This window comes from Sinocyclocheilus grahami, unplaced genomic scaffold (genome assembly GCF_001515645.1).
Source record: "Sinocyclocheilus grahami isolate Dianchi unplaced genomic scaffold, SAMN03320097.WGS_v1.1 scaffold304.1, whole genome shotgun sequence".
Lineage (NCBI taxonomy): Eukaryota > Metazoa > Chordata > Actinopteri > Cypriniformes > Cyprinidae > Sinocyclocheilus > Sinocyclocheilus grahami.
In genome coordinates this window covers 375,587-447,675 of record NW_015505483.1, presented here as the reverse complement: position 1 = coordinate 447,675, position 72,089 = coordinate 375,587, and the positions used below count along the sequence as shown (strand labels likewise).

The following is a 72,089-nucleotide window of genomic DNA, read 5'->3' as shown; positions in this document are numbered from 1 at the left end:
AACTGCATTATTGTCTACAGTACATACAGTAGCCATTATGTTTTAAAAGAGCAAGCAATTGTGACTGATGGCGCTGATCTGTTAATGCACTGAGCAAAGCTAAACATCAAATCTTATTTATACACATAAGTCCTGCGAAAATGTCCAAAATGAGGCTTAAATGAAGCTAAAAGCCTGAAAGAAAAAAATATAAACCAGTTTAGTGATTCAGTGCTTTTTGTATATTGCAATGTCATTTGCATGACTGTAAATCATAATGGCATAAATTCTATAGCAAAAAGCTTTCATGCCGATGTTGCATGTGGTCTTCGGGAAAAATTGGAATAAAATGGGACTGACAAATGCACAACATTCATAACAGTGAATAATCGCTCACCTAGAGGATCCTTTCAGAAAAAAACACTTTTGACGATATTCTGCTCATTATAACAGTCAGAATCAGAAAGAGCACATCCCTCGAGATAGAGATTTAACAAAATTGGCTCATTTGTACAGAAAGAATAATGGCGTCCAGGCAAGGAGGATGTCAGGATGCATGCTGTGTTCACTATTAACAAGTAAATGCAACACTCAGGGCCATAACACATCCGCACAACACAAATAAGATGTTGCTTTTGCTCCCATAATCTAATAAAACCCTTTCTGAATCACCTAATTAAGATTTCATACATGGAGAAAAGCAGCAAACAAACAAGCAAAGTGCCTGCATGTCCTGATAACCTTATTACTACTTCAGGTTTGTTTGTTTTTTGCGCAGATTTTTTCATTGTGCTCAGACGAGCGTCTGTCCTCAAATAAAGTGATCGAGGCAATGCATCACGTAATCTGTAAAACCGTACCTAATCTGTAAAACAGCACTAAAGCGGTAACAGCACTTTTATAAAAAAACATCAATGATCAATAAAAAGTTAAATGTTGCTACTTATCAGAACAAGCTATCGAGTTTTCTTTCCCATTGCAGTGAAATCGTCCAGCAGCGTGTTAGGCAGTTCAGTAATTCTCTTGTGTTGGAGCCGACACCAAACAGCATGATCTCTGATTACTCATCCAAAACCATCTGATACCACCAGAAATCATTCTGCAAAGACAGCTGGGCCATACAGATAATGGCAGCATTTAAGCCTAATTGTCTACTGTGTTTAGCAGATTTAAACACTGCTTTGCTCTCCACTATTCCCACTCTCCCACCACACCATCCAATATCCTGAAACCAATCATTACACACTAGTTCTATCGCAAATTCTGTTCAAGGGATTTTATATTAAACAGCATTATCAATCCCCAAATTTGACAGTTAGAATTAAACATTTTATTTTATTTTTTTCAATATAGTTTTCACTGCCCCCATTATTTTTATATTCATTCATGCATTTCTTTTCTTTCTTTAATGTGTTACTTGCCATTTTTGCAATTATTTATGAAATTTACTAGCAATTTCTGAGTGAAAATTGTTTCACCACCATTTTTTTCAGTGTATTACCATCCAATATCCTGAAACCAATCATTACACACTAGTTCTATCGCAAATTCTGTTCAAGGGATTTTATAATAAACAGCATTATCAATCCCCAAATTTGACAGTTAGAATTAAACATTTTATTTTATTTTTTTCAATATAGTTTTCACTGCCCCCATTATTTTTATATTCATTCATGCATTTCTTTTCTTTCTTTAATGTGTTACTTGCCATTTTTGCAATTATTTATGAAATTTACTAGCGATTTCTGAGTGAAAATTGTTTCACCACCATTTTTTTCAGTGTATATATCTTCGGAAGTCATATTATAGCTTCATACAATGTTGTTATTGTTAATTAAAACAAAATCACAAAATCTGAACTAAATTAAACTATTAAAAATGTGATAGTTCTATGAAATAAAGTATTCAGTACCTGAAATAAAGCTAAAACAGAACAAAATATAAATATTAGAAGACAAAAATTACAAATATTGCTTTGGAAGCTAACTGAAATAAATAAGCTCAAGTTGAGGTAAGTTGAAGTAGCCTTTTTTTTTTTGCACCAAAAACAAACTATTTTCTCCTCTCAATATTTTTTGTTTTGTTTTCATTTTTGTTTTCCAATATAGTTTTAACTGCCCCATCTTTCAATAACAGCTCTTTGCAAAACCTAAATAAACATAACATCATTTACTGTCAAATATTTATTTGTTTATTTCACTGTAAAGGAAGCCTTCTGAAGTCATATTCATACCAGTTCTATAATTGATAACTAATAATAATAACAACTATAATTAAATCAATACAAATTATTTTTGGTAATTGGAATTAAGCTGAAATAAAACAAAAGATAAATATTAAATGAAAGAAAAGCCTGGGTGGCTTATTGGAATATATGTTAAATGACTAAAACTGAAATACAAAATAAAAAACTTAAACTAATGCTTTATATATTGCTTTTTTGTGCTTAATGGATGCTATGGTCACTATTAACTGTTGTTGTGCGGAAAAGAGCTGCGTAAAGATTCTTCAAAAACTTCTAGTTTTCAGTTCCACAGAAAAATAACAGCATTCAGGTTCGGAAACACTAGAGGGTGAGTAAATAATGACAAGATGATTTTGGGGTGAGCTACACCTTTATGTCCCCTTTAGATTCACCTGTGATTGTGTATTGTGACTTGCCGCTGGCATTTGGCACAAACGCTCTGCTTTCTCTACTCTGCTCCGCTCCGCTATAGGTGCTGTAATTGGATAAGAGGGAGGAGAGATTAATGGCTCAGTCCCCAGTCCATCAGCCAATCCCGTTAAATGCAGCAGGCCCCAGAACGGCGCAGTGTAGGAGCTCTCGGCTCCAAATCGCCAACAAGTGACACGTCCTCCTGGCACCTTCTCCACACACACTGCCACTTTTCTGAGTGTCTGCCAGCAGCCTCTCAGCTCTTCATCCTCGCTCTCTCTCTCTCTCTTCCTCTGGTAATCAAACTCCATCAACTGGATTTCCTCATCTCAATCTCATGAACTTTGAGAGGTATCGGTCTGAATCAGTCTGATTCTAAATCAATAAACAGACAAAAGGAACAAGATACGATCATGAAATAAGATTATGAAATCATACTCATAAATAAAATCATGTCACACCTAATAAAGCTTTGCAGAATTAAGCTTTGTTTTTATGCAAAATATAACTTTTTGAATTTTGATCAGTGTGACTTGGACAAATTGGATTGAAAAAGAAAACTATGACAATGACAAATTCCTGAAAATATGCTATCTATCTAAAATTTTAATTTCAGTTTTAGTTTTATACTGTTTTAGTACATCAAGTTAAACTGAATAAAAATGAGAAATTATGCTTTGGCAACTATAAAAAAAAATAAAACGAGTTTATGTGTTTTATATTTGATTTTATTTCAGTTATTAACATAATTAAAATTACATAGTAATATAAAATGTATATTTTATATTATATAATTCTCACTATCAACAATCCATTAACTATGACTTTTGCCTCAGTAAACTCCTAATTTGCTGCTTATTAATGGTTAGTAAGGTAGTTGTTAAGTTTAAGTACTGGGTAGGATTAGGGATGTAGAATATGGTCATACAGAATATGTGCTTTATAAGTTCTAATAAACAGCAAATATGTTAATAATAGGCATGCTAATAACTAGTTAATAGTGAGAACTGGTCCCTAAAGTGTTACTCAATTGATTGAAATAGTAGCTCCACCCCTGTATATTATTGTCAGGCTTGTGTTGTGTTTTGTTCCCCATGTGCTCCCTGTGTCCCAGTGTTTATGCCCATATTTGGTTAGTTTCCTGTTCCTGTCCTGATTATGTTGATTTAATTCCAGGTGTTCCCTGTTTATTTCCATTGATCCCAGGTGTGTCTAGTCATCTCCTCGTCTTGTCATGTGTTTAAATAGTGTTCCCTGTTTTTAGTTCAGCGTCCGGTATTGTTCATGTGCTACGTGAGTTTTCCGTGTTTCCTTGATATATTAAAATTCTGTGGATTGATGTACTCCTCGTCTCCCTCCATTCCTTGCTCCTCACTCCACTCAGTAGTGCAACCGTGATAGAATACCGGACCAGACAAAATAGTAAGTGGCGCCCCTTCTCCCCATTTCCCCCCCCCATTTTGAAAGTTTTTTGCTTTCCTTGTTTTCCCTGTGGCTATGGAAATTGCTGCTCGGTTTGCCGCCTTAGCTCGCATGGATCTCCCCTTCGTTGAGTATTCCTGGGAGTTCTGCAGGCTTGCCGTAGCGACGGCCTTGGATGACTCCACTCTCAACTCACTGTTCTGGCACGGGGCCAATTACCATCGCCCCGTGGACCTCCCAGACACCACGGAACTAAGCTGGAGGGAAGGAATCCTCCGGTGTCCGGAGAGTGTCCGGCCCCGAGCCAGAACCAGCCCACCAGCTGCGGCATCCTCCAGGCTAAAGGCTCACTCGAGCCCACCGGAAGATAGGCCTGCCGGTCACCACAACAACAAGCCCGCCGGCTGCCCAGTTCCCCCGTAACCAAAGGAGGAGGATGAGGAGAAAAGGACTGTTCTCTGCCTTCATCCTAGCCCCAGAGCTCGCTCCAGTGTCGGTGCCAGCTCTTCGAAAGCGCCTTGCTGTGCCTGCTCCTCCAGAGCACCCTCCAGTGCCAGCTCCTCGTAAGCGCTTCACAGTTCCCCAGTTTAGCCCAGGGAGGGCTCCCGATCCCCAGCCAAGCCCAGGGAGGGCTCCCGATCCCCAGCCAAGCCCAGGGAGGGCTCCAGTCCCCGGTTTTGGGCCTGAGAGGGCCTTGGAGCCCGTAAGGGTCCCCAAGTATTTTTTGGGGGGGGTAGTAAGACCGTAGAGGCCGGGGTAGGGGATGGGGCCGCAGCCTCGGAGGCGGCTCCGCCATGGCTTCCTGAACAGTTTGCTCCGCCATGGCCTCCCGAGCTCCATACTCCGCCATGGACCCCTGAGTTCCCTGCTCTGCAATGGCCTCCTGAACTGCCTGCTCCGCCATGGCCTCCTGAGCTCCCCGCTCCGCCATGGCACCCGGATCTGGGACCACCTTGGTGCATCCTGTCCCGTCCAAGCCTGTCCTGAGGGATCTCCAAGGTGCCCACCCTCCCACCACTTTGATGTTGTATGGCGTGAGGACGCACCTTCCGGAGGGGGGCGTCATGTCAGGCTTGTGTTGTGTTTTGTTCCCCATGTGCTCCCTGTGTCCCAGTGTTTATGCCCATATTTGGTTAGTTTCCTGTTCCTGTCCTGATTATGTTGATTTAATTCCAGGTGTTCCCTGTTTATTTCCATTGATCCCAGGTGTGTCTAGTCATCTCCTCGTCTTGTCATGTGTTTAAATAGTGTTCCCTGTTTTTAGTTCAGCGTCCGGTATTGTTCATGTGCTACGTGAGTTTTCCGTGTTTCCTTGATATATTAAAATTCTGTGGATTGATGTACTCCTCGTCTCCCTCCATTCCTTGCTCCTCACTCCACTCAGTAGTGCAACCGTGATAGAATACCGGACCAGACAAAATAGTAAGTGGCGCCCCTTCTCCCCATTTCCCCCCCCCATTTTGAAAGTTTTTTGCTTTCCTTGTTTTCCCTGTGGCTATGGAAATTGCTGCTCGGTTTGCCGCCTTAGCTCGCATGGATCTCCCCTTCGTTGAGTATTCCTGGGAGTTCTGCAGGCTTGCCGTAGCGACGGCCTTGGATGACTCCACTCTCAACTCACTGTTCTGGCACGGGGCCAATTACCATCGCCCCGTGGACCTCCCAGACACCACGGAACTAAGCTGGAGGGAAGGAATCCTCCGGTGTCCGGAGAGTGTCCGGCCCCGAGCCAGAACCAGCCCACCAGCTGCGGCATCCTCCAGGCTAAAGGCTCACTCGAGCCCACCGGAAGATAGGCCTGCCGGTCACCACAACAACAAGCCCGCCGGCTGCCCAGTTCCCCCGTAACCAAAGGAGGAGGATGAGGAGAAAAGGACTGTTCTCTGCCTTCATCCTAGCCCCAGAGCTCGCTCCAGTGTCGGTGCCAGCTCTTCGAAAGCGCCTTGCTGTGCCTGCTCCTCCAGAGCACCCTCCAGTGCCAGCTCCTCGTAAGCGCTTCACAGTTCCCCAGTTTAGCCCAGGGAGGGCTCCCGATCCCCAGCCAAGCCCAGGGAGGGCTCCAGTCCCCGGTTTTGGGCCTGAGAGGGCCTTGGAGCCCGTAAGGGTCCCCAAGTATTTTTTGGGGGGGGTAGTAAGACCGTAGAGGCCGGGGTAGGGGATGGGGCCGCAGCCTCGGAGGCGGCTCCGCCATGGCTTCCTGAACAGTTTGCTCCGCCATGGCCTCCCGAGCTCCATACTCCGCCATGGACCCCTGAGTTCCCTGCTCTGCAATGGCCTCCTGAACTGCCTGCTCCGCCATGGCCTCCTGAGCTCCCCGCTCCGCCATGGCACCCGGATCTGGGACCACCTTGGTGCATCCTGTCCCGTCCAAGCCTGTCCTGAGGGATCTCCAAGGTGCCCACCCTCCCACCACTTTGATGTTGTATGGCGTGAGGACGCACCTTCCGGAGGGGGGCGTCATGTCAGGCTTGTGTTGTGTTTTGTTCCCCATGTGCTCCCTGTGTCCCAGTGTTTATGCCCATATTTGGTTAGTCTCCTGTTCCTGTCCTGATTTTGTTGATTTAATTCCAGGTTTTCCTCGTTCGTTTCCATTGATCCCAGGTATGTCTAGTCATCCCCTTGTCTTGTCATGTGTTAAAATAGTGTTCCCTGTTTTTAGTTCAGCGCCCAGTATTGTTCATGTCTACATGTGCTATGTGAGTTTTCCGTGTTTCCTTGATATATTAAAATTCTCTGGATTGATGTACTCAACGTCTCCCTCCGTTCCTTGCTCCTCACTCCACTCAGTAGTGCAACTGTCACAATTATATTCGCTTTTTTATAAAAAGCTTTCCCATGTCTTATATTGCTCTGCATTTTTCCATTACTCATTTCTTTGTCGCTTTCACATAACCTATAGTACTTTTGCTCCAATAGTCATGTAAAATATATGTAAGACAGTATAAACCGCTCTAATGTCAGAAGCCCTCTGTACTGTAAAACAACAAATTCAATCAACATTAGCTGTCCTTTGTCAGCGTACTATATGAATGCGGCCTTTGTGCTCAAAGTCTCTGAAATCATTATCACTGTTGCTCTCCAGTATGACCTCCACATTTATTTTGACCCGGGCTGTTCAATAAGTCACAACCTTTCTTTTTATCTTTCTTTTATACTTCCCTCAGCCTCTCACTTCCTTTCCCGACGTGCCCTTCATACACAACGGCACGCATATACACAGGCCTCTCGCTCTGAAGGGAAATAAGAGGACCTCCACATGTCAAATCTTCATCACGGCACAGTTTGTCTCCTGCCCCCTCAGACCTCGCAAACAGCGTCGCTGTTCCTCTCACAATGCTCCAAGCTCATTGTCTCTGTCAACAGGAACAATAATGAAACTCCAAAGTCATACTACAAACTATTTATTCCGCTCGGGCACAGCCGTGTCTCTATGTTCTCAACGCTTTCAGCAAGGTGAGATGCTTTTTTATGGAAATTCATATTCCACCACTGAATAAAACATAAAAAAGGTAATTGTGACTTTGTATCTCTATATCTAGGTAATTCAGATTGTTTTCTTACAAGTGCGACTTTACATCTGAAAAATATCAGAATTGTGAGATACAGTCTTAATTCTGATTTTTTTTTCAGAAATGTGAGAAACTTACAATTATATTATACAATTCTGAGAAAAAAGTCAGAATTGAGATATAAAGTGGCAATTGCAAAAAAAGCTTATATCTTGCAATCCTTACTTTATTTTAGCAATTGCTAGTCTATATCTTGCAATTCTGAGAAAAAATGTCAGAATGGTGAGAAAAACAGACTTTTAAAATAAAACTCTAAAATAGACCTTTTCCCTTATATCTCACAATTCTGAGACAAATCAACTCAATTGTGTGAAAAATAGTTAGAAAAATAGTAATTTTTTTTATTCTGTGGTGGAAACGGCCTTCCATATTTTCCACCAACATGTAAGGAAATCCCTTTTTTCCATTGATGCATTTTGGGGGTTTCATTAAAATTGGCTTAGCAGCCTCAGAGGGAAAATATATTGTGCATAACGTAACACTGCTCACATTTGTCTTTGTAAACAGACATTAAGCCTCACAATCTGATTCCTCCCACCACTACAACATCTGATCCGAGCACCAGGGCGTAGACTTTACACCACTGAGGTGCAATATGCATATTGCATTAAAATAAGACTTAACATGTACCCAAGATTGTTGGAGAGAACAGGACGGGTGCTTAGATACAGCGCTGAAAGGCGCTCCCACGGTACAAAGGGGATGCCAAGCGCACAATATTGCATTTATCCACCGACAACGACTACTGGCATCAAAGGGACAAGCTTTTGTGAGAGTGACGGTTTGAATGCGTACCTTTCTTGAAGCACCACCCTTTAAAAGTACATTTAAATGCAATTATAACTTATATTTCAAGCTGTTGCCTCATTCTGAGAGAAGTAATGATAACTTGCATTTGGTACGCGAGTCAGAAGTTGATTCACTAACCACTCTGGGGTGCGTTTCCCCTACGACGACGAACGATGCAACAGTTGGGGAAACTAACAACTAGTCACGACTTTTTTGCAAAAGCATAGTAACATGGTCACAGCTCTATCATTTGAACAGGGCCTATGCTCGCTCGTCCAGGGGGAGCCCAAACACAAAGAAGAGATATATAATATTTTGTTATACTATGGGCTATCTACAACAATAAAAGAACCAAAACATCAGAAGACATTGAGCAAATAAATATAACCAATAGGGTAAACAATTACAAACTATTTCCATGTCTTCCATCTTTTTTATGTACAGAAAATCACACTTTCTCCGGTTCTCTCTCAGACGCGCACACACGCGGACAGAAACTTGTCGTCAACGCCGCCCCGCAAATTTATCAATAAAATAGTTTCACAGTTGAAAAGCTACATGACATTCCTTAGTAGAGAGGTTCTTGAAGCAGTTTAACTTAAAGATTCGCTATTAGTAGACGCTGCTGCTGAACACTGCTGAGAGATGCACAGAGACACAGGTATTCACACGCGCTTAATATCGCTCTCTCGCTCACTCTAATAACTGCATTAGACTGCATTAATAACTGCATTAGCCTGCATATCAATGGCTCAAGACTCTGTTATTAGCTCTAAAATTACGTTTTGGAATTTTCAATGGAAGGTTTGTGATGAAGTGCGTAAAAATAGTTCAACACATTTCAGGATGGAAACATGTCAAATGTCTTGAAACAAATCATCTGAACAATGTCTTGATGTGTGGTTGTGACTCCTGGCCGTTAAAATTATTAACGGGCTTGAGAATGGCGCGGCCGGCGGATTCGGCGAAGGAGCGGCAACCACTGGACTCCGCTTCGTCCACGGTGAAAGCCGATCCAGCGATCCACAGCACTAAGTTGATGTATTCCCTCAGCGACCAGCACAGATCAGCTCTAGGCATGACGAAGCGGATATCGTCCTCTTTTGGAAGACCAAACAAACTAGTTTCGCTTTCACAACGAAACACACAGCGCTTCACGACATGGCGGCGGCAACAATACTACAGCGAGAATAAAAGCTATGCCTTCTTTCTTTGCGTGAACATTTGGGCGGCGTTATGCAAATCTTCCCACATAGTGAGGTAGATATGTGGGGGCGTGTTAGAACGAGCTGTTTTAGGTAGGCGTGGTTAATTCTTAACTTTTATAAAGAATATCTCTTAGGATTTGAGACTTTAGTCTTTTAGTCTTTACAGATCTTCTTTATGCACCAAGAGCTTGTAACACTCCAAAGAGAAAGATTGAAGAAAAATTGAAATCGCGAAATCGCAACCCTTTAAACATATTTTATTAGCCTACATGACACCCATGTCTGGTTCTTGGCTAAAAAGACAGGTTTATGGTGTTCGTAGTTAATAGATTTGACTGCTTTTATCCTTACCCTGCAGTTGGTTAAGCCTCCGCCTATGTTAACAATCATAATCATGCTTTACATTTTGTTCAATTCAGACTGCAAATTCACATTCAGAACTCAAATACATTTCTTTTGCCATGACGCTGAAGATTCGTGATGGCATAGATTCTCCACGACTGAAAAGTGATGCAGTACAAAGCTGAAAAATCTACTGTACAAAGCACATGAATCCCTTTAAAGGTACTTTACCATGCTTTCTGCAGCTTAGCATTATAAACCAACATCTGAATGGAAAACAGCTTGTCGGACATTATGCTTGCATCTCCTGTTGTGTTTCACTGAAATCAGAAAATAATTGTTGAAATGACATCAGTATAAACTGATTCATTTGATCAAATATTTAAACATGGGTTGTGAGAAATACGTTTTACATCAGTGTTGACAAAACAGGAATAATGTGAACAAGATGTGCTGACGATAATGATGCTGTTATTAATAATTCCATCTAACCAGAGCACATTACCCTGCACAAAACAATGGCAGGCATATCGCATTAAAGGAGCAGCATCTAGTGCCCCCAAGACGTTTCCATTCTCAACATTTTATTACCACTTGTTTATCGCAGGATTACGTGCCTTTGTGAAAATCCATAGCAGGTTATTGCAAACACCTGGGATTTAATCAACTTCATTTGAAGTAATTTCCCTTTTTGCATTCAGCCATTAGAGAGTAACTGGGTAAATTCTGTGTTACCATGGAGGAGACGTAAACAAAGTTACAGGACTCCTTTAAAAACTAAAAAATGAACGCAGACTAATGAACAACATTGAAACAAACATTTTGTTAAACTATTTCCTGATTTATGTTCCTTCCTGACTGAGTGAAGCAGACAAATAACGAGCCTAAAAATGTCTAGATAACTAGATCATGCCTAAAAATGTGTGAGCCTTGAAGCTGTGAAATTTTATTAATATTTAATTGTTTTGGAGGCGTGTCTGAATCTCCATCATGATGACTTAAGTATAGGATTCAGTCAAACTCCCCTCATCACTTTGATGGAAAGTTTGCTGAAAGAATAAAAAGCTTGTTACTTACTAAAATGGTCCATCAAAACGATGGCAGTTTAGTGCTTTATAGCAGAAATCTGACAGCATATTGGCGTCACTCAACTTCGGCAGGCCCATCAAAACAGCCGATCGGGTTTCGCTCTTAACTGGCACTGACATGACATACATGATTTTTCTGAATTGTGACAGTCCTGCAGGAGTGCAGACATTTCCTCTGACAGCTAAATTACAACGTGGCAAGTCGGGCTGAATGTGTCTCATCTGCCGCTTCTCTCTCTCTCTCTCTCTCTCTCTCTCTCTCTCGCAGCCCTGAAATAACAGCCAGCAGCGCTCCTCGTTATCGGGAGTGAAAAGGGTGATATTTTCTGTGGAGGAGTTCATAAAATCACTGTGGTGATAGAAAGTCCGAAATACGGTATGGAAAGTAAAGGTGGAATTAAAAAGTTGCCAGGACAAAACGTGAAGCATCATTTTTAGCATATAAACCGCTAATTATACTGCTTGCAAGGCAGCACTTAAATGACATATAGGTAGGGTGACCATAGGGGCCATTTTTACGGGACACACCCTTGCCAGGATTTCTATATTGCCAAAAATATCCAGGTTTTGGCTGTTTGCACTGTGCAGATCGATCGTTTTATGACATTCACAGAGCTATAAGACCACAGGACAAGACCACAGGAACCAGATGAGTCCTCTGCACAATGTGACTTTGCTGCAGCCTGGAATTGAACTGCTGGTTTCGTCTGGTCAGAGGAGAACTGGCCCCCCGACTGAGCCTGGTTTCTCCCAAGGTTTTTTCTCCATTCTGTCACCGATGGAGTTTTGGTTCCTTGCCGCTGTCGCCTCTGGCTTGCTTAGTTGGGGACACTTCATTTCCAGCGATATCGTTGACATGATTGCAAAGATATTATTTAAACTGAGCTGGATGTTGACATCACTGAATTCAATGATGAACTGTCTTTAACTGAAAAATGAGTGTTTACTATTGTAATTTTGCATTATTGACACTATTTTCCTAATTAATGCTGTGCAGTTGCTTTGTCACAATCTGTATTGTTAAAAGCGCTATATAAATAAAGGTGACTTGACTTGACTTGACATCTAAAAAAAAATTTGAATATCATGAAAAAGGTCAATATTTTTTGTCACTCATTTCAGAAAGTGAAACCCATATATTATATAGATTCATTACACATAGAGTGACATATTTCAAGCCTTTATTTCTTGAAATGTTGATGATTATGGCTTACAGATCATGAAAACCCAAAATTCAGTATTGAAAAACCCTAATCAGCTAATTACCTCAAAACACCTGCAAAGGTTTCCTGAGCCTTTAAATGGTCTCTCAATCTGGGTCAGTAGGCTACACAATCATGGGGAAGACTGCTGACTTGACAAATGTCCAGAAGACAGTCATTGACACCCTCCACAAGGAGGGTAAGCCACAAACGTTCATTGCTAAAGAAGCTGGTTGTTCACAGAGTGCTGTATCCAAGCATATTCATAGAAAGTTGAGTGGAAGGAAAAAGTGTGGTAGGAAAAGGTCCACCAGCAAGAACTTGGGGGATCTTCTCTGAGCAAATAAATATAACCAATAGGGTAAACAATTACAAACTATTTCCATGTCTTCCATCTTTTTTATGTACAGAAAATCACACTTTCTCCGGTTCTCTCTCAGACGCGCACACACGCGGACAGAAACTTGTCGTCAACGCCGCCCCGCAAATTTATCAATAAAATAGTTTCACAGTTGAAAAGCTACATGACATTCCTTAGTAGAGAGGTTCTTGAAGCAGTTTAACTTAAAGATTCGCTATTAGTAGACGCTGCTGCTGAACACTGCTGAGAGATGCACAGAGACACAGGTATTCACACGCGCTTAATATCGCTCTCTCGCTCACTCTAATAACTGCATTAGACTGCATTAATAACTGCATTAGCCTGCATATCAATGGCTCAAGACTCTGTTATTAGCTCTAAAATTACGTTTTGGAATTTTCAATGGAAGGTTTGTGATGAAGTGCGTAAAAATAGTTCAACACATTTCAGGATGGAAACATGTCAAATGTCTTGAAACAAATCATCTGAACAATGTCTTGATGTGTGGTTGTGACTCCTGGCCGTTAAAATTATTAACGGGCTTGAGAATGGCGCGGCCGGCGGATTCGGCGAAGGAGCGGCAACCACTGGACTCCGCTTCGTCCACGGTGAAAGCCGATCCAGCGATCCACAGCACTAAGTTGATGTATTCCCTCAGCGACCAGCACAGATCAGCTCTAGGCATGACGAAGCGGATATCGTCCTCTTTTGGAGAAAAATTGAAATCGCATCATATGAACCCTTTAAACATATTTTATTAGCCTACATGACACCCATGTCTGGTTCTTGGCTAAAAAGACAGGTTTATGGTGTTCGTAGTTAATAGATTTGACTGCTTTTATCCTTACCCTGCAGTTGGTTAAGCCTCCGCCTATGTTAACAATCATAATCATGCTTTACATTTTGTTCAATTCAGACTGCAAATTCACATTCAGAACTCAAATACATTTCTTTTGCCATGACGCTGAAGATTCGTGATGGCATAGATTCTCCACGACTGAAAAGTGATGCAGTACAAAGCTGAAAAATCTACTGTACAAAGCACATGAATCCCTTTAAAGGTACTTTACCATGCTTTCTGCAGCTTAGCATTATAAACCAACATCTGAATGGAAAACAGCTTGTCGGACATTATGCTTGCATCTCCTGTTGTGTTTCACTGAAATCAGAAAATAATTGTTGAAATGACATCAGTATAAACTGATTCATTTGATCAAATATTTAAACATGGGTTGTGAGAAATACGTTTTACATCAGTGTTGACAAAACATGAATAATGTGAACAAGATGTGCTGACGATAATGATGCTGTTATTAATAATTCCATCTAACCAGAGCACATTACCCTGCACAAAACAATGGCAGGCATATCGCATTAAAGGAGCAGCATCTAGTGCCCCCAAGACGTTTCCATTCTCAACATTTTATTACCACTTGTTTATCGCAGGATTACGTGCCTTTGTGAAAATCCATAGCAGGTTATTGCAAACACCTGGGATTTAATCAACTTCATTTGAAGTAATTTCCCTTTTTGCATTCAGCCATTAGAGAGTAACTGGGTAAATTCTGTGTTACCATGGAGGAGACGTAAACAAAGTTACAGGACTCCTTTAAAAACTAAAAAATGAACGCAGACTAATGAACAACATTGAAACAAACATTTTGTTAAACTATTTCCTGATTTATGTTCCTTCCTGACTGAGTGAAGCAGACAAATAACGAGCCTAAAAATGTCTAGATAACTAGATCATGCCTAAAAATGTGTGAGCCTTGAAGCTGTGAAATTTTATTAATATTTAATTGTTTTGGAGGCGTGTCTGAATCTCCATCATGATGACTTAAGTATAGGATTCAGTCAAACTCCCCTCATCACTTTGATGGAAAGTTTGCTGAAAGAATAAAAAGCTTGTTACTTACTAAAATGGTCCATCAAAACGATGGCAGTTTAGTGCTTTATAGCAGAAATCTGACAGCATATTGGCGTCACTCAACTTCGGCAGGCCCATCAAAACAGCCGATCGGGTTTCGCTCTTAACTGGCACTGACATGACATACATGATTTTTCTGAATTGTGACAGTCCTGCAGGAGTGCAGACATTTCCTCTGACAGCTAAATTACAACGTGGCAAGTCGGGCTGAATGTGTCTCATCTGCCGCTTCTCTCTCTCTCTCTCTCTCTCTCTCTCTCTCGCAGCCCTGAAATAACAGCCAGCAGCGCTCCTCGTTATCGGGAGTGAAAAGGGTGATATTTTCTGTGGAGGAGTTCATAAAATCACTGTGGTGATAGAAAGTCCGAAATACGGTATGGAAAGTAAAGGTGGAATTAAAAAGTTGCCAGGACAAAACGTGAAGCATCATTTTTAGCATATAAACCGCTAATTATACTGCTTGCAAGGCAGCACTTAAATGACATATAGGTAGGGTGACCATAGGGGCCATTTTTACGGGACACACCCTTGCCAGGATTTCTATATTGCCAAAAATATCCAGGTTTTGGCTGTTTGCACTGTGCAGATCGATCGTTTTATGACATTCACAGAGCTATAAGACCACAGGACAAGACCACAGGAACCAGATGAGTCCTCTGCACAATGTGACTTTGCTGCAGCCTGGAATTGAACTGCTGGTTTCGTCTGGTCAGAGGAGAACTGGCCCCCCGACTGAGCCTGGTTTCTCCCAAGGTTTTTTCTCCATTCTGTCACCGATGGAGTTTTGGTTCCTTGCCGCTGTCGCCTCTGGCTTGCTTAGTTGGGGACACTTCATTTCCAGCGATATCGTTGACTTGATTGCAAATGATTGCAAAGATACTATTTAAACTGAACTGAGCTGGATGATGACATCACTGAATTCAATGATGTTTGAAAGAAAATTTGTGTTAACTATTGTCATTTTGCAGTATTGACACACTATTTTCCTAATTAATGCTGTTCAGTTGCTTTGACACAATCTGTATTGTTAAAAGCGCTATATAAATAAAGGTGACTTGACTTGACTATAGATAGCAGAGCAGACGGCTCCTTATGATTTCGAATAGCTCTCGCGGTACTCTGGTGTCATTTAATGATCGGACGAAGTCAAGCGAACGAACAAGCACGCACGCATATTTGCATCGCTTTGATCGTTCTCTGTAGATCTCACCTTCTCATGCGCCACGATTGGTCGATTATATACACAATACCTGCATGCTATTGGTCAAACTACTTTGGATGTTTTAGGCAATATAAAAATCCTGGTCAGGACATGTCCCGCATGAACGGCACATACGGCCACCCTACATATAGGGTTTGTTCTGAACCCTTAACTCTTAAGCATTAAACTTCTGCTATTTTCAGTTCAGCCCATACTACACTGGAAACAATGGTGTAGAGATAATTTTAACTCAGAAATTGCTAGTAAATTTCACAATTATCATGCGCCACGATTGGTCGATTATATACACAATACCTGCATGCTATTGGTCAAACTACTTTGGATGTTTTAGGCAATATAAAAATCCTGGTCAGGACATGTCCCGCATGAACGGCACATACGGCCACCCTACATATAGGGTTTGTTCTGAACCCTTAACTCTTAAGCATTAAACTTCTGCTATTTTCAGTTCAGCCCATACTACACTGGAAACAATGGTGTAGAGATAATTTTAACTCAGAAATTGCTAGTAAATTTCACAATTAATTATGGTTACATTTTATTTCGATAGTCCACTTTAGACATATGGTCACACTTCAGATTAGGGAACACATATTCACTATTAACTAAATGTTTCCCTCAATAAACACCTAATTTGCTGCTTGTTGATAGTAAGTAAGGTTGTTGCTGTAGCAGTTATGTTTAGGTATTGGGTAGGGATTTGGTCATGCAGAATAAGGCATTAATATAAACAGCCAATATGCTAATGTGCATGCTAATAAGGAACTTGTTAATAGTGAATAGTGTTCCCTAATCCAAAGTGTCACCACACATTATGCTAACGATACGTGACTTCGCAATTACATGTCAGCTAACTATGCTATGTCAGTTAACCTAGCTAGTTCATTTTAATGTTCATATCCGAATGTTAGAGGAAGAAGAAGAAACGTATAAATATAAAAAACATTTAGATGTCAACCCACATACAGTATGCAATATGCTCTTCTTTGGTAGCTCTTGTCAAGGCATCTCAAGTAGAACAGCTTCATATTTAACGTAGCACACAGAAAAGACCTGACGCTGTTTTACAGAATAAAACGTTTGTTGCACATAACCCGCATTGACTCTACTTCACTGTGATATTTGCATACAAGGTTGTGGTTTTCACTGTAACATTTCTTGGCAATTATTTGCTTTTGTGATGAATCTTATCCTTTGAAAAAGTTCTGACTGTTTCAGAAAATCATCTAATAAAGAACAAATAGGAACATAATATATAATATATGTGATAATATATGTGCATGACGAAACTATATGCGACCCTGGACCAAAAGCCAGTCATAAGTAGCACAGGTATATTTTAGTAATATACAGTATATTATATATTAGTAATATGCTTTGCTAAGAACTTCATTTGGACAACTTTAAAAGCGATTTTCTCAATATTTAGATTTTTTTGCACCTTCAGATTCCAGATTTTCAAATAGTTGAAGTATCTCGGCCAAATATCGTCCTATCCTGACAAACCACAGTTCAATTGAAAGTTTATTTATATATGATGTCTAAATATAAATTAAAAAAATTTACCCTTATGACTGGTTTTGTGGTCCATGGGGTCACATACTTCCTATCATTCTCTATATAACGTCATGATTATGAGTGGGGAAACTTTTTCTGTGGACATCAGTAAGAAAACATGGTGGAAACAATGGATCTGTATTGATGGTAAATTTCCTGAAATTTATATTTATTATTATTATATTTTAATTTACAATAAAAATGTTCAAAAAATGATTGTATTTGTACAATTATGATAGAATATATAACATTTTTAATATACAGCACCTTCATAAATTAAATTCATATGATGTTAATCATACAAAAAATACAGCTTTTTTAATAAAAAAAGAGAAAACAAATTAGCCACCAATTTGCCAAAATGTCAAATAGTTACAAACTGCAATGAGGTTGTGTTAAACACACCCAATGTGCATTCTGTATTCATTATTTTGTAGATGTAAAAATAACAAAGGAAAAGCATTAAATACGCACCTGATGCACATCAATTGCTCTTTATGTTGCTCCATTAATGCTAAAATGCTTTCTGTATTTGTCTGAAAGTAAAACAGAGAGAATGAAAAAGTAATGAAAATTGCCCTGTCAATGGCAAAGCGGCATTTTACTTACACAGAACCAAAGCCTAAAGTATAAATTCAGCTAAAACTAGTTTTTCAGTTTTGCATGCATTGGTACTTCCTATGGGAAATGCAAATCAAGTTACACATCAAATGAAAGCTTAAAAAGGCACCGTATTTGTTGATTTAGGTTGATTTACATTATTTAACAAAACACCTTGGCCTACAAGAGAAGTGAATTAAGTATTACTATTAATAAGACTGTTAAAATCAGTTTTGTTCAATCGTCAAGACATCAAGTTTTTTTTTTACATTCTTCGCCTCATGCAATAGGGTTAAATTATTCAAGGCACAGCTCAAAACGATGTCGTGCTGCGAGGGTTTAAGGTTCCATTGTCCAGTGCTAAAGGGGGCTGGGAGGGACGTTCTCCACATCCTATCATTTTCCAGAGACGCTGCTGGGCTGAAACAAGAGAGCTTGAAGAGGCTGGGGATCAAGGGACCAGAGGCCCCGGAGACCGACAGAGAGTGTGACGCTACACATACGCTCTCACACCAGAACAAAATCTGACAGAAATGCCACAGACTGCTATTAATTTCCTTAAAGTCGATATGAAATTAATAAAAATAAATCAAAATTCCAAATAAAAAACTGTTTTCGTAATCTTTCCTTAAAGTCGGCATGAAATCAAAATTGACCCTTTGTTTTTCGTCTTATTGTGCACAACTCAATGGTGAATTGTATTACAAATAAAAAAACTGGTCTTTTATCAAAATCCAATTACTTGCTTCCCCTCTAAAATGACTCTCGCTGACACAAATCACACATCCCTCTTACTTTTCATTGACCCCCTCCAACCACCTCCATTTTCATGATCTAATCAAATCCAAATGGATAAAATCAAGTCTGTCAACATTTTTGCTCTCACATCATGTTTCACTTGGAATTATGTTAGATTATGAAAGAAAAATGGGTTGTGAATGTCATTTCATGTTGACTTTAATGATTTAACTCCAGTACCCATTGCACTTGCAAATAATAAGATGGTCTTGCTTACCAAATACAATATTTACCTGCAATCCAAATACAAAAAGCCATTGTCATGGATCGGCGTGACTGATTTGGGTCTCATTTTTTAAAGTGGCATTTCCACCCAAATGCTGTGTGGCACATGATCAAAATGTCTTCATCACAAATCCCTGAAAGAAACATACAAAGAGAGCATGGCCGACAAATTTTAGGGGGACACAAAGGTTAAGAAGTGATTGATGGAAACTGGAAATTTGGGGTGACCCTTTCCCTCAATGTATAAAATACTGTATACTTTAATTTAAAACGTTGGAGTTTTTGAATAAAGTCTCTTGTGCTCATCATTGCTGTATTAATTTGATCAAACTTACAGGGAAAACCATAATACGGTTAAATATTATTATAGTTTAAAATAAATGTTTTCAACTTTAGTATATTTTCAAATGTCATTTATTTATATGATGCAAAGCTGAATTGTCAGCAGCCATTAGTCCAGTCTTGTCTCAGTTCTCAACTGTCTCTTTAAAGTATCAACTTTTCTCCTAAAGAGACAGACATTTCTTCTAAAATTATAATAAATAGAAATAAAAACAAAGAAATGTGACATGCGATAAGAGCACAGAGCTATAAAATTGCATGTAAACACATAGCTCAGATTTAATCTTGTAAAAACCTCAAGAGAAATGTTTGAGTTCATACAAAGATCTTACCATCTGACTTTGAAAATTCATGTTTGCAACATTGTGCGTCTTTTTTCTCAGGAGAAACATCTGATATACAGGTCTTTATTTGCTCTTCACCTCCATGTCACAGCTGTCAGGGAGAAATGATGGAGATATTAAAGAGATTTCATTCGCAAATGTTTCTTTTCTATGGGCCCTCATGTGCCAATTAACAGAGAATTTAATCTTTCGTGCTGTATTACAGTAGCTGAGAGATCTTCGTGCCTTTCCTGGAGAATTTACTGGAAATTAGAGATGAATATTTGCAACACCTCGGGTATTTAACATTCCATGCCGAATTAAACACGGCAGTACAACTCCATAAAATCTGAACAAGGAGCAAATGTTAATCTGTTTGAGTCTCACTTTTTCGAATTTGCTAATTATCACAAAATGATCCTATTTACATATTTAGCGACAGAGCGAGAAATCTCCCAGCTCAGAGTCGTGCATATGATTAAACCCGAGCACTTTGTCAGCATTAATGATATCCTTTTGTCATGAAGGGTCATTCTGACGGAACCTCGGAAGACAGAAGAAGCTAAAAAGTGTCTGTTATGGTTGTTTTGTAATGGTTGTGTGGATTGTAATAACTCCCATAATGTATAATAATTCATTTTTATGACCATTTTACACCTTCTCTCTGAACCTAGGGAATAAACGGGCCATGTTTCGTTTAGAACAAACTTCACACAGTCAGGAACACCAGATGGTTTGATAAACTTTCCTACATTTTAATCTTAGCCGTTTATTGCATTTCAGATATAATCTTTGTGTGCTTGTAAATATGAAATGACACTATGCATGAAAACAGATTCATTGCATGAAACAGAAACACTGACTGAACTTCAGATAATCCAAGTGGATCGGGTTAAACTTTTGGTTAAAACTATTTAGCGATATGCTGTAAATGTGCATCTCTCCTGTCTGAGGGTAAGTGGCGCACGACATCGAACATCTCTCCATCCTCTGAAGTGCTCTTTTTCACTGTAATTGTGCTAGTATTTTCAGTGCAACAAGGCAAACACGCTCAAGCTGTAACAGAACCCTGTGTGTGTATAAATAGCTCCTTTATCACATTCTTGTGTCGGTTGCTAAGTGAAATCCAAGTAAAAAAATTGAACATCAGCTTAGCTCGAATAATTTGATATACTACCATTTCTCCAACTTGGCAAGATCAATTTTCTCTAAATCAAATCACCGTAATTACAAAGAGAAAATTCTGCAGTTTCAGCAAAATAAAGAAACAAAAGCTTCTGTTTCAACCGCTGTAAAACCCATTTAAGGATATTTAAGGATATCATTCAAAGGATAGACAAACAAAATCCATGATCCAGCACAGATAAGTGCAGGATGAATAATGGCCATTACTATTTGTTATAAACTATATAAGCTTGTATGTTAGCATCATCAGATGAATCTTAATGGAAAAGAGTATTTCCACTGAGCAGTTTAAGCCACATGGATGGGAAAGTTCAAAAACTTGCCAGATATTTACTTCATGAGACTTATTTGACTTAAGACTGCATCTTGTATAAATTATGTAATGTACATCAGGATATGATTTTACTTAATTTAATCAGTTTTTCTAAGTAATTCAAAGGATAGACAAACAAAATCCATGATCCAGCACAGATAAGTGCAGGAGGAATAATGGCCATTACTATTTGTTATAAACTATATAAGCTTGTATGTTAGCATCATCAGATGAATCTTAATGGAAAAGAGTATTTCCACTGAGCAGTTTAAGCCACATGGATGGGAAAGTTCAAAAACTTGCCAGATATTTACTTCATGAGACTTATTTGACTTAAGACTGCATCTTGTATAAATTATGTAATGTACATCAGGATATGATTTTACTTAATTTAATCAGTTTTTCTAAGTAGATTGAAAAAAAAAAAAGAGTTTTCAAAATTTACTTACCGATGTAAGTAATCGGTAAGTATAAATCGGTAAGTAGACGCTCCAAAATCCGTTGAATGTTTTTGTTCCAGTAAACAAGAAAGGAGAAAATCTGAAGAACCGCACAATTTTTTCCATAGTGACCACAACTGTCAAGCTAAAATATATGCATAAAGAATTCAAAGAAATTGTTCACCCAAAAAGGAAAATTTGCTGCAGTGAATGGGTGCCGTCAGAATGAGAGTCCAAACAGCTGATAAAAACATCCCAATAATCCACAAGTAATCTACACGACTTCAAACCGTGATGACTTCTATCCATAATAATGCTTTCTCCAGTAAAAGTCATCTTGTTTGAATCAGGAGAAAAATATGCAAAGATCAAGCACCGTTTAGTGAAAACAGTCCAAAACAGTTCTAAACACATATTGGTGGATTTTGATGTGAGAGAACAACAGGGGATGGACATTTTTACTCTAGTGGAATCCTTAAAACGACTTAATGATGGATTTTTCTCTTGTAAGCATGCAGCTTTTAACTTCTCAAGACATGAATTGATGTACTGGAGTTGTGTTGATTACTTGTGGATTATTGTGATGTTTTTATCAGCTGTTTAGACTCTCATTCTGACGGCACCCATTCACTGCAGAGGATCCCGTGGTGAGCAAGTGATGTAATGCTAAACTTCTCCAAATCTGTCCAGATGAAGAAACAAACTCATCTAAATCTTGGATACCCAAGATGTATAGGTTGTGAGTACAGTTTCAGCAAATTTAAATGTTTAGGTGAACCATTCCTTTAAATTGTAAGTAACTCAAATGCAGTTTTAGAGCTTTGACAAAGACTATTATGATTAAGTGTTAAAAAAAAAAATGGTTGCAAGTTTTTACCACCTGAGGTCACTCTATTGCAGTGACATTGACGAGTCAGATCTGTGAAGAAATGCAAAACAGGTTTTAGGATCAAACAGTAAAACCTCATTCTCAAGACAGATTTGGTCTGGAGTTACAGTGTTTACAAGTTAACAGATGGATGATAAAAGTATGCATACCATAACTTCTCTTTTTGTTGTTGTCGTTCTACTAATCATGACATAAGAGTTAATTAGACCTATAGCCAGAAATAGGACAAACCATGCATGAACTCAGAATAAGATTAATACGGCAGTGGAAATAAAATCTATAACATGCAGTTTCATGTTTACACAATATAACTGGGGGTCAAGAACTATCTGATAGATTTAAACACAAATGGAACTCTAATCATCCAGTTACCTGGTTTATAGCATGTCAGTTTTATGAAATGTCACGGTGTAGATTAATAACGGTGAATGTAGAAATGTAGTACAAAGCCAACAGCGTGCCAACATGAACCTTAAGGGAAAAGGAAAGAAAAAAACACTTGTTAAATTACAGAGATATTTGCACTCAGACATACTCCTGAAGTTCGAATGATTACTCTCTATTGGTTTGAAAGCTGAATCAATATAAGGGAACCTAAAGAGGTTTCTCGTCAGCACATAAAGGTTACTGCTATTTTTCTTGAAAAACAAGAAATCAGTCAGGGTGTGATATCCCACGAGCAATCGTTCATATTGGTAGATTAACCTTTTCAAAAATAGAGTGCACATAATTCCAGAGCAAACACAACAGTGACAATCACTTTCATCCATTGGGTTTCTCCTCTGAGGAAATAAAGATGAAATATGGAAAATTCAAAATAGTAATGCTTTTAGGATGTCGCTAAGTAAATCACTCAGAGCTACAATTCTGCTCAATAAATCAGAAAGTCTCACCAGCCAGACTTCTGACTTCTGAAATTATGTTTGGAGCATATTGTAGTTTATTCTGCAACAAACAGAAAGCTCATTTAAAATAAAGCACAGTGTTCCATCCTGCAGTTAACAATGGACAGAGGGAACATTGTATTCATTTTGTTTGGCTAGAGCTTCCTGCCATCCATATATAACATACAGTATACTGAACATTTTAGACAGACAGACATAGACAGACAGACAGACAGATGATGATAGATAGACAGACAGACAGATGATACAGACAGACAGACTATATAGATAGATAGATAGACAGATAGATAGACAGACACAGACAGACAGACAGATATAGATAGACAGACACAGACAGACAGACAGATAGATAGACACAGACAGACACAGACAGACAGACAGACAGACAGATAGATAGATAGACACAGACAGACAGATAGATAGACAGACACAGACAGACGGACGATGTAGATAGATAGATAGACACAGACAGACGGACGATGTCGATAGATAGATAGATAGATAGATAGATAGATAGATAGATAGATAGATAGATAGATAGATAGACAGACAGACGATAGATAGATAGACAGACAGATAGATAGAAACAGATACACAGACAGATGATTGACAGACAGACAGACAGATAGAGACACAGACAGACATATAGTTAGATAGAGAGATAGCATGACAGACAGACACAGATAGATAGATAGATAGATAGATAGATAGATAGATAGAACGACAGACAGACGATAGATAGATTTCACCATGTAGTATTAAAGTGTACTGTATTATACAATCACCAAGCACGGCCCCATACACAAGAGATCTGGGCTGAACTCTAAATATCCACTGCCTGGTCTTTTTATTTAGAGTAATTTTACATGTGGTTCAGCACTGACGTGAAATAAATTGTTCCGCCCTCTTGTTGCAGACGCTGTCAAAGTCTATATTTCTAAATGATGAGCCTGAAAAATACTGTTGTAATGAAGCCAGGCAATTTGCAGAGCAGATCGCTCACTCACCGGCTTTAGCTCTCCGGGTCACTGGCCAGAGAGCAGAAGTCAATGCCAACTGGCGGACGGGCCAGAATATAATCCAAAAATAAATGAAGAAAGAGGAACCCTAAAACAACAGTTCACCCCAACCAATAAAACTTGTCATATTTATTCACTCTATTTCTAGCATCAAACACAAAATATGCTCTTTTCCAAGCTGCTCTTTTCTGTACATCTCCTTCAGTGTTTCAAAGAAAGAAATAATACACAATCGGAATGACACGAGGGCGCATATGCGATTACAAAACGAGAAATTCTTTCTAAAAGCATACATTCTGTTGCATTACTTAAAATGATGGAACAAGATTAACACCAAAAACACAAGCTATTTCTGCTAAGCAAGACTTTGTTTGACGTTACACAAATGAACGTTTATAACTGTGTGTAGGTTGCCACGAAGGAAAGCTTTGAAGGTATGGTGCATATTCAGGAAATAAAAGGGATTGTGAATCAATCTCATCACTGTGAGCTGAAGGAATGTTTGAATAACTGTATCGTCACAGCCTTGAATGGTGGAGTGAGCCTGCCCTTTCAAGATATCTGTAGAACTGAGTGTCTGAGGAATACATGAATGGCGAGCAGAGACACTGATTCTGCGGCGGATGCGGTAATCAGAATGCATGCATAATTCAGGCAGTTATACCAGAGTCGAGTGAACGCAGAAAAAAAAGAACGTGGGTGATGATGAACGCTAATTTAGTGCTTTTCGAGAGCACCATTCAAAAAGCATCAAGATGAAGCCAAGAAACTTTTTCCCATTGAATTATATAGGTTATTCTTTTGCATGATATGCAGCAATTTGACAAAAAGGAGATGTTCTGTCATGAAAGGCGCACAAACTAAAGCTGTATTGTATCTGGATGACTATGGGAAAACCAAAGGGTCAAGATTTGGCTGGCAGTTACCATATCTATATCATACTGTAGTCGAAATGCGTATTTTGATACAATGTTGAAATAAAACAAAATATAAATATTGTATGGAAAAATGTATCAAATTACAAACGCACATTTGAAAAGATTGTAAACTAAAATTAAAAACCTACAATCTAAAAATAAAAGTTAATTCAAAATTTATAATGGTTTACACATTATACTAAAATCACACCGGCTCACATCAAGTCTCTTTTGCAAGCCTACTTCTGCGAAAATCTGAAATGATGCCTTGAAGAACTGAAATATATAAATGTACACTATTGTAAGTCTTAGCATTACTGAAACTAAACTAAAAATTAAAACTAAATAGAAATCTTTAAAACAATAAAAATAACAAAAGAACATACAATTACTAAAACTTACACTAAAATTAGAATTAAACTATATACTAAATGTAAAATAACACCGTTTTGCCATTAAAAAGAAGGCAGAGATGGGGACGGCTCTTTTCAGGCATTATTCCTTAGTAAAAAAAATAATAGACCTAAAATACATTTATTTCATACTAAGTTTAGTTCAAATCAGTTGACATATTGCTCGAGACTAACTAATATAAAAATTATAATTCAACCCTTTTTGGAGTACTACTTGTGCACAATGCATATTTGCATGTTAAGTACAAAATTAGTTGTTCCCATTTATACAAGTTTACAAGTCCTTATACGAAAAGGACCATTTCAACGCATTTTTATTAACTGCATGAATATGTAAATGTATTTGTAGTACACTTAGCATGAAATAAATGTATTTCAAATACATTTTAGTATATTTATTCTTCACTAGGGTTGAGCCAAAAATATTGACATTTATCTATGAAAAATAGATTTATTTTCCAGAAAACTTACTTTGAAGGCTGCGATTTACCCAGGCAACCCTTTCAGCTGGAAACATTCTTCCAGTATCATGTTCAGATTATTGGAATGAAAATATTCACCCATCGAGTTTGGACTGCAGATTCCACGTCCCACCCCGCACCATTCATTTACAATAATGTTTTCATGATCTCGCATTTCAAACGGGAAGATTTCAAGCAGTTTCCAGGAAAAGGGAGTATGCCAGACATCCAACACTGCAGATAGAGCAAAAACATGCCACAGCTGAGACGTACGTAGGGTTTGGTTATGCCCTTTGTTTATAAATATTCCCCCTGAAATTTGTTGAAAAATGTGTCCAATCTGGAGTCATTATAACTTGAGAAGAAAAATACATGCAGAGCTGTGCAGAAGTACAGTGAAAAGGATGGCTGTTTACTATATAATTTTAAAGCATGTGAATTCACTTTACAGAAAAATGTCTGCTGATGCATGTCAAGTGGGAACAGACCCATTAAACAGGCAGTATAGTGGAACGCAGTCAGCACCCTTTATACGAGAAGCGAGCAATTCTCTCTCCTGGGAGTGTTATTGGTTTAGAGCACTTTGCAATCACAATTTCTCAGAATATGTGACACCAAGGTGCAGTTATACGCAGCAAGCATTTGATTAAAACAACAGAGCAAGTTGCTACATCTTTCTTGCGGCACCAAGAAAGAAGATAAACATTCACCTCGTTGTATTACTGTTGTAATTCTTCAGAAATCATTGGGTGTGTTGTCTTTTACTGTGGACAGAAGGTGTCCTAGGGGGTCATTTGCAGAGCAGGGGTTTATCTGACGTCAAAGCATCCCAGGCAACATTACCGCCACCTAGGCCCTTGCTAATAATGCCCCAGACAAATCGACCAAATCTTGTGTGGCCCAGCGCAGGGCTGCAAAAACGTCACCGAAGGCTGGTGGTGCCGTCTGCGGGGACTCGGTGATGACGCTCGACGAGATCTGATTTCGATCGTCTAAGATTAGACTTCATACTCACAGGGAATGAGCAGGTCTCCATTGAATCATGTTGCTTTTAGGGAGAGAGCACAACAAAGAATATTAAGCACTACAATTACTAATTACTATTACTGTTTCTACAGAATTCAGAGCTTTCATAGAGATAGGTGTGACTTCCTAAGACACCTATTTCAGTGATACACTCTTAAAAATAAAGGTGCTTCAAGATGCCATAGAAGAACCTTTTTGTCTAAATGGTTCCATAAAGAACCTTTAACTTCTGAAGAACCTTTCTGTTTCACAAAAGGTTCTTTGTGGTGAAAAAAGGTTCTTCAGACTATAAAAAGGTAAGAAAGAGATGGTCCTTTAAAGAATCTTTGACTGAATGCTTCTTTGTGGAACCAAAAATGGTTCTTCTATGGCATCGCTTGAAGAACCTTTTGAAGCACCTTTATTTTTAAGAGTGTAGCTGTCAGAAGACAGAGACATTTTATGTGTGGTATTTTACAAAAGAAGTTGCTCTAGGGACAGTGTGATATAGCTACTAAAAATGCACAAAACATAACTGTACCGGCTTATTCCCTTCTGTACCCTCCATTTGTAATTACGTAAAAAATGTTGTCTACAGACAAAAGTCTCCACAGTATCCATAGTGCCACCAAAGTCTCTGAACTGCAGTACTGTATTGTATGACTTGTATGTATGTGTAAACATGTTACGCTCTGATAAATAATACAAGTTTGTACTTTCTATAAAGATTTGCATTAAATACAAAAATAAATCTTTGTGGTAGGCTATATAAAGTCAAGTCATATAATGCAGTGATAACGAGCCCATCAGAAAAAAACAAAACCTCCCTCTATCCACTGGTGACGCTGCTGGACAGTCTAAAATGAATGGTTTACAGTACACATTATTTGATGTACTTTGTAATCTCGAAAAAAGCAGAAACTTTTTTTGTGTTTTTTTAAAAAAAAAAAGGGGGGGGGGGGGAATCACTTAAAGCACCTTTAGCTTGACACATCTTCCTGAAAACACAACGCCTGTGGTGTGTGCCACTGAGAAAAACAAAAAACAGCAAGACATGGCACAGCAGTCAAAGATGTCTATCTAGCACATATACACAGCAATTAAAACAATAGCACACACCTTAAAGGAATAGTTTACCCAGAAATGTAAATTTGTTGAAATTTTACTCACTATCAGGCCATCCAAGATGTAGATAAGTTTGTTTTTTCATGATGGCACCCATTCACTGCAGATGATCCAATGGTGAGCAAGTGATGCAATATTAAATTTCTCCAAATCTGTTCCAATTTTCTTCAAATGTTCATTTTGTGGTGAACCATTATTTTAATATGCAAATAAGCTAAATAATCAAATGTATTACTGTAAATTACTTGGTCCATTTCTATTTTGTGCCTGTTAATCTAAAGTGGAATGCACTATTGGCATGCGTGTTTATGGTGTTGATTAGGTGATTAGGAGCTCACGTACAGCAAATTATCCTCCTGTGGTTAATTGATGTGATCTTTCCTTCCAAAAGAAGTTGCTCTGGAGACCAATCATGACCTACTGGGCGCGAGGTTAAAAGCACTCTTCAGAATATGCAACAAGGCGTTCATTCCAAGACTCATTAAAGCAAGAACAGAGTAGGGTCCTGCAAGGTCATGGGGCTCTTTGGAGGCCCTCTCTTCTTGCAATTGCGATTTGTCATATCTAAAGTCCCGTTTGCACTGACAGCAGTTAAATCGATGGAGGTCGGTTAGTCTGTGTGCTGTTGGTTTCTAGTCTAATAGTTCGTAGTTCACACTTCCGTCACGGTTTTCCACCTGTATCACACGTCGGATTTCTTTGTCACATCATGTTGTTGCTCATTAACATCATCAAACATCAACAACATTCTATCACTCATATTGCTGCAATTCACTTTCAGTGTAAATGCACCAATTATATATGTAAAAAAATGGTATAGTAAATACAAGTACACAAATGAACAAACCATGTGTGTAAAACATGTAAAAAAAAACAGTCAACATGACTACTACACAACATCCAAAATGCAATATGGTGTTCAGAAGGGTAATTTCATATTGTGCCAACAGACACTGGCACACATTCAAGCACTGTTCATCTATTTATACCAGTTTGGTGTATCTGCTGTAGCTTGTTTCTGGGTGTCGTTGGGCCCTAGTGGTTCTTTCAGTTCAAGGCCCCTGGACACTGGCTCCATCATCCTGGTCCTTAGTTCGACCTTGTAAAAATGAAACTGTATATATACATTTTTTTATAATACATGCAAACTTAAACCTCAAAACCTGGAAATGGTCATGATGAGGATTTTCAAATAGGTGTGAAAAGATCCATGTGGGTGTGACTAAATACAACTAAATGCAAAATATATATATATATTTTTTGTAAAGTTATTGGAGAGTTAGTTATATGACTATATGTTTGAGCATCAGGACCACTGAGGTTTTATTTTTACTACATTTCAGCAGAAGTATTAACAGGTGAAAAATAAATGTTGTAAATTCCAGACTGAATGTACATTTTCTATTATTACTGTTTCTGTTTTTAGTTATTAGGAAATACCCTGAGGTATGTCAATTTTTTTTTAGATAATTGACTTAGACAAGGTTTTTGTGAAGTGAGACGTCTCCATCTAGTGGATAACAGATAGTAGCAACTAAGAGACCAAGTCCATTAAAGTGATTAAATGCATGTAAACATTAAAATTAGTTTGAATAAATTCAATAATAACATTTTTGACTAATTTATAATAAATTAGTCAAAAATGTTACACACTCACACACACAAAACGTGTAAAAAAAAGTGAAAAAAATATTTATATGATCTACTAGAGGGATCTACTCTTCAAAAGTACACAAGCATGTTACTTTGAAACTTAAATGTAACGTTCCACAAACATTTGTCTAACTGAGGCCAGTGATGAGTCTGGCATTTATTATTTCTTTAGATTAGATACTTTGGATCATGCTCGATTTATGAGTCGTTGTCCACAAAAGTCAAATGCATTTCACAGTCACAACTCACAACCTGATTTGTTCTGTTAGCCTGTGCTTTCTGTTTAGCCTGACGCTGATTTGTGAGAACTAGCAAAGGTTTTTAGTCACACATCTTGATGTTAGTCGATTGCCTGCCTTGGTTTGTATACACAATCATAGATCGATGATAATGGCTACATTATAATTTAATGCAAAAAAGAAATGCATTCATAAAGATGCATGATCTAGTTTACTGGGATCTGAAGAAGATTCTTTGATTTATTAGTAAATTCAAAGGCAAACAAACATTTAGTTTGTGTCCAAATGACAGCAAGCACATGCAAAATATTATGCAACAGGGCAAAATACACTGTAGTCCCTAGTTAACCAGTATTCATCCACAGGCCTTATCAAAAAGGTTGCTCTAGGGACAGTGTGATATAGCTACTAAAAATGCACAAAACATAACTGTACCAGCTTATTCCCTTCTGTACCCTCCATTTGTAATTACGTAAAAAATGTTGTCTACAGACAAAAGTCTCCACAGTATCCATAGTGCCACCAAAGTCTCTGAACTGCAGTACTGTATTGTATGACTTGTATGTATGTGTAAACATGTTAAGCTCTGATTAAATAATACAAGTTTGTACTTTCTATAAAGATTTGCATTAAATACAAAAATAAATCTTTGTGGTAGGCTATATAAAGTCAAGTCATATAATGCAGTGATAACGAGCCCATCAGAAAAAAACAAAACCTCCCTCTATCCACTGGTGACGCTGCTGGACAGTCTAAAATGAATGGTTTACAGTACACATTATTTGATGTACTTTGTAATATTTGTATTGTTTTGTTTAATTTTTGCACTGTTGATTATTCTCTTATCCAAAGTTTTGAGAAGAGCCGCATCCTTTGAGAAAATACCTGTGTCCTGCACAGATGCTGTGTGGTCAACAACAACAACAACAACACCACCACCACATTAAAAAAATAGCATTCACATTTACAGGGGTAGCCTATTTTGTAATGTTTCACTCACAGGAAATTGAACAGGAACTCTGAATTTTTTTTTTTAACAGTTTCGTTGCTTCTCTCGCTGCAAAATATCTTCGAATAGGCTAGGGTGCCCAAACTCGGTCCTGGAGGGCCGGTGTCCTGCAGAGTTTAGCTCCAACTTGCCTCAACACACCTGCCTTCAAGTTTCTAGTATGCCTAGTAAGAGCTTGATTAGCTGCTTCAGGTGTGTTTAATTGGGGTTGGAGCTAAACTCTTCAGGACACCGGCCCTCCAGGACAGAGTTTGAGTACCCCTGGGCTACACAGTGATGTTGATTCATCCAAGTGAATCGAAAGATTCATTCACTGATCCGTTCATTGACTTTTTCAGAAGGTCACGTCGCTAAGCCAGGAGGTGGCGAGCAGTGCTATGCTATTTGTTCAAAACAACGAGTCGTTCAAAACCGAGACATCTTACTTAAAACGTGTATTTACAGATTATATGAATTGTTATTCAAAACTTAATTTTATTCTACAGACTCTTTCACAAACCTGCAGAAACGTCAAATGTCAGCAGACAAAACTCCTTAAAGCACATCAGCCTACTGTAGAAACCTTTGGACTTTCTTTAGAGTAGAGAGAAGATTGGGTCATAGGAACAAATATCTTTTCAGGAATAGCTGTAACGTTTTTTTTTTTTTCCAGAAACACCAATGACACACCTTATTAAAACATCTCTAATTGACAGACTCTCTATAATTGTTAATTTGAACAACACATATGGAGGTTAAAGCACATCAGCCTACTGTAGAAACCTTTGGACTTTCTTTAGAGTAGAGAGAAGATTGGGTCATAGGAACAAATATCTTTTCAGGAATAGATGTAACGTTTTTTTTTTTTCCAGAAACACCAATGACACACCTTATTAAAACATCTCTAATTGACAGACTCTCTATAATTGTTAATTTGAACAACACATATGGAGGTAACGGACTTGTAAGCACAACGCCTTCCACTGAAACTCTAATTTAGAGTCTCTAAAAGATGAAGTTGGATTGCCAAAGTAATTCAAACTCGGGTATTTAATTGGTTTCTTGGGCCTAGTATAACTCAACTTCTTCTGGCCATCATAGAAATAAACAGTGGCATTGTTGCCCTCATTCTCACTATCACAGCTCACTGTGGCTGATAAAAACACATGGTTTCATAATTCAATAATAAAAGACTGTACCCAGCGATACAGAGCAATATGTAAAAAATAGCAGATTTCAGCAGGACAGTTTCTGAGAGTGGCCTGAAGAGGCAAATGTTGTGTCACTCAACCTGTTTGTTCTGCCTGTAAAATCAGACCTCTCTCTAAACATATACCCTATGGACTAAATAACATGGACGTAATTTTGATAAATAAAACCAGTCACAGCAATCTTGTACTGAAACTCGGTTTTAAGTGAACTTTGCCTTGAGAGAAACTGCATTGATCATATTAATCTGTATTATCTGAAGATATCAAATCTGTCTGAGGATGTCAAATCTGTTTTTCTTTTTTATTATACCTGTTATCTCGGTGTGTGTTTGCAAGGCTTTCATAAAACTCCACACAGGGGTCACTATGCATAGATATCATAGAGTAGATCAGGGTAATAACTCACAGAAAAATATCATTGTTAAGATAAACAGCAAATGTATGAGTTTACTTAAAGTCATTGCACCACTTATACAAATCTTTACAATCTTAATATCCCATTACAGTGATCTTTTATCCACCCTCTGTCACCTTTAACATTTTGTGCATCTCTGTGCATATGCTTATCTTATGAAATTACATCACACAGGATCATTTATGTTCTGTATTTTTTCTTCTGATAGCATCAGCAAAGACTCAGTGGGCGTTGGTTCAATGTTGTTTACACTGTGATATGTATGATCAGGTAAAAAGGGACTTAACAACTGAAATACTTTATTCTTTTGACTTTCTATTTTAAAATCAGCATGTACAGAAATAACTTTCATATGCAAAGCATTAAAACACACACATAACGTAACAATCTACTGTGTGCATTTAAATAGACTGACAATGAATTGCATATACATGTGACAAACATTAACTCATGCACTTGATAAATGTAATATATATTGGTAAAGCAGGTGTTATGTTCAGAACTTGTCTTTTTTCTCAAGGTCAATGTGTTCCTCTACAGGACGTTTTTGTTTCTTAGATGTTTTGACAATTCCATACACCAAGAGGACAACAGCGACTGCTGCAATAACAGTGAGACTGAAGAGGACATTGAGAGCCAGTGTAGCATCAGGAGCTGAAACTTCCAAACCTAAGAAACTAACCAACAGTTCCTCACCAGGAGGAGTAGTACCTGCAAACAAGAAAAGATGTTGGATGGATGGACTGATGGACATTTTTGTTTCTTAGATGTTTTGACAATTCCATACACCAAGAGGACAACAGCGACTGCTGCAATAACAGTGAGACTGAAGAGGACATTGAGAGCCAGTGTAGCATCAGGAGCTGAAACTTCCAAACCTAAGAAACTAACCAACAGTTCCTCACCAGGAGGAGTAGTACCTGCAAACAAGAAAAGATGTTGGATGGATGAATTAATGAATGGATGGATACAGACTACAATGCAAAGGGTACAACTACATATAGATAAGTAAATAAGTACCGGGGATGTCAATACCAGGTTCATGGATCTGACATTCATGTGGAATTTCTCCTGGGCTTATGAAGCCATTGCAGTTGATTATTGTAGCATAGTGCCAGACAGATTTCTTAGGAATACGTGGTAAAGAAGGATCTGATCGATTTACATAGAAAAGACCAAATCTTTCATCATAACCCATCGTCCATTCCAGATTGTCCATTAGTGACCAGGCAGCATAGCCGCGCATGTCCACACCATCCAGCAAATACGCTAAGAATAAAAAGACAAATTATTCAATTAGCACAAATGCATTTTTACCAATAGTCTAAAATTGATGCATGAAAAAAGCATAAATTAATGAATGGATGGATACAGACTACAATGCAAAGGGTACAACTACATATAGATAAGTAAATAAGTACCGGGGATGTCAACACCAGGTTCATGGATCTGACATTCATGTGGAATTTCTCCTGGGTTTATGAAGCCATTGCAGTTGATTATTGTAGCATAGTGCCAGACAGATTTCTTAGGAATACGTGGTAAAGAAGGATCTGATCGATTTACATAGAAAAAGCCAAATTTTTCATCAAAACCCGTCGCCCATTCCAGATTGTCCATTAGTGTCCAGGCAGCGTAGCCACGGATGTCTATTCCATCCAGCAAATATGCTAAATAATGAGATGACATTTTATGCAATTATCATAAATGAATTTTTACCAAAGTACTAGTCTAAAAAACAAACAACAATAATATTAAAACGCATGGAAAAGCATCACAGAAATCTGTTGCATAATGCTGTCCTCTCTGAGGAAAACAAAATCTCTTTACCTTTTAGGGCCTGATTGATATAGTTATCATAGTAGTGGATTCGGTGAACATCATTCAGATTCATTGACTCTCGTTCTGATACTCCATTCTCTGTAATGTAAATAGGAGGGTCTCCATATTCCTCCTTAATGAAATTCAAAATGTTTCTGAATCCTACAGGAGTTACTTTCAACCAGAAGGATCCAGAATCCAGCCATGTACGATCCGCAACTGTTCCTGCACCCCTGGAATAGATGGCAACATAATAAATATTGATGCATGTTTTAAATAAATTGGGCCTGAAACAGTATGACTATGTTTAGTAAAACTTTAAAGGCTACCTGTCTGCATCATAATGCTCGAGGTTCTTGTAGTCCATGTTATAGGCTAAGACAGTGGTGTAGTGGTTGAATCCAAAATAATCATGAGTTCCCTTAATCCTTGCTACTTCTGCCGGGGTAAATTCTGGAAGCCTGTTAGATGTAAAATGCAAAAACATTCATAAGCATTTGACAAAACTTTGAATTCCTCACAAATTCCAAAAAAAAAAAAAAGATAATACCTTTACCTTGATTGTGGTCGGCCAGCCGCTAAACTTCTCTCTCGAATTATGTTCTTCATTAAATCGCTATAATCTCCATTGAACACGGGATGAGCAAACCAACCAATCTGGAACTGTTTCGAGAGATGAAAAATAAATGTAAATTCTGTCATGGATGCAGAAATGGTTGAACTACAAAACTGTACCTGAACTACACGAACAGCAGCGTCCACGTCTTCTTGTTTGTATGGGTTTCTTGGCTCCGCCCAGTCAGAGTTTATCGTGATGCCAACGATGCCACCGTGTTTTGCACGATACTTGTCATTATACACATGCCAGGCCTCAGCATGAGCCTTGATGAGGTTGTGTGCCACAATATATGGTGCAGTGCCTGGTCTGAAACTTATTCCTGGACAGAAATAAAACCGTAAATTACTTTATTAATGTCAAAATCATGTTTTACAAAGAATAAGAGGATCATTTTCAGTGCAAATGACACCTGGTGCTGCACTTCCATAGCCATGTCCTATCATTGCAACATTGTAGGGTTCATTTATAGTGATCCAGAACTTTACTTTGTCTCCCAGACTGTTGAATACAACATCAGAATAGTCTCTGAACCTCTCGACAATGGTGTCATTTTCCCAGCCACCAACATCCTGAAGTGCTTGTGGGAGATCCCAGTGGTATAAAGTCACCTGCCAATTCAAAATGATTCATAGAAATGAGTTGAAATCCTTTAGGCTACAAGAGCAATTTTATTCAATATATTTTACCTGTGGCTTGATATTGGCTGCCAAAAGAGCATCTACAAGTCTATGATAGTAGTTGAGTCCAGCTTCATTAATTTTCCTGGTCGTTCCATCTGGCATAATTCTGGGCCATGAAATAGAAAACCGATAGTGGTTTACCCTCAGTGTTTTGAGACTATTGATATCCTCAGTGATCTTGTTGTAGCTGTCACAGGCAATGTCACCATTTTCATCCTGCGATATCTTTAAAGCAGTATGAGCAAATTTGTCCCAAATGCTGAGACCTTTTCCATCGGCTCTCCAGGCGCCCTCTATCTGTGGTGTTGGAGAATAACATAGTTCCTCAGAGCAAATACAATAGGATGAAACATTTCACACACTACATTTCAGCTCTTATTAATTTGCAACTACATGTCAACCTCAGAGTATTAGAAGACTTAATTGGTTAGGGTTAGTAGAACAATGAGACATGTACTTGCAAATATACTTACAGTCAGTAGACGTCTGTTTGGGAACCATCAAAATAAAGTATTAGCAGATATTGAGCAGACAGTCTACTAATACTTTAATAACTGGTAGTTGACATGTAGTTGTAATGTTACTTAGAGTCAGCAGAATGACTAAGCTGGACTATCAAAATAAAGTGTGTTTGTTAAAATGGACTGTACCTGATAGGCAGCAGTTGCTGTGCTCCATATAAATCCTTCTGGGAAATGTCCATATAACATTTCTTCCTCTGTTGGCAATGGAAAGCCATTATTTCTCATTATATCAAAGTAGAGGTGAGCAGAGCGCTTTGGAGTTCTTGGCCGACTTGAATGTTTAAAGTTCACATAGTGAAGTCCATAGCCAACAGTGTAGCCTTTTAGCCACTCGAAGGAGTCCATTAGAGAGGAAGCAATGTAACCCTTGACACGTACTCCATCCAGATTGTGCGCTAAAAAGAGAATACATGTAAATGTGTGTCAGGTTCAACAATTTGCAGAGTAACACTATTACAAACTTTGGGCTGCATTCACTATTAATAATAGTAGTTACTTATCTAAAATGTAGATTCTGTAGTAGTTTTAAAAACAAATTTTTCTTTGGATTTTATGCACAAATATGTGCCGTTAGTGAATACCTTTAAGAGCCTCATCAACGTAGGTCTTCAGGAAGAATATTCGATCAGTGTCATCAACTGTTACAGCAGTGCCTGTAGCTACACCATTTTCCGTAATATAAATCTCAGGGTCTCCATACTCTTCCTTTAACCAGTTAAGAAGTCTCCTGAGTCCCCAAGCAACAGCCTTCTGCTCATTAACAGCTGTATTTTCAGAGCCATCTGCATTGTCCTTTTCAACATCCTGATCAGTTTCATAAGACTCAATATTGAGTCTGCTGGTCACATGACGCACGACTTTGGTAGTGTATGTATTAATGCACAATACATCAGCTGTTCCTTGGATAAAGGCTTTGTCTTCATCAGTAAAAGAAGGCAACCGGGAATTTGGCAAGCCTTGAAGTTCACTTTTATTGCCAACCTGCCACTTCATGGCATCAGGGTAATCGCCATTTTTAAAGATGGGGTGTGCAAACCAGCCTAGCTGGAACTGAAGGGCTCGATCAGCAGCCACCATCTCTCGAGGAACATTGATGTCTAGGGGTTCTGCCCATTCAGCGTTCAGACTAATGGATACCAGACCTCCTTGCGATGCCCTGTATTTCTCATCATAAGTGTGATATACTTGTGCATGAGCTTTCAGGAGGTTGTGTGCAACCCTGTATGGAGCATCTCCGGGTTGCTTCACGTTAGGTGGAATCTGGCCCAGTCCATATCCCGACCACGCAATTGTCTGGGGTTCATTAAATGTGATCCAAAACTTCACCCTGTCTCCAAATGTTGCATAGCAAAAGTCACAATATTCATTGAATATATTAATCATTTCGGGGTTGTCCCAACCATTGATGTGCTGCAAAGCCTGGGGCAGGTCCCAGTGGTAGAGAGTCACCATGGGTGTGATATTGTTTGCTATGAGACCATCTATAAGCCTGTTGTAATAGTCCACCCCCTTCTGGTTATGAGAAGATTTATAGCCGTTGGGAAAAATTCGAGACCATGACAAGGATAATCTGTACGTTTTCACTTTTAGGGCTCTCAACATGTGTAGATCCTCATCTATTTTGTTGTAACTGTCACATGCAACATCACCATTGTCATTGTTTGGGATATTACCAGGTTTTTGAGTGAAAGTATCCCAAACACTTGGTCCTTTTCCATCTGCATTCCAGCCACCTTCTACCTGATATGCTGAAGACGAGACACCCCAATGGAATCCCTCTGGAAATGTTCCGTAGTGATAAAGCTGTCTCTCAAACTTGGTCTGAGGGGAAAACTTTTCCCAAACAACCTTGGATTTTGAAGGAACTTCAGATGGCGGCAGACTAGGAAGTCTTGTGATTCCAATTTTATTTCCATACATTTGCATCTTAGCCTTTGTCGCAGTCTCAGCAAATCCGTTTCTCTCAATCACCTTTGAGTAGTAATATGCTGATGCTTTGGGGGTTCTAGGTCTGTCAGGATCTTCAAAGTCCACATAGTGCAATCCAAATCTTTGACTGTAGCCTTGAGGACCCTCAAATCCATCCATTAGAGACTGGACTGTAAACCTCTGGATGTAAATTTCATCTAAATGCACAGCTTTTGGACAGAAAGAAGTTAGTGAACTTTAGATAGTGATTTTTTAATTACATAATCTGATATTAAGGTTTGGGAAATATTTTGTTATATTGGGAGAAGACTGTGTTAAATTTGTCTGTGACAAATCCATTAAAGGGTTAGTTCACCCAAAAATGAAAATTAACCCATGTTTTACTCAACCTCAAAGCATCCTAGGTGTATATGATTTTCTTCTTTCAGACGAATGCAATCGGAGTTATATTAAACATTTTCCTTGCTCTTCCAAGCATTAGAATGGGAGTAGGCGGGTGTTTTTGTTCAACAGTTCAAAAGTAGTCAAATAAAGCGCAAGCATCCATAATAAAATATGCCTCACACATGCTTCCACGTTTGTCACTAATTACTGGAGTTATGCTACACATACATCATACGTCATCTGCCCGAACGACTTCCACCTTCGACAGTTTACAGAAGTGAGAAAGTTGTTTATATCATTTTAAATATGGATATTTTTCTTACAAAAATGCATCGATTCACTACAGGAGGCCTTTATTCACCCCCTGGAGCCATGTGAGGCACATTTTATTATGGATGCACACACTTTATTTCACGTCTTCTGGACTGTTGAACAAAAACACCTGCCTACTCCCATTCTAATGCTTGGAAGAGACGGGATCATTTTTAACATAACTCTGATTGGATACGTCTGAAAGAAGAAAGTCATATACACCTAGGATGCTTTGAGGGTGCTTAACACTTTAAGGCTATTGCTTTCCCCAAATTTGTTCATAGCATGCTGCACTGATATTGGTGACCTAAAACCAAGATCCATAAAATGATTGCAGAGTTTAAAATGTTTATATATTTTCAGTCTCCTGAAGTATTCATTTTTGAGAGACTCATTTGACTGTTGACTAACTAGGAAATTCTTGAAAAGTAGAAGTAGGTGTACATTGGTCCTGTTTCCATGCAAAAGAGAAGTTTGCCCCAGGCTATCATTAAAGTATGGCCAACAATCATTTATTTTTGTAAGATCTCATACCTTATACATGGCTTCCTAGAAAATGTATTTTTGGCCTGGAAATTAATACTGTATAATGGATATTTCAAATATAAAAACTTTAGAATCTGCAATAGAAATTAAAGTAAAATCTGCAATTCACACAGACTGACCTGCTATCTCTAAAAAGACTAACAGAGTCTTAGTTTTAAACATTGACCACAATTCTCTTAAGATGTTTACCTTTCATTGCCTCATTAATGTAGGCTTTGAGATAGTCGACACGCTCAGTGTCATTGAACACATCACTATTGTATTCAGTTGGCATTCCATTTCCTGTGACGTAGATGGGCACCTTTGTGATGGACGTGTACTCTAAAGAGATGTAGTTCAATAATCTTCGAAGACCCCACGGAACAGACTGGATCTGGTCAGAAGCTGTGGGGGGCCATGTGGGGTCAATATGAGTCTGGAAGTCCCCGACATTATTTGGTCCAACATCACAACTATTCAAGCTCTCACTAATCAGTCGGGAAGTGTGGTGGTTAAGTCCAAAGAAATCAGCTGTGCCTTGAATTCTTTGTTTCTCAGCCTCAGTAAAAACAGGGAGTCTAGCCAGCTCTTTACCACATGAACCTTTCTTTTTCTCAATTTGTTCCTTTAACACAGTTGAATAGTCTCCATCTACAAATATGGGATGAGCAAACCAGCCAAGCATGAAGTTTAGATAACGCTCAGCTGCTGCTACATCCTGATCACTTGAGGGATTCCTCGGCTCTGCCCAATCAGAGTTAAGAGCAATGCCCACTTTTCCACCCTGCAGTTTTCTGTAATTATCATTATAAATATGCCAGGCTTCAGCATGAGATTTTATAATATTGTGCGTCACCTGCAAAAGCAAACAAAGAATTGTCACTTTCTAAAATCATAAAAATATATGGTACTTCCTCAGATTGACAGACACACCTTGTAAGATGTGATTATTGGGTCTTTCACTCTTGGGGGATGTTCCCCTGTTCCATACCCCAAGTTGCTCACTACCCACGGGCTGCCGAAGGTGATCCATGTTTTGACTCTGTCTCCATAATGTGAGAAGCAGAAACCAGAAAATTCTCTAAAAGGTTCCACAATAGAGTCATTTTCCCAGCCGCCTGAGTCCTGCAGAGCTTGGGGAAGGTCCCAGTGATGCAGGGCAACAGTGGGCTCGATGCCGGATTGTAGGAGTGTATCAATCATCTTGTCATAATAAGCAACACCTTTTTCAATCAAACTTTCTTTGCGTCCGGTGGAGAAAATGCGAGCCCAGGAAATTGAGAACTGATAATTAGGTGCCATCATGCCCCTAAGCAGATACACATCATAGTCCACCTTGTGATAACTATCACAGGCCAAATCAGTGGTCTGGTTTTCAAAGACATGACCCTCATGGCTAAATCGGTCCCATATTGTCTCGCCCTTCCCGTGTTCAGTCCATCCACCCTCCACTTTGAAACTTTCACTGGAGACGGACCAGTCAAAATGAACTGGGAACGAGCCACTCAAGAACTGATCACGCTCAGCTTCAGTTTGACTTCTGAATTTCTCCCAGATCTTTTGGTATGAGAATGCAGAAGCTGATTTCTGATGTGAGACTGTCTTAGTATTTTCCATCTGCAAACTAAATGAGAACATACTTGTTATGCTGACTATTACATAACTATTATATACTGATATTTGTACCTTATTGGTCTCAGCTTTACCTTTTGAGTGTTTCTTCCTGATCTAGCTTCTCAAAAAGGTGTGTGATGTCACAGCCCATGATGTGAAGATCTTTATTCTGTAAAACTGGCAAATAATAGGTTAGTATCTGGTATTTTAATTCCATAAACAGCATCTTTGACATTTGACACATCACTTAAAGAAATATGACAACTTTTACCTCCAAAAACTGCATGAAGTGGTTCGAAATGATCTTCATATCCATCACAGTCTTTGACTGTCAGCTGATACATTAGGATGGGTTTTTGACCACTGCCAATCTGAAACAAGAGTGTCAAGTGTCATTCCAGTGTCCTGAAATATTCTGTCACATCAACCATTTAAGCAGTCTAGAATATTAAATCGCAGCGAGTTAAGTCTTATGAAATCTGATGATTATTCAATGGGCTGTTCTGCTGTAAAGACAGGGGCGCGGGAAGATGTTTTCGGTTGGGGGTGCTGTGTGTGTCCGTGTTGGGGGGGTTTGGGAAGATGATTATATATTACTTCAAGAGCCACAATAAATCATTACCTGAAGCTTCCTCAATTCCTCCGTTAGAAGTGTCTCCAATTTGCAGTTGTACTGCAGATGCAGAGAGATGAAATCCACATATGCCTGAAGACGAGATAAGAGAAGTAAGAGAAGAGAAGATAAATTACATAACATTAACTATTCACCAGTATTATATATGATGATCTGTCTTGAACACTTACCATGATTTTTGGCCCCATTTGATAAATGGAGTTAATATCACTGGCTCTGATGCCAAGAGACAAACGAAGTGCTGAGAGAAAAAAATAATCAGTCTGAACGACACCATAAAAAAAAAAAAGATGTTCAAAGCTCTTTATAAGTACTACTGCTAATCTAAGGGGGAGGCATACATATCAGTGTCACAATCATGCAGTTTAACTTTAATCTAACTAGTGATACAATTTATGGCAGTCGTTAAGTTTATCATATGGACCAGTGGTCGTGAAACTATGGCTCGTGATCCACACATGGCTCTTTGACAAAAATTTAACTGAAAAAGCATTCAATTAATTTTTTTCATACAAATTACCCTTTAAATGATGATATTGGCCTGTTGCACCTTCAGAGATCTTGACCTTCTTGACTGTATTCAACAACCAAAAAAAAAATCCTATAAATGTTATAATTTTGACAATCTGTTGAACTGATATTCCATTCATCATATTAAAAACTTTTTTAATTTTAACTAATTTTAATTCCCGATAAAGGAAATTTTGGCTGTGTATATTTAATATTTGTATTATTATTCGCAGGCTTTATTTTGCACCCTGCTATTATTCACTGATAATCTTGCTTGTGTTCAGTCAAAAAAAAAGCAAAAAAAAACACACACACATACACACATACACACAGCACATTTAGATGTCAGGCAGACACCAGTGATTCTCATGTGTACAACATATGTACACAATACATATGGTAACACTATTTTGATGGTCCCTTTTGAACATTCTGTTGACAATAAGTAACTTTGCACTTACGTGTCAACAAACTCTCAGTAAAGTATTAATATGCTGTCTGATTAATATCTGTTAACTCTTTATAGTGATAGTCTCCCAACAGATAATCTACTGACTATAAGTAACTTTGCAAGTATATGTCAACTTATGCTAACCCTAACCCTACCAATCTACTTATACTGTACTAACACTCTATGTAGGTGCAACGTTACTTATAGTCAACAGAATCTGTTAAAGGGACCATCAAAGTAAAGTGAAACAATACATATTGTTCAGTTGTTAGGGTCAGTAATTTTTTTAATGTTTTTGAAAGAAGTCTCTTGTGCTCACCAAGGCTGCATTTATTTGATAATACAGTAAAAAAGAAGCAATATTGTGAAATATTATTACAATTTAGGGCTGTCAAGCAATTAACATTTGTAATCAAATTAATTACACAAAGTGGCGATTAATTCATCTAATCAATTGTAAATTAATCACACATCAAATTTGGCAGAGAAATTATGCCCAAAAGGTAAAGTCATTATTGTGTTAAATGACAAAAGTCATATGCATGACAAACAGTAGCTTTAGGAAGATATATTTTATTTCATTCAACAGAATTGATTACACATAAACTTTTAGGGTACAATGGCCATGATTGCCAATGGCCTTTTTTTCCCCAGAAGTTGCAGTTCTGTCATCATTTACTATGTTATTTCAAACATGTATGACTTTCTTCACACCAAATAAAAGAAGACATTTTTGAACAATGTTCCACAGAAGAAATAAAGTCATCAGAATTTATTTTTTGGTGAACTTTGGTGTCGTTGTTTTTTTTCCATGTTGATATCAACAAATGGAATGTATTTTATTTCTCTTTGCTTTTTATATCAATATGGTAAATTTAATAATAAGTTAAAAAAAGTTAGGTAAAAAGTAATCTAAAAAAAATAAAAAATACATTGCCTAATATGTGTAACCTAGATTGTCACTAACTAATTTTTTTTTATAATGTAATCTGTAATAAGTAATTGACTACAATTTGTAAGTAATCTACCCAGCTCTGTCAGTCACTTTCACTTTCCAGTCACTTTTTCCAAAATTCCTACTCAAAAATTCAGTGTCAGCAAAACCCAAACATTTAAATCAAGCAGACAGTCAGAGCCTGTAAATTTAATTGGCTAAATAACAGTAACCCTCTGTCAGAACCTTGTTTGCTGTTGATAGAGCTCAGAGCTGTCAAAGAGACAAGAGTGATTTCTCAAGACTTCTATTTCAGTGATAACATAGGGACATGTTATGTGTGGTATTCCATTAAAAATAAATAAATAAATAAATAATTGAAAGGACAATGCTTGTGGTGTGTGGCATTGGAAAAAAACAGGAAGATGTGGCACAGCAGTCAAAGATGTCAATCTAAAACATATTTGTTTCTTATTGGAACAGATTTGGAGACATTTAGCTATACATCACTTGTTCTGCAGTGAATGGGTGCCGTCAAAATGAGAGTTCAAACTGCTGATAAAAAACATCACAATAATCCACAAAAACATATCTAATTTGTGTGTTGAGTAAACAAGCAAAGTGCATGTAATTGTAAGTTTGAAAAGATGCATCCGTGTGGCTGTGACTGAATGCAACCAAATATTAGTATTTTAAAAACATAATTGGTTATTCTGAGTAGTTACAGGTTATTGAAGAATAAGTAAATAAAAAAAAATAAAAATAAAAAAATATATATATATATGTTTTAAATACAAAAATTCCAGACTGTATGTGAATTTATTAGTATTACTGTTTCTATGAAGCTATTAGGAACTAAGTTTGGTAATTATTTCTTATTTTTAAGAGCATATAATAATATACGTCAGTAACAATGAAAATATGTAATTCCTCTCCAAAAGTAATTCTTAGATAATGAACAAGGTTTGTGTGAAGTGAGACAGTGGTGTTAAATCGCCACCTAGTTGACAACAGGTAGTAGTGTAGACTTGTTTGAATTTATTTTCCATTTGTACTCGCTCAGCCAGTACAAGTTCATAGGAATGTTAGAGCAAAGCTCTTAGAGTCAACAGACTGCACCCCTGGGGTGCAAGAGCCCCCCAAAGTTGCCCCATAGACATACTATGGTGAAGGGACTGCCCATGAAACAGGAACTGAACACACATTTTTTCTACTATGGTAACTTGCATGGGAATTTTGCATTGAACATAACTGCATCACAATGTCATGGGGTGGACTTGTTTTACTCAGCCAACCAATCAGGATCTCAGGATCACTGTGAAGCTATCAAGCCACTCCCTGGCAACCATTTACAGCACTCTAGCAAACACATGCCATGGGGGTTGGTTTATATCATTCATACTAGCAATCAGCCTTTAGAGTATCATCATTGGCAGATGCCAATCAACTCCCTAACAACTAAACAGAGTATCCTTGTAACTGCAAGATTTACATCTGTGCATCAGAATATCATATAGTCTTGGGAATTGGCTCTTTTGACTTATGCTAGCAAAACGGGACTTCCAACATGCTAAACATGCTAGCACTGAGTAGCTACATGCTAATAGTGAATAGCTAAGTGTTCAAACATGTTACAATCCTAACAAATTGTTAAAACATTAAAAAAAGACCCTAGTAACTGCCCAGTGCTGTCCTTTGACACAGCAAGCAACATTCACATTTTCTTTAGAAAATTTACATATCTAGTCATTAGTAGTGCGTGCAAAGCAAAACATCACTATTGTTATCTTCCATACTTAGAATACTACACTAGCGTTGCTTGCAAAACAAACCGTGTGGCTTATTGAGGAGAGGTGTACTATAACTTTTATAAGCAATTGGGCTTTTGATGTTCGTACAGTGGGTGAAAAATCCCATAAACTCATGTCCGCATCAGAATATCGTAGAGACTTGGGGGTGGGCTCATTTGACTCAACTGAGCACGCAGCCAATACATGGTGACATTTCAACCTTTAGCCATGTCCTAGTTACAGCACCTTAGCAACCAGTCCATTGACTTCCATTGGAAAAAATTTTGAGGTATATCTGTGGATCAGAACATAGAGACAAGTGGGTGGCCTTTTTTGACTCAGACTGATAAGTAGTCTTTAATTACCATGGTGGAAACTGTTTAGTCATGCTCTAGCAGCCATTTAGACCACCCTAGAAACCATTTGATAAATGGTATGGGTTCGTCCATAGTGGCCGGGCCGAGTGGCGAGGCCACGGAGGCCGTCCGGCCATGGCCTCCACAGTTCCCTACTCCGCCATGGCCTCCTGAACTGCCTGCTCCGCCATGGCTTCCCAGTCTGCCTGCTCCACCATGGCGCCCCGAGCTCCCTGTGCCGCCACGGCACCATGGACTGCCTGATCTGCCCTGGAGGTATTCCCTGTGTCCCAGTCCTGCATCAGCTTCCAGGACGCCCCCCCGGTGGAATTGTTATGGCGCGGGACGAGGGGGAGTAATGTCAGACTCTGTTCCGTGTTTTGTGTGTGTTTTGCTTCCTAAGTTTCCTTTTGCCCTTCCTGTTCCTGTCCTGATTATTTAATGTGTTTCCAGATTTTCCTGTCATTTAGTTCATTTGTTCCCAGGTGTGTCCCATTAGTTCCCCTGTGTTTCTGAATTTCCCTTGTCCGGAATTGTATGTCTACCCTTGCTACGTGTGTCTTCCTTGTTCCCTGGATGTTATTAAAATCTATGTTTGAATTCCACTCCTCGTCTCCGTGCTCCTTACAGTAGCGCACCGTGACACCCACAATGAGGATATTGACAAAACAGGATTATTATCCTTTTTCAGTATTATAAAACAAGAAAATGAAGGTAATACATTATTTGCAGACTCTCCAAAATCTCTCCAGATCTCCAAACACACTGACTCTGTGGACTAAATAACATAATGTTGGTCAATTTAACCAGTCAAAACAATCTTATAGTGAAAATCAGAAACTGTATTGATTATATAAATCTGCATTTATGCTGCGTTATCTGAATAAGCAACGATATCAAATATCTCTTCTTTTTCTTTTTTTATTGTACCTGTTAGCTTGTTTGTGCGTGTTTGTAAGGCTTTAATAAAACACCACACAGGGGTCACAATGCATTGACATCATAGGGTAGATCAGGGTAATAACTCACAGCAAATTATTGTTGTTAACCCTAAAAAGGGCAAGACCATAAAGAGACATAAGAAAAATAATTTATTCATGATTTTTTAAAAACATTACTTTAATTTTGGATTTTAATGTTTGTATCCCCCATGATATGTTCTCCCTTTGGGGGTATAAATTGATTGAAAACAGAATACTTGTTTGTCAATGCATGTGTAGCGGGGCGAACAAGACGTGCGGATCCATCTGCAGGCTTTTATTAGACAGAGACGTGGTCATAACATGCATGGGTCAAACAATGGCAAACAGGTATATTGAGGGCAAGACACAAGAGTAGTCCAGTAAATGGGTGTGGTCGATCTCCGGCGAACGTAATCCACAAGACGAGCTAGAGTCCAGGCAAGGTGCAAACACAGTCCGAAACAGCAAGGCAAAGAGTAACTCCAAAACAGACTATAAACTTCAGGGCAAGCAGAGATCAGACAAAACGAGATAACAGGCAAGGATAAAGACACGGGTAAACAGACTAAGAACAAGGCTATACTAGATTAAGAAACTTGGAATGGCTCCGTAAAGCAGCTATCGCTATGAGAGAGATATGCGCTAAACAATACTCAGCATTGAATGGTGGTGTGAGACTGATTTATATAGTGTGTGTTATTGGTAGCAGCTGTGTGTGATTCGTTTCAGGTGAGCTTGTGATTAGTGCAATGGAGCATAAGAAATGTAGTCCAGGGTGATGTGTAACAGTCTGTGTAGTGTGAGAGTCCATGTGGAGAGTGGGTGACCTCTGGTGGTGAGTGAACGGAAGTTTATAGACCGGATTCGTGACAGCATGTTGCAACATTTTAGCTACATTTTTAAAAGTTTTTTCTCTCATAACTTAAAGTAACAATTTGTTGTAACATTCTGTTAAACAATAAGTATAATGTCTATTTCTAAATATATTAGCCTGTATCATATAAATTTATAGGACCTATAAATGATCAACATAATCAAAACTTTGTTGATAAACCTGTTGTATACAATCTACTTCATCCCTTCTGTCCTTGGATTGATAGTTCATTTCTATTTATCAAGCAAAGTCTTTTTTTACTGTGAAATATTTTTATAATGTAAAGGAAGAATAACTTATATTGTTAGTTATAATTCCTGACCCATTGCCAGTCTTGTGATTATGCTACTGTTTTGCTTTGGATATCCCTGACACAGTGTTTGAACTCTTCCTGTTTGCCCAACTAACAGTAACTCTGTTAATAAAGTTACAAATGGATCCCAACTCCATTGACTCTGCATTACAATAAAACAACTTTAAAACAATTACTTTATTTGTTTGACTTATTGTTTAAAATCAGCATGTACAGAGATAATTCATATGCAAAGCATTAAAACACACAAAACAGAACAAACCACTCTATGCATTTAAAAAGACTGACATATTAAAATGAATTTCGTATACATGTGACAAAAGTTGCACTTGATAAATTAAAATAAAGTAATCATTTAAGAAAGCTAACATAACATTTCAGCATTTAGTGCCACTTTGTACATATACTTTCTGATGATACACTGAAAAGGATATAATGACTTTTCATTACATTGCTAGTAAGTTAGACAAAGTTAACTGATATTTTACTACTGACATTTTACTGTTAAAGGCAGATACTCAGGCAACTGCTGATATTTTTCAAAGAGACATATTTACAACCATTTATGAAGTCATATTATAGCAAATTATATTAAGATTATATTATAATAGGCCGATTATATTAGGATAATCAGTAAAGCAGGTGTTATGTTTAGAACTTGCATTTGTTCTCAAGGCCAATGTGTTCTTCTACAGGATGTTTTTGTTTCTTAGATGTCTTGACAATTCCATACGCCATGAGGACAACAGCGACTGCTGCAATAACAGTGAGACTGAAGAGGACACTGAGACCCAGTGTAGCATCAGAACTTGACACTTCCAAACCTAAGAAACTGACCACCGGCTCCTCACCAGGAAGAGATGGAGAAGTAGTTCCTGTAATCAAGAAAAGACTCAGTTGAATGGATGGAGGGAGAGACAGAATGACAGATAGATAGACATACAGAGTGAAGGATACAGTGAATGAACAAACAAAAGGATAGATGTTACCTTCAGGTTCATGGATCTGACATCCATGTGGAATTTCTGCTGGGCTTATGAAGCCATTGCAGTTGGTTATTGTAGCATAGTGCCAGACAGATTTCTTAGGAATACGTGGTAAAGAAGGATCTGATCGATTTACATAGAAAAGACCAAATCTTTCATCATAACCCATCGTCCATTCCAGATTGTCCATTAGTGACCAGGCAGCATAGCCGCGCATGTCCACACCATCCAGCAAATACGCTAAGAATAAAAAGACAAATTATTCAATTAGCACAAATGCATTTTTACCAATAGTCTAAAATTGATGCATGAAAAAAGCATTTCAAAAATTACTTTTTACCTTTCAGGGCCTGATTGATATAATTTTCATAGTAGTGGATTCGGAGGGTGTCATTCAGATTTACTGGCCCTCGTTCTGATACTCCATTCTCTGTAACGAAAATAGGAGGGTTTCCATATTCATCCTTAATGAATTTCAGAATTTTTCGGAATCCCATTGGATTAACTTTCAACCAGTCGGATCCAGATTCCAGCCATGTACGATCACTAATAACTGCTGCACCCCTAAAATAGATGACAGCATGATGAATATTAATGCATGTTTTAAACAAATTGGGTCTGAAACAGTGTGACGATGTTGATTAAATCTAAAAGGCTACCTGTCTGCATCATAATGCTCTTGGTTCTGAAAGTCAACGTAAAAGGCTAAAACAGTGGTGTAGTGGTTGAATCCGAAATAATCATGAGTTCCCTTAATCCTCGCTACTTCTGCCGCGGTAAATTCTGGAAGCCTGTTAGATGTTAAATGCAAATGTAAAAACATTTATAAGCATTTGAATACAAAACTTTGAATTTCTCAGAAAAAAAGAGGAAGGTAATCTTTATTACCTTGATTGTGGTCGGCCAGCCGCTAAACTTCTCTCTCGAATTATGTTCTTCATTAAATCGCTGTAATCTCCATTGAACACAGGATGAGCAAACCAACCCATCATGAACTGTTTCGAGAGATAAAAAAAAGAGCAGCGGTGTATTATTTATGCATGCACACATGTATTGTTATTTCAGTATCATTGCTGTACTATCTTAGTATTGATTAATATTTTGAATTAGTTTTTATTTTTATATTTTACATACATTTTAATTTATTTAAAGTTTTAGTAATTTTGTTGACTCATTTGCGTGTAATTAAAAAAAACTACCTGGTCAAAAAATAATTTTCATTTCATTTGAATTTATTCAAATTAACTTAAATGTTTAGTATTTTTAATTTTAGTTTTAGTTAGAGATAACAACACTGTCATGGATGCTGAAAATGGTTGAACTACAAAACTGTACCTGAACTACACGCATAGCAGCGTCCACGTCTTCCTGTTTGTATGGGTTTCTTGGTTCAGCCCAGTCAGAGTTTATCGTGATGCCAATAATGCCACCTTGTTTTGCACGATACTTGTCGTTATACAGATGCCAGGCCTCAGCATGAGCCTTGAGAAGGTTGTGTCCCGCAATATATGGCGCAGTGCCGGGATTAGCATTTATACCTGGACAGAAATAGAACATCAAGAATTGTACGATGCATCATTAACTGTTAACATTGAAACTGATAAGCGAAATCATATTTATAAAAAGCAAAAAATATAATTTTCTATACAAATCGTATACCTGGTGCAAAAATTCCATGGCCATACCCATGCAGTGCAACAATGTAGGGTTCATTTATAGTGATCCAGAACTTCACTTTGTCTCCCAGACTGTTAAATACAACATCAGCGTAGTCTCTGAACCTCTCGACAATGGTCTCATTCTCCCAGCCACCAACATCCTGAAGTGGTTGTGGGAGATCCCAGTGGTATAAAGTCACCTGTCAATTCAAAATTATTAATAGACAGTCATAAATGAATCAAATTCTTTTAGGCTACAAGTGCAATTTTTGCATGCAAATTAATTCAAAATATATTACCTGGGGTGTGATATTGGCTTCCAAAAGAGCATCTACTAGTCTATGATAGTAGTTGAGTCCAGCATCATTAATTTTCCTGGTCGTTCCATCTGGCATAATTCTGGGCCATGAAACAGAAAACCGGTAGTGTCTGACCCTCAGTGTTTTGAGACTATTGATATCCTCAGCAATCTTGTTGTAGCTGTCACAGGCAATGTCACCATTGTCATCCTGCGATATCTTTTCTGGAGTGTGAGCAAATTTGTCCCAAATGCTGAGACCTTTTCCATCTGCTCTCCAGGCGCCCTCTATCTGTGGTGTTTGAGCATAAACAAATGAAACAAATGTCCTCATTTGAAGACACTAAGAGCAAATAGGATAGACAAAATTCAGTTTCATTTGTTAAAATAGATTGTACCTGATATGACGCGCTTGCTGTGCTCCACATAAATCCCTCTGGGAAATGTCCATATAACATTTCTACATCCTCTGTCAGTGGAAAGCCATTATTTTTCATTATATCAAAGTAGAGGTGAGCAGAGCGCTTTGGACTTCTTGGCCGACTTGAAAGTTTGAAGTTCACATAGTGAAGTCCATAGCCAACAGTGTAGCCTTTCAGCCACTCGAAGGAGTCCATAAGAGAGGAAGCAATGTAACCCTTGACACGTACTCCATCCAGATTGTGCGCTAAAAAGAGAATATATGTAAATGTCTGTCAAGTTCAACAATTTACAGTGTAACACTATTAAAAACACTGAGTCTCATTCACTAATAATTTTGTACAGTTTGTGTTTTATGCAGAAAAGATAAAAAAATGTAGAACCTTAGATGTTTATGTAAAGCAATGTTTGTTGTATTCAAAACCATGAAAACCAAAAACTACACAGGATTGGGTTTCAGAAGTCTCATTTACCATAATAATATTTAAAATGTATTGATTTATGATTTCTGAATGTAAGTATTTATAAGCAGCTTTTATGCTTAAAGGGATGGTTCACCCAGAAATGAAAATTCTGTCATTAATTGATCACCCTCATGTTCTTCCGATCCCCTGAGATTTTCGCTCATCCTCGGAACACAACTGAAGGTTCTCGACGCTTCAGAAAATTACAGTTGAACCACTGGAGTAACATGGACTACTTCCATGATGTCTTTACTACCTTTCTGGGCCTTCGAAGTGAAAGTTGCTTAGGCTGTCAATAGAGGGACAGAAACCTCTCGGATTTCATTTAAAATATTTTCAATTACGTTCAGAGGATGAACAAAAGTCTTAGGGAATTGGTAATTAATTCCAGAATTTTCATTTTTGGATGAACCATCCCTTTAAAAATGCACAGTTCAAACAGTTGTTGATTAGAAACAGTGTTAGCATACCCTTAAGAGCCTCATCAATATAGGTGTTCAGGAAGAATATTCGATCAGTGTCATCAACTGTTATGTCAATGCCTGTTGCCACACCATTTTCCGTAATATAAATCTCAGGGTCTCCATACTCTTCCTTTAACCAGTTAAGAAGTCTCCTGAGTCCCCAAGCAACAGCCTTCTGCTCATTAACAGCTGTATTTATAGAGCCATCTGCATTGTCCTTTTCAACATCCTGATCAGTTTCATAAGACTCAATATCAAGTCTGCTGGTCACATGACGCACGACTTTGGTAGTGTATGTATTAATGCAGAATACATCAGCTGTTCCTTGGATAAAGGCTTTGTCTTCATCAGTAAAAGAAGGCAACCTGGATTCTGTCAAGCCTTGAAGTTCACTCTTGTTCCCAACCTGCCACTTCATGGCATCAGGGTAGTCGCCATTTTTAAAGATGGGGTGTGCAAACCAGCCTAGCTGGAACTGAAGGGCTCGATCAGCAGCCACCACCTCTCGAGGAACATTGATGTCTAGGGGTTCTGCCCATTCAGCGTTCAGACTAATCGATACGAGACCTCCTTGCGATGCCCTGTATTTCTCATCATAAGTGTGATATACTTGTGCATGAGCTTTCAGGAGGTTGTGTGCAACCCTGTATGGAGCATCTCCGGGTTGATTCACATTAGGTGGAATCTGGCCCAGTCCATATCCCGACCATGCAATTGTCTGAGGTTCATTAAATGTGATCCAAAACTTCACCCTGTCTCCAAATGTTGCATAGCAAAAGTCACAATATTCATTGAATATGTTAATCATTTCAGGGTTGTCCCAACCATTGATGTTCTGCAAAGCCTGTGGCAGGTCCCAGTGGTAAAGAGTCACCATGGGTGTGATATTGTTTGCTATGAGACCATTTATGAGCCTGTTGTAATAGTCCACTCCCTTCTGGTTAAGAGAAGATTTATATCCATTGGGGAAAATTCGAGACCATGACAAGGAGAATCTGTAAGTTTGAACTTTCAGGGCTCTCAACATGTATAGATCCGCATCTATTTTATTATAACTGTCACATGCAACATCACCATTGTCATTGTTTGGGATATTACCAGGTTTTTGAGTGAAAGTATCCCAAACACTTGGTCCTTTTCCATCTGCATTCCAGCCACCTTCTACCTGATATGCTGAAGACGAGACACCCCAATGGAATCCCTCTGGAAATGTTCCGTAGTGATAAAGCTGTCTCTCAAACTTGGTCTGAGGGGAAAACTTTTCCCAAACAACCTTGGATTTTGAAGGAATTTCAGACGGTGGCAGACTAGGGAGTCTTGTGATCTCAATTTTATTTCCATACATTTCCATCTTAGTCTCAGCAAATCCGTTTCTCTCAATCACCTTTGAGTAGTAATATGCTGATGCTTTGGGGGTTCTCGGTCTGTCAGCACCTTCAAAGTAAACATAGTGCAATCCAAATCGTTGACTGTAGCCTTGAGGACCCTCAAATCCATCCATTAGAGACTGGACTGTAAACCTCTGGACGTCAATTCCATCCAAAATCACAGCTGTTTTGACAGAGAGATGTAGTTAGTAAACTTTATATAGCAACCTTTTATTATATAGTCATTAATTATTCACCCTCATGTCATTACAAACCTCTTGAACCCGTCAGACCTTCGTTCATCTTCGGAACACAAATTAAGATATTTTTGATTAAATCCGAGAGCTCTCAGACCCTCCATAGACAGCAACACAACTGAAATATTCCCAGGTCCAGAAACGTAGCAAGGACATCGGTAAAATAGTCCATGTGACATCAAGGGTTCAACCGTAATTTTACAAAGCTACGATAATACTTTTTGTGTGCAAAGAAAACAAAAACAACAACTTTATTCAACAATTGTCATCCTGTCAGCTGAGGTGCACCGCCATTGTGGAGAGACGCATGCGCTTACTTCCGCTTCATGTAAACAACACATGTGCATGGCGCTGCTGCTTACGTTAACACACACATGCATCAAATGCGACTATTTTACCTATGTCCTTGCTGCGTTTCTGGACCTGGGAACATTTCAGTTGTGTTGAGGGTCTGAGAGCTCTTGGATTTCATAAAAAATATCTTAATTTGTGTTCTGAAGATGAACGAAGGTCTTACAGGTTTGGAACGACATGAGGGTGAGTAATTAATGACAGAATGTTCATTTTTGGGTTAACTATCCCTTTAAGGTTTGGCAGATAGGGTTTTTGGCCTGGAAATAATGAATACTATATAATGAATAATTCAAATATAAAAATGTTAGAATCTCCAAGACCTTAGGTTTACGTTACCAACTCCCTGACTGACTTGTTATCTCTTTAAACATTTAAAAGGTTTAAAACTAGGGCTGTCAGTTTAACGTGTTAACTTAATTAATTAAGTTAACACACTGGCACCGCCCCCAGACCTGTACATCATCTTACATTTCATACAGTTGAGTGTTGACAAATATGATGCAGGGCAACAACTCCATAAATGCAGTTATGCCCTAAAATTCAAGATGTTTTTGTCTCATATTTATATCATACGATATCACACGAGCAGGGAGACCAGTAGGCTATTACACGAGTGCTGATTTTGTCCCGAATATTACGAGTTTAAATGTGATTTTATACAACAGTTCAGTAAATAAGAAGTTGATATTGTGTTATATTTTAAACATAATATTGTGTGTTTTTGCTCAATTTTGCAAAGAATATATTACCTTTAAAGCCATAGCAGAATTGTTGTTCGTCTTCGAGCAACACAGGGGTGTTTAGTTTCTGAATGAATCATAAAGGGTTCTTCTAACCTTTTCAATTCCAATAATGGCCACAAATCTGTGTTTTTAGCTTTTTTACTGCAAGCGGCTTCTCTTGTTGACCGCCATCTGTAGCTGTGGTTCAAGTCGAACGCACCTAATAATTCAGAGGCCAATTCAAAAAGAGAGCCATTTACATAATTCCTGAATGAGTCAGCCGCTTGAACGAATCAAATGAATTACATTTACCGCCACCTGTTGGTAGTTTTAGTTTTTTATTTAGAGTATCATTTAATTATTTTTAATCCCTCATGTCGTTTCAAACCTTTATTTTGTGGAACATAAAAGAAGGTATTTTCAAAGACTATAGAATACCCTTCAAGGGACTTTGGTATTTTGAAGACTGTTGGTAACAAAGCTGTTTTGGATAACAATGACTTCCACTGTATGAACAGACAATACTGAGATGACTCTCAAATGATCTTCTTTCATCTTCCATAGTTTATGTTAGGCCGTTGTAGCCTAAATTATTATGTGTAATAATTTTTTTGTTGTTTAATCAAATACAATATTTCTAAAGCTACCATTTGTAATGTCTACTTGATACTTTCTCATTTAACACAAAAATATCTTTAAATAATCTTTTGTGGGTATTTTCACAGTCAAATTTATTTTGCGATTAATTAGATTAATTAATCGAAACATCATGTCAATAATTAGATTAAAAATTGTAATCGACTGACAGCCCTATTTTAAACATTAACTAATTTTCTTAAGATGTTTACCTTTCATTGCCTCATTAATGTAGGCTTTGAGATAGTCGACACGCTCAGTGTCATTGAACACATCACCATTGTATTCAGTTGGCATTCCATTTCCTGTGATGTAGATGGGCACCTTTGTGATGGACGTGTACTCTAAAGAGATGTAGTTCAATAACCTTCGAAGACCCCACGGAATAGACTGGATCTGGTCAGAAGCTGTGGGGGGCCATGTGGGGTCAATATGAGTCTGGAAGTCCCCGACATTATTCGGTCCAGCATCACAACTATTCAAGCTCTCACTAATCAGTCGGGAAGTGTGGTGGTTAAGTCCAAAGAAATCAGCTGTGCCTTGAATTCTTTGTTTCTCAGCCTCAGTAAAAACAGGGAGTCTAGCCAGCTCTTTACCACATAAATCTTTCTTTTTCTCAATTTGTTCCTTTAACACAGTTGAATAGTCTCCATCTACAAATATGGGATGAGCAAACCAGCCAAGCATGAAGTTTAGATAACGCTCAGCTGCTGCTACATCCTGATCACTTGAGGGATTCCTCGGCTCTGCCCAATCAGAGTTAAGAGCAATGCCCACTTTTCCACCCTGCAGTTTTCTGTAATTATCATTATAAATATGCCAGGCTTCAGCATGAGATTTTATAATATTGTGCGTCACCTGCAAAAACAAACAAAGAATTGTCACTTTCTAAAATCATAAAAATATATGGTACTTCCTCAGATTGACAGACACACCTTGTAAGATACGATTATTGGGTCTTTCGATAGTCGACACGCTCAGTGTCATTGAACACATCACCATTGTATTCAGTTGGCATTCCATTTCCTGTGATGTAGATGGGCACCTTTGTGATGGACGTGTACTCTAAAGAGATGTAGTTCAATAACCTTCGAAGACCCCACGGAATAGACTGGATCTGGTCAGAAGCTGTGGGGGGCCATGTGGGGTCAATATGAGTCTGGAAGTCCCCGACATTATTCGGTCCAGCATCACAACTATTCAAGCTCTCACTAATCAGTCGGGAAGTGTGGTGGTTAAGTCCAAAGAAATCAGCTGTGCCTTGAATTCTTTGTTTCTCAGCCTCAGTAAAAACAGGGAGTCTAGCCAGCTCTTTACCACATAAATCTTTCTTTTTCTCAATTTGTTCCTTTAACACAGTTGAATAGTCTCCATCTACAAATATGGGATGAGCAAACCAGCCAAGCATGAAGTTTAGATAACGCTCAGCTGCTGCTACATCCTGATCACTTGAGGGATTCCTCGGCTCTGCCCAATCAGAGTTAAGAGCAATGCCCACTTTTCCACCCTGCAGTTTTCTGTAATTATCATTATAAATATGCCAGGCTTCAGCATGAGATTTTATAATATTGTGCGTCACCTGCAAAAACAAACAAAGAATTGTCACTTTCTAAAATCATAAAAATATATGGTACTTCCTCAGATTGACAGACACACCTTGTAAGATACGATTATTGGGTCTTTCACTCTTGGGGGATGTTCCCCTGTTCCATACCCCAAGTTGCTCACTACCCACGGGCTGCCGAAGGTGATCCATGTTTTGACTCTGTCTCCATAATGTGAGAAGCAGAAATCTGAAAATTCTTTGAAAGCTTCCACAATAGAGTCATTTTCCCAGCCGCCTGAGTCCTGCAGAGCTTGGGGAATGTCCCAGTGATGCAGGGCAACAGTGGGCTCGATGCCGGATTGTAGGAGTGTATCAATCATCTTGTCATAATAAGCAACACCTTTTTCAATCAAACTTTCTTTGCGTCCGGTGGAGAAAATGCGAGCCCAGGAAATTGAGAACTGATAATTAGGTGCCATCATGCCCCTAAGCAGATACACATCATAGTCCACCTTGTGATAACTATCACAGGCCAAATCAGTGGTCTGGTTTTCAAAGACATGACCCTCATGGCTAAATCGGTCCCATATTGTCTCGCCCTTCCCGTGTTCAGTCCATCCACCCTCCACTTTGAAACTTTCACTGGAGACGGACCAGTCAAAATGAACTGGGAACGAGCCACTCAAGAACTGATCACGCTCAGCTTCAGTTTGACTTCTGAATTTCTCCCAGACCTTTTGGTATGAGAATGCAGAAGCTGATTTCTGATGTGAGACTGTCTTAGTATTTTCCATCTGCAAACTAAATGAGAACATACTTGCTATGCTGACTATTACATAACTATTATATACTGATATTTGTACCTTATTGGTCTCAGCTTTACCTTTTGTGTGTTTCTTCCTGATCTAGCTTCTCAAAAAGGTGTGTGATGTCACAGCCCATGATGTGAAGATCTTTGTTCTCTAAAACTGACAAATAATAGGTTAGCATCTGGTATTTTAATTCCATAAATAGCATCTTAGACTTTGGACCCATCACTTAAAGAAATATGCTAACATTTACCTCCGAGAATTGTGTGAAGTGGCTGGAAATTATTTTCATATCCATCACAGTCTTGGACTGTCAGCTGATACATAAGGATGGGCTTTTGACCACTGCCAATCTGAAACAAGAGTGTCAAGTGTCATTCCAGTGTCCTGAAATGTTCTGTCACATCAACCAATCAATATTAAAAACCAGCTGAGTTAAGTGACCAGCTGTGAAATCTGATGACTATTCACTACTGTACAGATGATTATATAATATTTCAAGAGCCACAACAAATCATTACGTGTAACTTCCTCAATTCCTCTGTAAGAGGTGTCTCCAATTTGCAGTTGTACTGCATATGGAGAGATATGAAATTCACATGTGCCTGAAGATGAGACAAGAGACGTATGTTATAAATGACATAATATTGACTATTGATCAGCATAATATATGATGATCTGTCTTGAACACTTACCGTGTTTTTTGGAGTTATGGAGTTAATTTCACTGGCTCTGATCCCAACAGACAAATGAAGTGCTGAGAGAGAGAGAGAGAGAGAGAGAGAGAGAAACACACATTCACTGTATTATTATAAAGAACTATGTAATGTAAACTATGTAAAAGTAAACTTTTTGTTGTTTTAAAGGGGTGGTTCACTGCGATTTCACTGTTTCATTGTTGCTGTTTGAGCATAAACAATATCTGCAAATTTACAAAGTTGAAAGTTCAATGTAAACGGAGATATCGTCTTTTAAAATTCTGGCAGTTTAATGCCTACAAAAACGGCTGGTAGGGACTACAACAAGTTACTTCCTGGGTTTGTGATGTAACAAACCCAGATAAACCCCGCCCTCGGGAAAAGGCAGCAAAGGGGGCGAGGCCATGCTGCGCTGCTTTAGAGAAGAGGAAGAGAAAACTAGAGGTGCATGTAAAAATCTGTTCATATATGAATCGCGATTCTGTCTTCTAACGATTCTAATGGATTCACAAGTTTAAAAATAAATGTTCTAAAGCAGCAGATCTTAATACTGTTCCTCGAGTCCCCCTGCTCTGCACACGCTCTGCATCTCTCCCTCTCTCTCTCTCTCTCTCTCTCTCTCTCTCTCTCTCTCTCTCATTCAGCTCACCTCCAACAATTAACTGTTCCAATTATACCCTTTATTTCACATAGCTATGAGAAGCGTTAAACATGGACGCACGTGCAGTTGCCGTACTGTATTAAAGCTTTAATCAGGATAAAACCGTGTATTAAAAGCTAACATAAGCAGTAGCATTTACAAATAACAGTATATCTAAAAGTATGAGAACAAAACAACAAACAAAAAACATAGGTCTACCATTAAAAGCTGTGCTTGCACAGGTTCTGCACGATCCTCTTCAATAATATCCTTTGCTTCTCAATCGGGCTCAAACTGATAAGCGATATTAACGATGACGTTGTTTACAATACAACCGGAGCACATGCCGCTGAGGTGAGGGGCGTGACGATTAGACGCGCACTAGAGGCGGTTTAGCCAATCACAACACACAGAGAAAAGACAGAGTGTTGTGGAATAAAGGTAAATAATGTGAAAAATAATGTGTTTTTTAAAAAAACAAAGCATTAACACATGTTAGACTGCACCCCATAAACACAATCAAGCCTAGATAAAAACCAGTGAACCACCCCTTTAACATTTGTCTAAGAATATGGGCCTGTTTTCACATTACATGCTGTAAATTGTCTCAGTTGGCCATAAAATGAGCTGTTTAGCCGTTTTTCAACTACATTTAAACCATGAAACAATTTAGCATTTTATTCATGAAACATATGATAATGTATGATAATAAATTAATTAATTAATAAACTCATGCCTTACCTTTGAACATTTGATGATAGACATTGTAAACATTTGCATGAGACTGGACAGCATTTTGAAGTTGCAATTCATGTAGCTCATGCAGGTGACTGAATGTGATGAATGTGTCCGCAAGATCTCTAAATGCATTGAACACAAATCCTGCATACTGTTCAAACATCTGCACCAGTAATGGATTCTCCCAGCCTCCAAATCTGGCCCTGAAGAGTTCTGGTACAGCAGAACGATGGAGAACCAGCAGAGGTTTGATGCTCGATTCAGTCAGCTGCTGCACGAGCGTCTTGTAGCACTTCACAGTGTCTTCATGCGGCTGGTTGGCATCACCTGAGGGAAGGATGAGAGACCAGGACAGGGGAACTTTAAAGTGGGTCACCCCTCTGCTCTGAAGGTACAGGAAGTAGGCTCTGGATTGTTGAGGCAGTGGACCTCCACAGTTAAACACATTATCTTCATTTGAAGGTGAAGTCTGGCTGGTTTTCAGAGGGCCAGCAAGTAACATGAAGTCCTGTTGCTCTGCATTACTGGAGCTCCAAAAAACAGCCAACAAACCTAATGAAAGAAATCCCTCTAGGACCTTCATCATGACTGTTCTACAAAGAGTGTTCAAAGCTCTTTATAAGTACAACTGCTAATCTAAGGGGGAGGCATACATATCAGTGTCACAATCATGCAGTTTAACTTTTATCTAACTAGTGATACAATTTATGGCAGTCGTTAAGTTTCTCATATGGACCAGTGGTCGTGAAACTATGGCTCGTGATCCACACATGGCTCTTTGACAAAAATTTAACTGAAAAAGCATTCAATTAATTTTTTTCATACAAATTACCCTTTAAATGATGATATTGGCCTGTTGCACCTTCAGAGATCTTGACCTTCTTGACTGTATTCAACAACCAAAAAAAAAATCCTATAAATGTTATAATTTTGACAATCTGTTGAACTGATATTCCATTCATCATATTAAAAACTTTTTTAATTTTAACTAATTTTAATTCCCGATAAAGGAAATTTTGGCTGTGTATATTTAATATTTGTATTATTATTCGCAGGCTTTATTTTGCACCCTGCTATTATTCACTGATAATCTTGCTTGTGTTCAGTCAAAAAAAAAGTAAAAAAAAACACACACACATACACACATACACACAGCACATTTAGATGTCAGGCAGACACCAGTGATTCTCATGTGTACAACATATGTACACAATACATATGGTAACACTATTTTGATGGTCCCTTTTGAACATTCTGTTGACAATAAGTAACTTTGCACTTACGTGTCAACAAACTCTCAGTAAAGTATTAATATGCTGTCTGATTAATATCTGTCAGCAGAACGATGGAGAACCAGCAGAGGTTTGATGCTCGATTCAGTCAGCTGCTGCACGAGCGTCTTGTAGCACTTCACAGTGTCTTCATGCGGCTGGTTGGCATCACCTGAGGGAAGGATGAGAGACCAGGACAGGGGAACTTTAAAGTGGGTCACCCCTCTGCTCTGAAGGTACAGGAAGTAGGCTCTGGATTGTTGAGGCAGTGGACCTCCACAGTTAAACACATTATCTTCATTTGAAGGTGAAGTCTGGCTGGTTTTCAGAGGGCCAGCAAGTAACATGAAGTCCTGTTGCTCTGCATTACTGGAGCTCCAAAAAACAGCCAACAAACCTAATGAAAGAAATCCCTCTAGGACCTTCATCATGACTGTTCTACAAAGAGTGTTCAAAGCTCTTTATAAGTACAACTGCTAATCTAAGGGGGAGGCATACATATTAGCGTCACAATCATGCAGTTTAACTTTTATCTAACTAGTGATACAATTTATGGCAGTTGTTAAGTTTCATAAGTATCATATTGACCAGTTGCCAGGAACCTATGGCTAGCGAGTCACACATGGCTCTCTGACAAGAAATTAAACTAGTATGAAAGCATAAAATGCATTTCCCTTTAAATGATAATGTGGGCCTTTTGCCCCTACAGAGGTCCTGACCTCCTTGACTTGTAAACTGTTGCATAAAATCAGAATCACATTTGCACTCATGCTATTCAAAAACAGCACTAATTGCTCATGTGATATTGTCTAACTATATCATATGATATAAATACAATACAAAAACTCTCAGGAGTATTTTTGACACAATATCTTAAGCGACATTTAAATGCATTATAGGCTACAGGTGCGTTAAATGCATTAATAATTTTAACACATTATTTTTCCCCATAACTAATTAATTAAATGAACACGTTATATAGACAGCAATAATTATTAGCTATTTATCTACTTACAAACCCTTTGCAGTTCTTAAATTAACCCCAGTTTAGGAAACCCTGGTGTTTATTGCATTTCATGTTGATATCAAAGAAGGGAATGTATTTTCTGTAATCAGTAATGGACTACAATTTGTAAGCAATCTACCCAGGACTAACAAAGACCAGTCACTTTCTCCAAAATTCCTACTCAGAAACTTTAAACACATATTTGCAAACTCAGCGTCAGCAAACCCCAAACATTTACAATGAGCATAGACAGTGCCTATAAATTTGATTGATAAATAACAGTGACCTGCCTTCATATTCTTGTTTGCTGTCTTAGAGATAAGTGTGACTTCCCAAGACACCTATTTCAGTGATAACTGTCAGGCAGTAGATACATTTTATCTGAGGTATTCCATTAAAAAAACAAAAAATAAAATAAAAAAAACTAACAGAACATTAGACACATCATACTGAAAGGACAATGTCTGTGGTGTGTGACACTGGAAAAAACAGCAAGACATGGCACAGCAGTCAACGATGTTCATCTAACACATATGCACACAACAAACATAGCACATACCTTCAAAACTATAGTTCATACAGAAATTAAAACTTGCTGAAAATGTATTCACCCTCAAGTCAAGGCACAGATGAGTTTTGTTTCTTCATTCGAACAGATTAAAGGGGTCATATGATGCGATTTCAATTTTTCCTTTCTCTTTGGAGTGTTAAACAGCAGCTCTTGGTGCATAAAGAAGATCTGTAAAGTTGCAAAGACTAAAGTCTCAAATCCAAAGAGATATTCTTTATAAAAGTTCAGAGTCAGCCACACCTACCTAAAACGTCTCGTTCTAACACGCCCCCACATATCTACCTCACTATGTGGGAAGATTTGCATAACGCCGCCCAAATTTTCACGCAAAAAAAAAAGGCGTAGCTTTTATTCTCGCTGTAGTATTGTTGACGCGGCAGCCATGTCGTGAAGATGCTGTGTGCTTCGTTGTGAAAGCGAAACTACTTTGTTTGGTCTTCCAAAAGAGGACGATATCCCCTTCGTCATGCCTGGAGCTGATCTGTGCTGGTCGCTGAGGGAGTACATCAACTTTCACTGTGAACGAAGCGGAGTCCAGCTCGAGGTCGTCACATGCGGTTGCCGCTCATTCGTCAGATCCTCTGGGTGCGCCGTTCTCGACCCCGCCGCCTCAGCTCACGCTAGCCCGGCCTCAGCGCACGCTAAGCCGGGGCTTCCCCTCATGCTAGACCACTGTGTTGTTCGTTGTGAAAGCAACTAACAGGGGTCCTGGCCCATCTCGGTTTGAGGATCAGAGACGGGCACAGAAGGCTAGTGTCGCGGCTCGCGCTCCTCCCCAGCCCGCGGGTAGGGGTAGGAAGAATCGTGGGTCAAAGGAAGGTAGGTAAAAGACCTAAGGGACATGATCCAGACAGGGTGTCAGCGCTTTTCTCCGGATTAGAGTGATACCTCGGTATCTACTAATTTCCTTTGGGGGTCTTACATCTGCCCTTATCTTCCCTTTTCTAATTCCCCTGTAACCACCATCTCTCCACCTGACCGAGGTTAGGTGGGAATTTCCTGCATTACAATCTCCTATGCTGGACCTATGATGTTTGGTTGGTTCTATGGCTTCATAGTGACCACCTTACTGATGGTCCGGACCAGAGGCTTCTATAATGAGGCTCAGAGGTGGCATGAGTGCAATTACATCCATAAAGTCATGATGGGATTATTGTTTTAAAGATAACATTTTGAATATAGAAATATTAAATGATTTAAATAACTGAAAATATACTTTAAAAATGAAACTAAATCCGCCAGCAGGTGGCGACAAGTCACTGATTTGATCACTGAATCATTCATTCAATTGATTCATTCGAACGGCTGAATCATTCAGGAATGAAGCAAGTGACTGTCTTTATGAATGGGTAATCATGAATCACTGACTCACTAGATTCGTTTAAAAACGCAGTTCATTCATAAACGAAACACCACTGTGTTTGAATGGAGATGCGCAGCGGCTCCGCTGTGTCTGTGTTTTAAACTATTTTCGACGACGAAATAGAGCAAAATCAGACAGCAGTTATAGTCAGACAATGTAAGTCACTTAATATTAACTTCTTGTTTATTGAACCGTTGTATTAAATCAGTATCACATTTACAAACTCCCTTAAAAATAATTAAAACTGTCACTCATCTTAGTTCATCACGATCTCACATTTATAATCAACGAAGCTCTCTACACTGTGCAATGAATCTCTTATTTACACCCTGTCTACACTTTGCTTATGAAAGGATTCGTGAGATATGTCTGTGATACATTACTCAACGCTGCAAAAACACGTAGAAACCTTTGAAGTTCCCTGAGCGCAGTCACAAGTATGATGATGACTGGGTCAGTCGCACTGGTGCTTCTAAAAAATTTTTCATAATCGCACGCAGTAGCTTTCTGTCGCAAATGCGACTGAAATGGTCGCACTGTAGAGCCCTGAAATGTGTGTGTGTGTGTGTGTGTGTATTTAATGCGCTGGTGGTTGTGTGTATAATCCTTCTGCTAGGGTAGGTCCTCGGTGAGCTCGACTTGCAGTGTTTATTTCACTCGTCGATATATGTCCAGACGGTACGATAAGCCAGGTTTCGGCTTCATACTTCCTGGATTATGCGGCCAGGACACAGGCTTCTGCGGGAGCCTTCTTGATCATTAGGCCCCTGGCACGGCACTGCAAAAATTTCCTGGACGTCTGGGCTGGGCTTATGCTTTCAGGCTGCCCTCTCTGGTCTACCGTATCTAGGTCACCCCGAGGGGCCTCCCGATCACCAGGATATCCCCTCTTGCTGAGGCATCGAGCGAGAAGTATAGGTGGCATTTGCGTGAACCTTCTTGTGTAATACTGTCTCAGGCAGTGCTCCCCTCACCTTAGAGGGTTGTATTTGAGCTTGCCTCTCCCGTTTGGCTCAGTACTTCCGGGTATCTGTGAGCAGATGCTTGGAAAACTCTAAAATCCATACTATGGTAAGTGCACACGTTAAGCTTTGCGCACTTTCTAAAATCCACATAGGTGGTAACCTTGGGCTCCACTCAACTAGTGTGTCTCTGTCGACACACTCTGAAAGCATTGCTCCCCTCACCATTGAGGGTTATTGTGATCATGGTGCTGTCTTTCGAGCGTTTAAGGAGTTGGATTCCTCGCTCCATGAGCTGTTCTCGTGGTAGTGCTGAGCAGTGCTCCCCTTTTATCAAAGGGTTACCTATGAGCACGCTACTCCTTCTGAATTCGCAGTTCTCCTTTCACGTGAGAGATGAGTTCTCTTTTTTTCCCAGAGCACCTGGAACCAGCAGCATCAGGCGAACTAGGCCCTTCCTCTGCCTCTCTGATGCGCTGAGTTTTTTGGCTAGCTTGCAGTACACTTACCCTTCTGATTCTAACAACCGCGCTGTAGGTCGAGCCCCCCTCTCGCTGAGAGCTGGGTTTGTGCTCCCTCAGCTAAGGTAAATTACTGCTAGCCGTACCAGCATTGGAATATGCTGTAGGTCGAGCCCCCCTCTCGAGTGAGAACTGGGTGTGTTGCTCCCACAGCTAAGTAACTTTGGCCGAAGGGAATAATGTCACTGACAGCCGTCTAACGTCCCAGGGGCAACTCCCATGGCAATATGGTAGAGTTGGTACTTAGTGCTCGCCATGGTTTCTGGCAGGCACTCCCCTCAGCATGGTGGCGTGGGTATACTGTTCCCCATAGCAACCCTTAGAGGACGCAGTTCGAAGTTCCCATGAAAGGGAACGTCTCAGGTTACGTATGTAACCATGGTTCCCTGAGTAGGGAACGAGACACTGCGTCCTCTAGGTTTCTTGCCATGCTTCAGACGCAAGCTTCAGACGAAGAAGTGGATGATGTGTTCTCCCGGCTCCTATTTATAGCACAGGTAGTGACATCATGGCTGTCGCCGGCCATACAGCGTTCCCCATAGCGACCCCTAGAGGGAACCATGGTTACATATGTAACCTGAGATGTTTTCACTGCAATAAAGACTGCAATAAAGACTGCAATAAAACAACAACAACAACAAAAATGTTACTGAACAAGAAAACTGAAACTTTTTTAACGCAAGCAAAGTAAACTGCACACATCAGGTGTCAGATAAAAGAAAAGGAATGCATCTTTGCAATGAATTCTTGCAATCAGCTGTTGTTATCAGTTTTGCAATATTTTTATTATTATAATTTATCCATAATTATCCATATTATCCATAAAGCCATGGTCATAGTCAGAATTATATTGGCACCCTAAGAAAATATGATCAAAGGTTTTGAAAATAAATCTGTATTCTTTATCCTTTTGATCTTTTAAAAATAAAAAATAAAAATATTAAATATAAAAAAATCATAAAAATCTAAATTTTCAACAAAATCACATGAAATTATCCAACCATGTCTTCCTGTTTCACTTGAATATAAATATGAAGGAACACAAAGGCCAAATTCCCTTTATCATCTTATCATCTATCACGATGAGAATAGATTGTTGAGCTTCACAAACTATGAAGTCAAGAAAATAGCACAAAATAGAAAGTCAATAAGTAAATACATCAAATCAAAGTAAGAAAAGAGCTAAAGCATTGCACATTTACATTTCCACCATTAGGACAATAATTAAGGAGTTTCAATCAACAGGAAATGTTACAAATCTGCCTATAGTATATTGTCTGTGTCTGTATTGTGTTAATGCAATGTGAGGAAGATTTATGTGGCCAAAGACTTTCTAAGGATCACAGCTGGATAATTGTAGAAAATAATTGCGTCTTGGGGTCAGCAAGCCTTATAATCGGCCATGGTTGGATCATCTAACAGAACAATGATCCAAAAGGACCATTAAAATCAACAAAAAAAATGGGTCACTGAGCACAAAACGAAGGTTCTGCCAAGGCCGTCCCAGTTCCCTGACCTGAACCCTATAGAAAACTGGGTAACACTTTATTTCGATAGTCCACTTTAGACATTCTATTAACAGTAAGTAACTTTGCAACTACATGTCAACTAGCAGTTAGTAGAGTATTAGTAGACTGTCTGCTTAATATCTTCTAACACTTTCTTTGTCAACTTATTCTACTAACCCTAAACCTACCTGAACAGTCTACTCTGAGAGTTAGTAGTCATGTAGTTGCATATTAATGAGAATTAGTTGACATGTAGTTGACATGTAGTTACAAAGTTACTTATAGTTAGTAGAATGTCTAAAGTGGACTATCGAAATAAAGTGTAACCGAAAACTGAAGAGGAGAGAGTTTATCATGGAGCTGGTAGTCTGAAGGATCTGGATAGATTCTGTATGAAGGAATGGTCTCTGATATCTTGTCAGTTGTTCTCCAAACTCATCAGGAATTATAGGAGAGATTCATAGCTGTTAAATGGTCATATGGATATTGCAAAAAGTATTGAATAAAAGGGTGCCATTAATTGTGGCCAATGGGTATTAGAGAAAAACAGTTCTGTCCCATCCCTTCCATTTTACTTTAATGAAAGTTTAGTTAAAAAAAAATACAAGATCAAAATGATTAACAGTGCAGATTTATTTTCACAGGCTTCTTTGTTCATATCTACAAAGGGTGCCAATAATTTTGATATATAAAAACTGGAAACACAACATTAATCTGAAGTTAAACCTGCCTCCTAGTAGGTTTAATTTAAGTCTAAATTTAGTCCTGGATTAGCTCTATTCTTCCTCCAGGAAATCAGCCTATTAAATTCTGGACTAGACAAAGTCTAAGACCATTTAAAACCATGACAGAGAAATCAGATTTCTTTTAGTCTGGTTTAAAGGGCCATTTTAGTATAGGACTAGGCTTATTCTCTGTCCGGGAAACCACCCCAAAATGCTATATTTATGCTATAAATCCTATAAATGGAATTACAACCATTTTTATACACAGTCCCCCCATTTTCAGGGGCTCAAATGTAATTGGACAAATAATCATAAATAAAATGTTCATTTTTAATATTTTGTTGAGAATCCTTTGCAGGCAATGACTGCATTAGGTCTGGAACTCATGAATATCACCAAAGACTGGGTTTCCTCCTTTGTGATACTTTGCCAGGCCTTTACTGCAGCTGACTTCAGTTGATGTTTGTTTGTGGGTCTTTCTGCTTTTAATTTTCTCTTTGGCGAGTGAAATGCATGATCAATCGGGTTGAGATCAAGAGATTAACTTGGCCATTGCAGAATATTCCACTTTTTAACCTTCAAAAACTCCTGGGTTGCTTTTGCTGTATGTTTTGGGTCATCGTCCATTTGTACTATGAAGCGCCGCCCAATCAACTTTGCTCCATTTGACTGAATCTGGGCGAAGAGTATATCCCTATACACTTCAGAATTCTTCCGGCTTCTTCTGTCACTTTGTCACGTCATCAATAAACACCATTAACCCAGTGCCACTGGAAGCCATGCACGCTCATGCAATCACACTGCTCCACCATGTTTCACAGATGATGTTGTAAGCTTTGGATCATGAGCTGTTCCAAGCCTTCACCATACTTTTTTTCTTCCTGTCATTCTGGTACAGGTTGATCTTAATTTCAGCCATCCAAAGAATGCTTTTCCAGAAGTGGTCTGGCTTTTTAGAAGTTTTTTTTGGCAAAGTCTAATCTGGCTTTGTTTGCACCTTGTGGTGAACCCTCTGTATTTGCTCTCGTGAAGTCTTTTTTGATTGTAGATTTTGACAGTGACACGTCTACCTCCTGGAGAGTGTTCTTCACTTGGCTGGATGTTGTGAAAGGGTTTTTCTTTACCATGGAGAGGATTCTCCGATCATCCACCACTGTTGTCCTCTGTGGACATCCAGTCCTTTTTATGTTGCTGAGCTCACCAGTGCGTTCCTTTTTTCTCAGAATGTACCAAACTGTTGATTTGGCCACTCCTAATGTTCCTGCTATCTCTCTAATGGATTTGTTTTGTTTTTGAATCCTCACAATTGTCTGTTTCACTTGTATGGAGAGATCATTTGACCGCATTATGTGAGTTCACAGCAACAGCTTCCAAATTCAAATGACACACTTAGAATCAACCCCAGACCTTTTACCTGCTTAATTGCTGTAGAAATAACTAAAGAATAGCCCACGCCTGTCCATGAAACAGCTTTCGGGTCAATTGTCCAATTAGTTATGGTCTCTTGAAAAAGGGGGGAGGTACTGTACATATTAATGAGCTGTAATTCCTTAACCTTTCCTCCAATTTTGATGAGAATACCCTCAAATTAAAGCACAGAGTGTACACTTTAAGGCCATATTTATTATATAACTGTAACTTGAACATGCTTTAAGTCATTTTAATGAACTTACGGCCAGATTTACTAAACAGGGCAAATTAGCATTAGAGCACAATTCCATAAAAGCATCGATGGGAGGGGAAAATTCTGTGGGTTGTTTACTAACAATGCGCATATTAAAGAATTGAAATTAAAATGCTTACAAATGTCATTAAACTTTCAATTCATATGATCATGCATTTAAAAAAAAATATTCAAATGATTTTGACAGATGGTTTACAATGATTAAAAGCTTCATTAATAAATCATTAACAAACATTATATAATACTTAACGGATCATTAGTTAATGTTTACAAATGTCGTTAAACATTCAATGCGTTTCTACAAATGATTTGAACAGAAATTACACAGTGACTACAAGTTTATTTGTTAATGTACTGTTGAATGCTTACAAGTGTCATTAAACTTCAGTTCACATATTAGCTAATGCTCATTTTTACATTTACAAATGTTATGAAAATATAGCTTAATTATTCATTTTAAGCACTTCACAAACTATTCATTTAAATATATTCATTAACTCATAATCACTGTATGTAAAGGTCATATACACTGAAAAAAAACTATACTGGTAAGGTAAGTGGTTGCAAACAATTTATTTTAGTTACATTTAATCTTTTTTTTTTTTGAAAGTCAACTAAATGTATTTATTTAAATGTAGCTAAAATAAACTGATTTAAATCATTAACAAACATTATATAATACTTAACGGATCATTAGTTGTATTGTAAATGTTATTAAATGTATTTATTTAAATGTAGCTAAAATAAACTGATTGCATTCACTTACCTTAAAAAAATGTAGTAAATTAAATGAATCATTTTTTTAGTGTATTTGGTCTTTGTTTGTTGTGTAGACTTCTACTATTTGCACATCTTAAATAATGTATTAATTATTTGTTAATGTTTTTGCAGTACTCAATCTAAAGTGGAAACTATTCATCAATTGTAAATGTTTATAAACATTTACTAATCATTAGTACCTTTATGAGCAGTCATTTTGATGGCAAAAAGTGTCCAAAATGACCGGAATTTACCCTATTTTCACATCTTTACAAATCCTTTATTAATAATTTGTTCATGGTTTTAAATGTTATGAAAATATAGCTTAATTATTCATTTTAAGCACTTCACAAACTATTCATTTAAATATATTCATTAACTCATAATCACTGTATGTAAAGGTCATATACACTGAAAAAAAACTATACTGGTAAGGTAAGTGGTTGCAAACAATTTATTTTAGTTACATTTAATCTTTTTTTTTTTTGAAAGTCAACTAAATGTATTTATTTAAATGTAGCTAAAATAAACTGATTGCATTCACTTACCTTAAAAAAATGTAGTAAATTAAATGAATCATTTTTTTAGTGTATTTGGTCTTTGTTTGTTGTGTAGACTTCTACTATTTGCACATCTTAAATAATGTATTAATTATTTGTTAATGTTTTTGCAGTACTCAATCTAAAGTGGAAACTATTCATCAATTGTAAATGTTTATAAACATTTACTAATCATTAGTACCTTTATGAGCAGTCATTTTGATGGCAAAAAGTGTCCAAAATGACCGGAATTTACCCTATTTTCACATCTTTACAAATCCTTTATTAATAATTTGTTCATGGTTTTGCAGTACCCAATCTATAGTTAAGACTATTCATCATTTGTAAATGTTTATAAACATGTACTAATTTTGTAGTATCTTTATTGGCACTGGACTTTTAGCTACTGTAACAACGTTTGTGTAAAGGGTGGCTAGTTAAGTCTAGTTACATCTCAACTGCAGCTAAAGTGTTGTGCATTAACAAAAGCTTTTAATCATTGTATAACATCTGTTAAAGTCATTTGTAGATTTTCAAGATGTGCATGATCATATGAATTAGAAGTTTAATGACATTTGAAAGCATTTTAATTTACATGAAATGTTAATTATTAGGTAATGTTTAATACATTTATTAGTAAACATTAACAAGCACATTATTTCACGTTTCTAGATATGTGAATATACAGTATATTAACTAACGATCAGTTAAGCATTACATAATGTTTGTTAATGAGTTATTAATGAAAGCTATTATAAAGTGTTACCAAAAAAGAAAACAAATAGATCAAATAGAATTAGAATATAGAGTGCTAGAGTTAGAGGGTCAAATAAAGATGGAAGAGATGTGTTTTTAGCCATTTCTTGAAGATGGCTAAGGACTGCTCAGATTGAGTTTGGCAGGTCATTCCATTATTCATTTCAACACGGGTGTAATGTTGGTAAATTTAACCAGTCAAAGCAATCTTATAGTGAAAATCAGTTTTCAGTGAACTTTGCCTTGTGAGAAACTGTTAAATAAACTTTGTTATATAAATCTGCAATTATGCTGCATTATCTGAATAAGCAAAGATATCAAATCTGTACTTTATTTTATCATACCTGTTA

The 72,089-nt window shown here is 38.2% G+C and overlaps 2 protein-coding genes and 1 long non-coding RNA gene across 3 annotated transcripts; all 3 read right to left on the bottom strand.

The window, feature by feature from the left end:
- Window positions 1-10,187: 10,187 nt before the first annotated feature.
- On the bottom strand, window positions 10,188-11,268 carry LOC107601368 (uncharacterized). The gene is made up of 2 exons (XR_001610920.1): window positions 11,040-11,268; window positions 10,188-10,282 (listed from the first exon to the last, which is right to left on the bottom strand). It is a non-coding gene; the product is annotated as an uncharacterized lncRNA (long non-coding RNA).
- A 22,013-nt stretch (window positions 11,269-33,281) lies between these two features.
- Window positions 33,282-42,707, bottom strand: LOC107601360 (lactase-phlorizin hydrolase-like). Its single transcript, XM_016293523.1, has 17 exons — window positions 42,665-42,707; window positions 41,998-42,068; window positions 41,816-41,899; window positions 41,465-41,564; window positions 41,286-41,370; window positions 40,513-41,203; window positions 39,790-40,435; window positions 37,011-38,567; window positions 36,556-36,824; window positions 35,912-36,202; window positions 35,635-35,833; window positions 35,342-35,544; window positions 35,163-35,269; window positions 34,936-35,067; window positions 34,616-34,839; window positions 33,806-34,054; window positions 33,282-33,496 (listed from the first exon to the last, which is right to left on the bottom strand). Exons 1-17 carry the CDS (start codon window positions 42,705-42,707, stop codon window positions 33,282-33,284), a joined length of 5,166 nt encoding a protein of 1,721 aa, XP_016149009.1.
- A 5,961-nt stretch (window positions 42,708-48,668) lies between these two features.
- LOC107601359 (lactase-phlorizin hydrolase-like) lies at window positions 48,669-60,660 on the bottom strand. Its single transcript, XM_016293522.1, has 17 exons — window positions 60,078-60,660; window positions 58,694-58,755; window positions 58,520-58,603; window positions 58,252-58,351; window positions 58,073-58,157; window positions 57,300-57,990; window positions 55,856-56,501; window positions 52,314-53,858; window positions 51,358-51,626; window positions 50,961-51,251; window positions 50,663-50,861; window positions 50,339-50,541; window positions 49,892-49,998; window positions 49,663-49,794; window positions 49,344-49,567; window positions 49,007-49,243; window positions 48,669-48,892 (listed from the first exon to the last, which is right to left on the bottom strand). The coding sequence occupies exons 1-17, from the start codon at window positions 60,658-60,660 to the stop codon at window positions 48,669-48,671; spliced, it is 5,682 nt and encodes a 1,893-aa protein (XP_016149008.1).
- Window positions 60,661-72,089: the final 11,429 nt, after the last annotated feature.

Excerpts from the sequence above, each read along its gene's own strand:
- LOC107601360 (XM_016293523.1), bottom strand. The coding sequence starts at position 42,707 with ATGAGAATCACTGGTGTCTGCCTGACATCTAAATGTGCTGTGT. Across the intron at positions 35,834-35,911 it reads CAGCCAATATCAAGCCACAG|GTGACTTTATACCACTGGGA; the intron begins GTAAAATATATT and ends TTGAATTGGCAG. Across the intron at positions 35,270-35,341 it reads CTGCTGTTCGTGTAGTTCAG|TTCCAGATTGGTTGGTTTGC; the intron begins GTACAGTTTTGT and ends CTCTCGAAACAG.
- LOC107601359 (XM_016293522.1), bottom strand. The coding sequence starts at position 60,660 with ATGATGAAGGTCCTAGAGGGATTTCTTTCATTAGGTTTGTTGGCTGTT. Across the intron at positions 51,627-52,313 it reads TATTGATGAGGCTCTTAAGG|CGCACAATCTGGATGGAGTA; the intron begins GTATGCTAACAC and ends TTCTCTTTTTAG. Across the intron at positions 50,542-50,662 it reads CCATGGAATTTTTGCACCAG|GTATAAATGCTAATCCCGGC; the intron begins GTATACGATTTG and ends ATTTCTGTCCAG.